General features: G+C 37.3%; 2 non-coding genes across 2 annotated transcripts; both read left to right on the forward strand.

The window, feature by feature from the left end:
• Positions 1-27,279: 27,279 nt before the first annotated feature.
• On the forward strand, positions 27,280-27,385 carry LOC122100222. The gene has a single exon (XR_006146138.1). It is a non-coding gene; the product is annotated as a U6 spliceosomal RNA (small nuclear RNA).
• Positions 27,386-36,419: 9,034 nt separating this feature from the next.
• LOC122100224 lies at positions 36,420-36,523 on the forward strand. Its single transcript, XR_006146140.1, has one exon. It is a non-coding gene; the product is annotated as a U6 spliceosomal RNA (small nuclear RNA).
• The last annotated feature ends 35,566 nt before the right edge of the window (positions 36,524-72,089 follow it).

Genomic DNA, 72,089 nt, shown 5'->3' on the forward strand with positions numbered 1-72,089 from the left:
TCTTCCAAGGCCTGAGTTAGAGCTAGCTGCTCAGCCAGGCTTGTCAGTATCAAAGATGGAGATCTCTGGTGGGGGGAAGGGAGGGGTGGCTTTCCCTCCTCTGCTCTTTGAGAAGCAGTGAGGATGTCACGGTTCTACTCACGCCAGTGTCTTCGTTCCTGGGTCGTCACTGGCCTGCGTTCTACAGGATGAAGATATTTGCTCCTTGTCAGTTCTTGCTGGTGTTGAGTAGAATACGCTTGCCAGCCTTGTCTGGTGCCTTAGTCCCTGAATCTCTATATTGTAGTTATGGCTGCTATGGCCACCGGTGCTCTTCCTGCCACAGCCGCGGCTACCTGCAAGTGCTCAGATCTGTCTCCTTGCCTGGATTTTCCCTCTCTGGCTAAAGAAACTCTCTGTACTGTGATGGGACACTTGGTGCAATTCTCTAGCCTAGGAATGTGCACGAGAAAACTAAAACTGCTTTCTCTGCGAGAGGTTGTTTAGCATGAAGTTTCTTCTCTGCCATCTTCTTCGGAATGCCTTAATAATGTCTTTTATTTTAACATTAAAGTTGTAAGTAACACATTTGAAGTCCTAGTGAAATTTGAAGGTTCAGATTTAAAGTTAAATTTTCAAAATTCCCAAATATTGCATTTTGGCAACCAATATGGAAAACAGTCATGTTTTATCCTCAAGAATGTCATTATTTCATGTGCAAAAAGTTAAATAAATATAATATTAATTCAGTGTAATTCAGTGGAAATAAGAAATCATATACTTACATAATGCATCAATTCCATAGATTATGAGGTCTATTGATCAAAATACTATACTTGTTTTAAGTAGATTACTTAAGACATGAAGCAATTGATAATTTTCTTTAATCGGTGAAGTTGATATAGAAGTTCTGTGTGCTTGATACATGTCAATTTACACATATGCTTGGCTCATCTCAATGTTATTTGAGGATAACTGAGAAAAGAACTAGAAAAAAAATCACTCAAATGTTTAGCTTCATTTTGTGGCTAAATATGTCTTTTTTATATCTATTTTATTTTATTTGAAAAATATGGTAAATTTATTTAAGTTACATCAACAATAATGAGAAATACACAGCCCATAATTCCTTAAAAGACAATTAATAAGAAAAAAAAGAAATGATAAAGAAACAAATAGAATGTCATTTTGCACATGGTCATTGTATATTGTGGTGGTTTGTAATTGTTTATTATGTGACTATCCCATTAATCTGGGCTCCAATCACTAGGGCTACTAGATGAAAATTTCAAAATCTAGAGCAGTTAACACAGCTATGCAGTTATTTGTGGGTTTCACTATAGTAGTAGCTGGGCATAAACTCTAAAATGAAATAATTCTAGTGCTCTACAGGTAAGAATGTGATGAAAAGCATACTTTTATATTCCTAGATGAAATAAGAAGAACACACCTTCAAAGCTTACTATACCATTAGCCCTTTAAATAACAGTGCCATTTTTAAGGCAATATAGATGATTAAAGTCTTTCATCTCCCCCATCCATTAATGCCATTCACAAATCATTGCCAAGGTAAATTTTTAGTTCTTTTTGATATTTAAATGGCTTAGGAGTAACACAAAAAATAATTTTATTGACAAAATTTAATTTAGAATAAGCAAGCAAATGAGATTCAACTCCATAGTATTACCTTTAGGAAAAATGAATTAAGGAATATGGCATGTCCATTGTAATTAATATTAGAAATTAGGGCAAAATTCCAGAAAGAGACTCTGGAAGAAGGAAAAAGAAGTCTTTGATAAGATATATTAAAGATTACCTAGGGAGAAGTAATTTTGCCTACCTTTTGTATTATATGATAACATAACATATTTTTGTAAGCTAATCAGTGAGACTCAAAGAGATTTTTGAATATAATAGGAAAAATGCATAGTCGTGAATGAATGAAATTAGGGAGTAGATGGTTCAGGAGCTAGGTGATTCTGTAAAATATTCTCATTATTTTGAATAATCTGGTGTTTATGTATGTGTGGAATTATGAATGTATTTATGTCTGGGCAGGAAAGTTTGATTATTAGATCATTGCTGGTACACAATGTCTGGAACTTAACCTGAGCCAGAGTGGTAAATACGTGTGTGTGTGTGTGTGTGTGTGTGTATGTGTATGGGTGTGCCTGCAAGTCTGTATTTAGAAGGAAGCATCTTATTTCCCTCAGGGTATACAATTAATTATATTAGGTATACTACATTAATGACAGCAGATAAAAGTAATTAACATTTCATGCCATATGTTTTTGTTCATATGATTGCATGAACAATCTAAAAAGTTATGTTTGGGGATTGAGTTTTGTGGAAGGTCAACTGAAAGCATAAACTTTTGGAATCTTGAGAAGGATATCAATGGCAATCATTCCAGTGTAGATCAAGTTTAGACAACACTTGCAAGGATATATAATCCTATTTGAAAATGCAATATTTATTCATTTTTCCATAGCTACATTATTCTATAAATTTGTAGGAAAACAAGTTCAATTATGGAAACATAATGTAATGTCATTATTTACTGCATACAGTTTAACACTTTAGTTTCATCAAGTAGAAATTCCATTTATTTCTACTGTATAGGAAGGAAAATGTTAAATATTACAATTTGTGCCATAGTTCACATTAGGAAGCTTTCTCTGTATCAATAAGTTTATTTCTTTTGTTTCTGTTTTCCTATTGATAATTCTGTTTTTAAGGACTTTTTCTTCCTCTACATTTGAGGCTTGAATATACCTCATGCTCTCAGTTTTTGGTAACAGTAGTCAGTGTACCATTAGAACCATGCCTCCAGCAAAGAAATTTTTGTAGTTAAATGGAGGTAGAACCTCATGAAATTCCCGACCAGCCTGAGAACCATTATCTCACAAGTGCCATCCTTCTTATTCACTAGAATCATATAGATGAGTCATGGACCCCAAGAGTCAATGACTTTTCATGTCTTATAGATTCCACGTTTGCTAGTAATTGTAATAATAAACTACCACAGATTGGGTAGCATTAACACTGTAGTGGATAGAAGAAAATCTAGAGTTAGAAATTATTTGGATTGGGCATGGAAGTTATGGTTATACTTTAAAAAATAGGAAAAGAGATAAAGGTTTTATTAGAGCTTATAAAACCAGTATGAAGTCTTTACCTTAGACAAGCCAAATTCTTACCCTGGCACACTTAAATTCCTAGTGGTACTGGGGGATTGACCCCAAAACCCTATACTTGTAAAACAGCATCTCTAGTACTGCCATACCTGCATATTGTAATTGGATTGTTTATTTTCAAGTAGTATCACTATGCCCGGGCCTGTTTAGACTGCAGTACTCCTAACACAAACATAATTCATTGCATCCAGCAAATGGTTATAATTTCTGAAACTTCTTTTTTTGTCTGGGCTTGCCTGGAACTGAAATTCTGTAATCTCTGTTTCCCAAGTAGATAAGATTACAGGTTTGAGCCACTTTATACAGTAAAAGTATACAATTTAGGGCTGGGAAGGTGGCTCAGTGGTAGAACCCTTGCCTTGCATGCATGAGGCCCTCGGTTCAATAACTCAGCACCACATAAGCAAAACGAAAAAAGCCAAAAGTGGCACTGTGGCTCAAGTGGTAGAGCACTAGCCTTGAGCTGAAGAGCTGAGGGATAGTGTCCAGGCCCAGTGTTCAGGCCCCACCACCGGACCCACCCCAAAAAAAGAAAAGTATACCATTTTAAAAAACCTTGATATTGCCTATATTTGTGCTGAAGGTATATAGTTAACCTTAATTTTTGTTTAGTACTCTGAATTGAAAACATTTTCTTGGTATGCATGGCTTTGTTTTGGATGGAATCCTATAACAATAAAAAAATCTCCCAAAAGTCTATGTCAAAATTCATGGAAAGGAAGACTTCAGTTGGAAACAAAACACTGATCCTTAAGTTATAAATGCAATATATTTATTGTGTTAGTCAATGCTTTCTTAAATATTAGAAGAGAAGGAAGGTAGAAATGTGAAATATATAAGGTATAATTTGGATAACCTACTGGGCGTCTGTAGAAATTCTGTAGTTTTCACTTTATGTTATCTTCCTTTCTTAAAGCTTGCTTTATTAGAACCCTCTGGGTTGATAATGGTTGGACTGACTGGTAACCTTCTCCAGGAAATTAAGCTTATTTTAGAAGGCTGATGGTGTGGTAAATAATGGAATGATCAGAATGAGCACAGATATTGTCACAGAATGAGCCAACCAGGTTCAACTGCTGAACAGCAAAACAAGCAAAGGTTCAAGTCTGATAATCCACATTGGAAGATATATAGATAAACATACATATACATGTACATGTACATATACATACACACATATATATATATATGCATATACATATACATATACATATACATACATACTTGAAAAAGTAAATATCTGGTAGAATATAGAGAATCTTGGCCTGACAAGTATTAAATTATATCAAACTAGTTGCACGAAAGGTACAGTAAAATATCAATTGTTTAGTATAGATTTTGCATAGATTATGTAAAGGATGAAAATTCTTCTTTCATTTTATACTTTACAAATATCCATAGTTTTACGTTTTTTTACATTGTACTAGGAGCATCTATACAATAGTGAGAATTGGAATTACACGAAATATGCAACATGTTGGTTTAAGGATGTAATCTTAGCTAGTTAAGAAATAGTCAGATAAGTTGATGTTAGGCGAAATGAACCCCAATATAAGAATTCAATTTGTTTTTCTTTCTTGCGATTGTTTCTAACATATTTATAAGATGATTTATTTGTTGCTTTGTATGTCCCTCCCCCATGGTATAAGCCCTGTTTTCACTGTATTTGATGTTGGTATAATTTGTGGAGGGGAAGGGAAAAAAACAAATTGTTTAAATAGGGATACAGGTGGACTCATTGCAACAATGAGATGTACAAGAGGTTATGTCGAAAAACAAGCTTCACAATTATGTCGGGAGGTGGGGGCTGGGAAGAGCGTGAGGATGGGAAGGGCTGGGAAGGGGAAACAAAGGAGGAGGGAACAATGCTTGATAAGAAATGTACTCATTACCTTCCCCATGTAATTGTAACCCCTCTGAATGGTATATTGACAATTTAAAAAATGAGAGAAACGGGAAAAAAAAGAGATTGAGATCCGAAGATCACCGTTCAAAGCCAGCCTGAGTAAGAAAGTTCATTAGATTCTTATCTCCAATTAACGACCACTTCAAATTGTATGTAAAGCACTGGCCTTGACCACAAAACACCAACCAGGCCCTGAGTTTAAGCTCTAGGATCAACAGAAACAAAAACACAAAAAGCAACATGGAATTAGATATTTTATAAGGAAGCACATTTTAATATACTCTACATTGTTAGAAAGACTAGACTTCTGAGTTAGAGTTATAACCTACCATACTAAGTGATATTGTCCATTTATTAAGCAGAAAGGCTTTTTCAGATTTACAAGTTTGAAGGTTTCAGTGTATGTTCATTCAGTTGGTTATGTTGCTTTGGGGGCCTACGACAAGACAATGTCAATGTGGGGGATATGTCAAAGAGAAATGATTTTGACCTATAATGATTAAAAGATAAAAGAAGTAAGAAGATGAGCGTCTATGTTCTCATGGGTTTCACTCTGAAAAACTTAATCTCCAGAAGAACTATTCAGGTATTCTCTTCAGTCTGGGAGGAAATCAAAAGTCATTTTTCTTTTACACATAGCTCTTTCTGGGGCATTCTAAAATCAAATGGCAACATCTTCACCAATGATAATGACTTGTCCAGGAGTGGAAGCAAATAGATATTTCTATAAATTCTAATCAGATCTCAGCAGACTAAATATTTTATGGAATTTCTATTAAAATATTTTCTTGCACACTGACTGGGTCTTCTTTCTACATGATTGTATATCTGTGTGTTTGTGTGTAAATTTGTGTTTGAATAAACTAATATAACAACGTAGAGATAAAAGTATTAGTATGGCCTTTTGTTTTTCTTCTCATATCATGAAAACCTGCCACAATTCCCAAAAAATTCCCATCCAACATTCAAACATTAATGCTGTCCCAAAAGTTCTGGTATATCCACCTCATTTAAAACAGCCATGCTATATGAAAATTTTAAGTCTTCCAATTACATTGTCAAAAAAGAAACAACGTATAATATTTCTTTTAAAAATAGCTAGATTGTAGAACACTTTAGCCAGAAAATTGAAGGAATATATATTATGGGATTTATTTAAATATTTAGTCACTTAAATTGATATTCTATATGCACTACTCAGAGCCCTTTTGAACTACATAATTGCAAAACTCACCTATTACCATCTTCTATGAAGACAGTCCTTGCTGAAAACAATCCAAATGTGGTAAAAAAATTTACACGTATGCCATTGTCAAATGCTGCAGTTCTAAAGCATGGAACTGACAGAACAATTAATGCCTGTGAAAAGCTGGTTCTAAGGAGTATGGAAAGGGAATACATTGCATCATTAGTGGAAAAATCCACAGATGTTTCAGGTTGGGTTTCATTATTGGCATTTGTGAGACATATTTTGGAAAGCACAATGAATGAAAGCATGCCATTTGTAAAACTTTGCTGGGAAAGAAAACTCATTGAAATGTTTGAAATGAGAATACAGACAATAGAGTGGCTAAGATGTGGGATGCAGCTTTAAATACAGACTGAAGCAAGGCAAAGAATGGGAATAAAGTTTTTCCTTATCAAATGTTTTCAGGGTATATTGTGCGATACACTATAATAATGAAATGAACATTTCTTTAAAAAAGAAAGGAAAAATTACTGTCACCTGTTGAATTTCTTTTTTTAAATTTAATTTAATTTAATGTTTTTATTGGGAAAATACCATACAGAGGGTTTACAATTACATGGGCAAGATAATGAGTACATTTCTTATCAAGCACTGTAGACTCCTCCTTTGTTTCCCCTTCCCATCCCTGCCCATCCTCTCCTCACCCTCCCCAACTTATATCTCCCCCCGCACAAAAGTTGCAAAGTTCATTTTCGACATAAAGACTTGCACATCTCATTGTTGCAATGAATGCACCTGTATCCCTATTTAAACGATTTCTTTTTCCCCTTCCCCTCCACAAATTATAGCGACATCAAATACAGTGAAAGCAGGGGTTATACTGTGGGGGAGGGACATACAAAGCAACAAAGAAATACTCATAAATGTGTTAGAAACAATCATATGAAAGAAAAAAAAAACATTTGAATACATATCTTAGGGTTCATTTCCCTAACATCAACTAATCACATTTTTTGCTTGACTCAGACATATACTAGATATTGCAAATAAGGGAAACCATGGGACTTATGTTTCTTTGGACCTGGCTTACTTCACTTAATATAGTTTTTTCCAAGCCTTTCCATTCCCTAACAAATGGGGCAATGTCATTCTTTCTGATAGAGGCATAGAATTCCATTGTGTATATATACCAAATTTTCTTGATCCATTCATCTACTGAGGGGCATCTGGGTTGGTTCCATATCTTCTTATCAAGCATTGTTGCCTCCTCCTGTGTTTCCCATTCCCATCTCTTATCATCTTTCTCCACCCTCCCCCGCCCCCTTCCTTTCTCCCCTCCCTCCGCCAAAATTGTAAAGTTCATTTTTCAACATATAGGTATTCAAATATTTTTGCTTTTATGCAATTGTTTCTAACATATTTATCTTTGTTGCTTTGTATGTCCCTCCCCCACAGTATAACCCCTGCTTTCACTGTATTTGATGTTAATATAATTTGTGGAGGGGAAGGGAAAAACAAATCGTTTAAATAGGGATACAGGTGGATCCATTGCAACAATGAGATGGACCTGTTGAATTTCTTTTTAAAGTGAATCTTAAATGAAAAGAATGAAGAAATTTAGATGTTTAATAAAATATTATCAAGAATTTCTTTATTTTTTTCTTAAAAGTTAAAACAAACTGAAAGACGAATAGTCCATTAAGATTATTATATAGTAAGTTTCCTGTCATTTATTTTCCTTTTGTCCCTCCTTTTTGGAGGTGATATAAATTTTTTTTTTTTTCAGAAAGACAATCTGGTCTTAACCACTACACACAAAATTTATGCTGTCCTAGAATCAGAGAGAAATTTTTAAAATTAAATTAAGATAATAGTAGGCTCATTTTATGCTAACACAAAATATAAACACCAATGACATTTTTCACTGAACAACCACTCATAAATAATCATGAAATAATAAACTAAAAATCCATGTAAATTTTTTTGTCAGTTGTGGGGCTTGAACTGTTGGCCTGGGCACTGTTTCTCAGTTCTTCTGCTCAAGACTACTACTGTATCACTCAGCCACAATGCCAATTCTGGTTTTCAGATGGTTTATGGGAGATAAGTCCCATGGCCTTTTCTGCCCAGGCTGGCTTTGAATCATTAGCCTCAGATCTCAGACTCCTGAGTAGCTAGATCCAAGCCCAGAACCAAGTCCATTTAAAAAAAGCAAGCTTATTGAAATTTCAGGCTTTTTTCCAATAAACAATGTTATTTTCAGCATTAGTTTATAGCTATGAGTTATTTTGAGGTGTAACTTTCATTTTTTTAATATAATCAAATATAATTTTTACTATTTCTCATTTTCTCACAAAATACACTGTAATTGACTTTCCAAAAAGTCAATTATTACATAGTATTTTACACCCTATCATTATTACACTGTATATTACATATAGTGTGAAGTGAAAATAGTTTGGCCCATTTCATATAAATGTGTAGATTTTATTTTATTTAATTTTAGCATTATAAATTCACATCTGTCTTTTAAAACTGAGGAAAGAAGAATTTAGAGTTAAAATCAAATATGAATGTGTAGTGTGTCTCAATTGAACCAAAAATTCTGAGTTCACACAGACAAAATTATTTTCTTTCCACTAAAGACTTTGAAGTAATACCATTGGAAACAGTGAGGCAAGAGGAAGAAGAATTCAAATCATGTCAAACATTGGCTCTGTTATTCTGCTACTCCCTCCATTAAGAAGACCTGCTCATTCTCAGTTGTCACAAAACTTCAAATGTCTTAGAATTCTATTTGGAAAAGATCTGAATCACTGATGCTTTTTGTGCTTTATGTTATATGAAAAAAAATAAAGACACAAAACAATTAAAATAAAATGCACATATGTGTTGAAAAACAACCAACAAAGTAGAACTCCAGCAGCAACAAACCTATGTTGTGCCTCCCTTTTTTGTAAATACTAAAATCTCAAATACATGTTAATTTGAGTAGAGCCATAAATACAACTCTGTCTCAGAAATAAGGTTCTGTTAATTTGTAATTAAATTTATCTAGATGAACCTAATATATCAAATCCCTTGAATGGATCGAATTGTTTAAAACAAATGTAACTATGTGAAGTATGATCTGCACATATTTAGAAGAATAAAATGTAACAATATCAAATCACAAAAATAATGACATACTTAAAAATTCAGAAATTCAATGAATAAGTCCAATAGTATCCATATTGAGAACTAAATACTACTGATTTAAGAACAAAATATCCAAATAATAGAATCTGAGCAGTGTATATGACTGTACATAATTTAAATTACTCCAAATTACATGATTGTAGAAGACTGGATGTGGGTTATGTAAAGGAAAACATCAGCACATTATATAAATGAAATTAAAATTTCATGAAAGGAGAGAAGTAGTTTCTAGAAAATAATATTTGAAAAAATGGTGGTCAAAATCTTTCTAGTACTGACAATATTGCATACCTATTTAGTTAGACACAAAAAAGACCCAAGTTACATGAGCTGATTTGAAACTTTGGCAAAGTAGCAGGATACAACTGAATCATTATTATGGATATTGACTCTGGCATGGAATTCATTTCCTCTTTGATCTGACAAAAGAATATATGAAAGAACATAACTTCTCCAACTAAATATCAAGACCTAACTAAACGTATAACCAGAAAAGTCATCATGCAAGCCATAGTGCAACTGGGGTAAAAGAAAAATCAGTCATACAGATTCTGTATTTATTTTAAATGTTGATTTTTTCATAAATTATTTCCATTAGCTTGCATTTTAAAAACATTGTATTAAATGATGTGTACCTTGGTAAATTTAGATGGCTCCTTAAATTTTGTTCTGAATATAATGTATCACTTTAGTTCCTAACCCATGAAATGATGTTGATTACAAAACAAATGCTAATAACCAATGTTTATAACGCACAAAATCTCATAAGCATGGTACCAGTAAGCATGGGTTAACTTTGTGATATCATGGTCTCATGACTGATGAGGTCTAAATTTAGCCACTGTTAAATATGTTTATATCTATTTATCTATATCTATAGATATATAGATATAGATATGTCTGTCACCATCAGATATTAAACCTGAGTATAAAGCCTAAGGAAAATGATAAGGTAAAAATTTAGCTTTTCTGGATATATACAAAAATGCATTGGTTTAAAGTCAACCTATTTCTCCAAAACATTTTCAGCATTTCCTTACTATATGTTTTATTCTCAAGAAGGGAATGGGGAATGTGAGAAGAGGACTAAAAAAGCATTGTCTTCAAATATACATAATTTGGATTTACCTCTTTATTTTGTTATAGGCATTTTTGATAAAAATCTTGTATAATCGATTTCCTGGTCAGGTATAATATATCCTAATTGCATACACCAAAGTACATTCAGAAAATGGTATATAGAAATTAAGTAAAGAAAATATATTCAATAAGTATCAAAACGTATATGCCTATAGAGATTAAAATGGAAATATTCTAATATAATAATTAATTTGATTGAACAATTAAATATTGACAGTATTTAACTGGAATACTTTAATGCTACTTGGACAAGATTGTCTTTCTAAATTAGCAAAACCAGTTTCTCCTTTTAATTCATCAGGGAAATATTTGAACAAATGAACTTATAACAACTAGAATGAATTTTTGTGTTTTTATTAGCAAATATTAATTTCTCAAAGTATTTTTATTGTATTATACACATATGTCTACATAATATAGCTTGCTAAATTTTATTCTTTTTATTAATTTTATTATCCTGTTTTTATATGTTTTATTATGTCATCATACTAACTTATACAGTATTTGAACATATTTACTCCACACTATTTCTCTTCATGTCCTCACTCATTTTTTCCCAAACTTAAATAGTTCCATCTTTTACACCTGGCTCAGGCATTTTATTTTCTGGGTCTAGAGCCTGCACATGAGAAATCTAGTATTTGTTTTTCCGGGTATGGCTTATTGCTTTTCCGGGTATGGCTTATTGCTTTAATGTGAAGTTTTCCAGTTCCTTCTCTTTTGTTGAATATGGTATGATTTCATTATTATGTGTGGCTAAATAATACATCATTGTGTATATATGTATTTATATATATATATATATTATATATATAACAATTTATTCAGTTGATGATTAAGGAACTTGTAGGTGAATTCTGTAGTTATTTAACTTTTTATGGGGAGAAAGAAGGATGTAAATAATGATGCTTGGAAAGAGAAACATGCTCTTTAGGAGGGCACATTAGTATTTCTTCTCAGCAGCTCTTTCATTAGTATTTCAATAATACATTATATTTAAAATATAAATTACATTTGCAAATGTTTTCTTTTTCAGTATCTATAATATTTTTATTACAGTGTTACATTTAGTATGTCATGTGAGTATGGAAATGATGTGAGCATGACTATGTATGCATGTTTGTATATGTAGCTGACTCTAAGAAAACTGAGTGTATGTAAGATACAGGATTCCAATAATAGTTTCAGACCTATACATTGCTAAATTTATGTACATGTCCTATTCATGGAGTGTGATTTCAAGATCACATCTTGGTAGGTTTCATACCAAGTAGGTAGATGTTTCTAATCCAAAATTATAAGGAATAAAACAACTACTCTGTTTCATAATCATTTAGTCTTAGTACTCAAGACAATGTAATAAGTGTAAAAAATTATTGAAATATGATGTGTCAGTGGTAAGTCTTTAGAAACTCTACATTTTTCCCCAAAATCTTCAGATGTACTCTTTGGATACAAATTACAAATATATTTTGAAACATACAGATACAATGTGAACATATTATATATGTAAATATATGTACATAATGTAAATATATTTTATATTTGGTTATATTTTGAAGGTGAATCATATATATCTATTTATATTTAAATGTAATTCCTGTCGTCATACACACACACACACACACATACACACACACACACACACACACACACACATTGTTTTCTTGTTTTGTTATTTTTTTTGTCAGTTTTGGGCCTTAAACTCTGAGCTTGGGTGCTGTCCCTGTGCTGTTTAGCTCAAGGTGAGGGCTCTACCGCTTGAGACATAGCCCCACTTCTGGTTTTCTGATGGTGTATTGGACATAAGAATCTCATGGACTTTCCAGCCAGGGCTGGCACTGAACCGTGATCCTCAGATCTCAGCCTTCTGCGTTGCTAGGATTACAGGCGTGAGCCACCAGCACCTGGCTATATTTATATCTATGATTTGTCAGTGGAACAAAGGGTTCAGAAACTATTGTTCTTATCACGAAAGGACTTCATATTGGCAGGTATTATTACAAGAAGACATATTATGAATATTCACAGTGGCACAAAAATCCCTTAGGTGCCTAGCAAGACAGCACCTTTTTCAAGACACTGTATGTAGTATGAGAGGTTTGCAAACTAAGCAACTGTAGAAGAAAGTGAACCCTAAGCATAACTGAAAATTGCAGGAACCCAGTCTTCTGTGACAGATTTAGCAAGGCCTCTCTTGGAGATTCTTGTAAGGGACATGATGAACAATTTATAGTTTAGTTTTGATTACAGGATTCTTTTACATCTATCACTCAGATATTAACTTAGATATAACTTAGATATTAACTCAGATATAAATTTAATATAGTTCCTTTTGCTCTAACTTATCTTTTCATGGCTCAGGAAAGTGTTTTTGTTTGTGAAAACTTGGTTGTTCACAACATAGGCATGGGTTTTTAATCCTTTTGAAATTACTTTTTGCAGAGTATTCTCTGAGATGAGCTTCTCTTTATCATATCATAGGAATAAACTTACTCTGATTCAAGCTAACTTGTTCTCTCCCATCTGAACAGACTTCTTTACATGTCAACAAACCCTCATTTACTTGCAAAAGTCTGTCAGTGAGTCAAACCTAGCTCACCCAAGTGAGGTGAATTCCTCTCCCATGTTTCCTTTACATTGAAGAATGGTAAGAACTGTTTAGCATTGCTCATACTTTATAATGTGAAGTGTGACTCCTATTTTTCATAAGGTGAATCAAGCAGAGGAATGGATTAATATGTAAAAAAAAAAGCCTTTGAAATAGTCTTGAACCTTGAAAATTGTCCTGGGTATGAATTTTTGGAGAAATCTCCCTATTCAAAGATGAACGACTCATTTTTTTTATTGGGCTAGTACTGAGGTTTTAACTCCAGGCCTTGAGCTCTATCTGGGCTTTAATTCTCAATGTTTGCACTATACCACCAGAGCCACACCTTCACTTCTTCCTTTTTACTACAAGTGTAGAAAAGAATCTCTTAGGTTTATCTACTTCAAATAGCTTCGAATTGCAGTTGTCAAATCTGAAGCTAACTAGTAGCTAGGTGTAAGTAACTGGTGCTCTTCTAGAACTCACTTCTTAAGAATAATCTCAAAAAAAGAGAAAAAATTGTTCAATTATTTATGTATTGTCTGATAATCCAAATCACTTGCTACTGAAAGATAAAAAGAGAGAAGTTAGAGATAAATATTGAGGAGAGACACAAAAAAAGAAGGAGGTATGGGAGGACATATGCGGGAAGGGAAAGGGAGGAGAAGAAAGGTGGGGTGAGCTGAGTGGAATTGCCTATTCCTCACTAAGGTATTGTTGGACAGTCAGTGCCTTTGCATTTATGTAGCCAAAGCTTTATATTTTTTGTAGTAGTAAGTTGAGATATAAAATACCAATTTCCAAGTAATAACCTATTAGTGTGCTTCCTCCTGCACCCAGGGCACCATAGTTAGGTTACTGTTACAGGGAAGACAAGAGTAATCAGTTTAAATGATTCTAAGAAACAACAATTGACATGCCAGGAATGCTCCCTTGTATGATGAAGTCAAGCATCACTCTTGTTTCCTGCTCCAGTCTTCCTCTCAACAAGAATAGGAGAAACAGAAGAGGAAGGAGATATCTGAGTAATGATCATGTCTCTGTTTACCCTCTTCCCTTGGACTCTCAAACCATAAATCCAAAGGAGACATAACCTGAACTAGTGGGGGAAAAAGGGGGAAAATTCAGTCTAGCTAAACATGAAAATTTTAAAATAATTGGGGCAAGATTTCAAATACTGAAATAAAACTTTTTAAATTATTAATAAAAAGTAACTAAATTTATTAAAAATTTAGAAAACTACAAAGCTTACTATATAATGGAATCTGCATAATTAAACTGAATCCTGCTTCTATCATCTGAAATTAAGACCATTCCTAAAATTCCAATACTAGATAAATTACCCTCGATATTCACTTAAACTCTGTGAATATGATGCAGAAAACATGACTTTAAATTCAGACTGCTGAAATAGTAAGTGATGGAAATTCATGAAGGATAGCATCATGCTGAGAGCATGGAAAAGATTTTCCTTCCATCTTCAGTGTGTAGAGAAGAGAAGAGCTGTATTGGATGGTCCTGAAGGTCCAATTCTGAATTTAGGACAGAAGGTGAATAGTAAAAAATACCTATCTCAGCTACTTAGAGATTAAAAATGTGGAAAAATATACTCATTAATGTAGGTCAAACATAGAAGAGAAAATGTAGCAATACCAAAGCCTAGTGCCAAAGGCAGAGATATTGAACAAAATACCATGAAATTGAAACAAATCTTAAAAGGGAGATCTGGGCTTAAGGGGAGTAGGACAGAAGAATAGAGAGGGAGATGGTGGATTAATACAGTCATAACACTCAAAGTACATATGCCAGAGTATAAATAGGAAACTTGAAAGGATAGGAAGGAAGAAAAATGGATTGCTGGACAATGATCCAGATGTATAGTAGTTTGAAATCTACATACACTCTATTCAAAACTGACGTGATGAAGTGAAACCCCTTTGCACAACTATCTAAAGACTACATTTTTTGAAGTTTAAATAGTAAGAGACCAGATGCACAAACCTTTACAGATAAATAAGAGGACAGCATTGACACATTTTTGAGGATTTTGTTCCTTTCAATATACAAAATTTAATGTGTCAAGTCTGCTGCAAGTGTAAATTTCATTTTGCAAATTCTTTTTGCAAATTGCTGAAAATATACAGAACCATATTCCACTATCAATCACATCAATTCCAATAAAAAATATTATAAACCTTTAGGTTTCTCAGTTGTTTCTAAATATCTTAATGTAATTCATTGGAACTAATTTCATTTTAAATTTAAGTTTAAATTTTAAAATCCTTTTAATGGGACACAGGTATGGCTAGATAAATGATGTTAGCAGAATCAGAATTATTCAGAAGGCTGCAAATGGATGTTTACCTAATTTTCTCTCTTCTGGATCATGGAATACAGATTGCCCTTGTTAGGAAAATGGAGGAGAATGGAAAAGGAATAGGCTGGAGTGGATCATCAACAGGTGAGGACTGTTTATTGAGGAACAGCGAGGGGCAGAACCCTTCCAGTGGGTTTGGAGCTTGGAGCTGGGACAGTATCTGGGTTTTTTAGGAAGTCTGAACAAGGAGGTAGAGGTTAATGAAAAGCCCCTAGGTCAAGGAAGGTGAGGGCCTTTCAGTTGGGCCCCAAATTGGATGTTTACAGCTGGGCTTAGGTGGATTGCCTTGCCTGCACTTCAAAAGAGTTTACACATAACTGGGATTTTGCCTGCAGTCTGTATGGGCCTGGGACAACAGAGTGGGGGTGAACCCTTCATATTCCACCCTTAGATACATAAAATGAGAGGGCCAAGAAGCGAGAGGGAAGTTCTTATAGGATCTTTGGGTACATAAAAATAATTGGGCTGAGACGGAAGTAGCATGGTGTTAAGAGAACAAAGCCGATTCCCATCATTTGGAACCTTGAAGGAGTATAAAGGAGGAGGGGCCTCGTGGTCTTTTCTGGTTACTTCCTGCTGGCATTGGGATGTGGAGAAGTCAATGGGGTTTGGGTTTTCAGTTCCCGGTCTGTGCTGGGTCCAGGGCAGTGTATGTGAGCCCTCTGGTTGCCTGTAGGAATAGGATGGCCTTGGCTTGGTCACAGGTCCTGATTGAGGGCTTTTATCCTGTTAGAGAGAAACTTGTAAATGCTGAGATCAGGCAAAAGGCTGCAAGGTGGCAGGAGTTGTTGATATGAGTGACACAGGAAAACGCAACCTGAGCACAATCCAGAAAATTTCCAATTATGCCATGAGCCCATAACTAGTCAAAAGCTAGGGCTAGATTGCAAAAGTTAAGGGCCTGGTGAGAGACCTTGATCATTTCCTATAAATAGCAGGTAACAAAGGCAAGAATAAAATACCTGTCCAGTTAGAAGTTAGACAGATATCGATATTAGATGGACAAGCTTCTCAACTTATTTCTATTGACCTCCTGGCTCTGGTTAAATTTGAAAGGGCAGGCAAAGTGTGGCTGATGTGACATCATCTTCTCTTAGTCTTTTCCACCTTTTCCTGGGGGGCTAGGTGCTTGTGCATGGCATATGGGCTTTGAACTCAAGGCCTGAGCACTTTCCCTGAGCACTTCTGCTCGAGGCTAGCGCCCTACTTTGAATCACGGGGCCACTTTTAGCATTTGGCTGGTTAATTTTTGAGCCAACTTCCAGCGTGGCTCTTCGGTGGTGGTTAGTTGGGAGATAGAGTCTCAGAGCGATTTTTCTTCCCTGCCTGGCTTTGAACTGCAATCTTTGCCACAAAAACCCTTTATTACATCCAATTAAATCAACAAGGAGATCTATGGGATCAAGAGAGCTTACATGCACCATATCAAGAATTGATCAAAAATACATTCCAGAACTCATGACAAAACTCAATAGATGGGATGAGAGTTTGAGCACAGCTTGGCTGTCTGGAAAACCTGATAACCAAAATTTACAGGAGCACTCCTGGCCTACACATGCTTCAATAGCATAACAACATAGCTGACTTATTCAGGTCTAGCTGGGTAAGGTTGACAGAGAGTGTCCCTCAAGAGTCTTAGTTTTTGTAAATCTGAAGAAGTCTTTTACCAAGAATCAGCTGTGTGTGATGGAGTCAAACAGCAGTCCAGTGTACCATGGTGGAGGTAGGATGGTCCCAGGCAGGATCAGGGCTAGACTACATTCCTCAGATGAATTGTCAAATCTCCTGCTTAGTTGCTTACAAGTTTATACACAGACTGGTTAAAGACACTTAAATTTATATGGACATATAGAATTACATGCTAGTTTTAATGTAAATCACAGCAAACTATTACATAATGACTTACTCAAAAGCTGTCTTTTAAGGCATACTCATATCATCTGCTACATATTCGAACTTTCTGAAGACAGAAACAAATATGTGGAACAAATATTTTAAGACAATTCTTACCTCCTTACTGGTGTTTTTCCTCACAGCTGGCTAGGAGCTGAGCTGGGTCTCGTTCCTTTTACTACTACCTTGATAAAAATGTTCTAACAAATGGTACATTTGATAGGAAATATCAGTACTAAGAAATAGAAGAAGATAACTTTTTACACAGTTTTTATGTACTATGAGATTATATTGAACATGCTCACACACACACACACACACACACACACACACACACACACACACACACACACAATTAAACCAATGTTTTCGTTTAAAAAAAATAAAAATCGGCCATAAGTTTTATGGGATTCCAGAGGCAAAGTGATATTGTTTTGCCCAATATGAAAAAACCACGTGGTCAATGTCAGAAAAGTAGACAATACCAAAAAATGCAGGGCAAATTTTAACAAATAATTTCCACCCTTAAATAAACATTGAAAAAAGCAGAAAATCTTTAAATCAGTTTTGGTGATGAGGCAGATTAGTATATGAATTGAATATATTAACCCTTAAAAGAGTGAAGAGGAGAGAGCAGTAAGGCTGATGGAAGAGTGGGGTTTGTAGAAAAACCCATCATTTGGCCTTTGTCTCTTCCTAGGTGTCAGCTTTCAGGGCTTGTAGACAGAATTGGGGGAGGGGGTGACTGAACAGGTTTGTAAGGAGAATATGTAGAACTTTTAACCTGAAGACATTTAAAGGAATATGTGGCATCATCATGAAGATATTGAAATGTGTGTTTGAGTAATTGAATAGAGAGAGTTATTGGAAGAAGTGAGAGGGTGGGATTTCTCTTCTGAAGTCTCCTTGAGGAGAAACCAAGAATCTAGATTTTGAACTGAGTTGTCTCAGGAAAGAGAAAAGGATTGGATTATTGTTTAAGTCCCCAAAAGTAAAAGGACTGGTTTGTTCTGATTATGGGATTTCAGGGTGGTAAACGGAGAGAGGAGTAAAATAGAGAGGCTGTCCTCAGTGTGTTTGCCAGCTAGCCACTGTCAGTGACAATTAGCAAAAGGTCCAGAGTAGAGGACCCATTTAATTAGGGTCTGTAAGGGAAAAAGGCATATTAGCTATAGAAAAGGGTTGAGAAATGTATACGTATGGAGTAGTTTGTTTACAGTGATATTTAACAGGGCTGTTAGCTTGATTTTTTACCTTTGGAGGCCTAAGCCCACTCCTACCTTGTGTCAGCTACACAGGCAGGCAGACAGGCGGGCACAGGGACAGGGATTAACAGAAGGAGCTTGCTTGAAACAGATAGTTTTAGCCTAGAAAATCTGGACCAACTGCAAATAGCAAGAGTGTAGTTAGAAGAGCAAGGAAGGAGATAAAGATCTTTGTTGCTCGAGGTTATCAAAGAAAAGAGATAGAAAGGGGGGTGTGAGAGAAGTGGGTGAGAGACAGACTGAGCTGCGATAAGATAAGGAGTTACATTTTTAGAGGAGATGATTGTGAGGCTCATGGCAGAGAAGTGCTGGATTAGTAAGGCAGGAGAGCAGGGAGGGGGACCTCTGGAGTAGAGGTCAGAGAAGGACTTGGTGGACAGAACAGAACAAGCAGAGGGCAAGTTTTCTGGAGCAGAGGTAGAGGAGGGCTTATGTTTAGGGTACCTTGGATTCCTCATCATTTCGTTGGAGAATTGTTTAAATCATTAAAATTAAAACCTAAAGTTACAAATTTAGGCCAGTGTTGGCCATGGTAAGAAGACCAGATTTTGGTAGAAAAACAAGTCATTTTTTTAAACAAAATAATTTTTATTGTGAAATTAACGTACAGAGGGGTTAAAACTAAATGAGAAAGGTAATGAGTATATTTCTTAACTAGCATTGTTGCCTCTTCCTTTTGTTCCCCCTACAATCCCTGACCTCCCAAATCCATGTTTCTCCCCCCTCCTCAAAGTTGTAAAGTTCATTTTTTGACATAGCATTTTGTACCTGTCATTGTGCAATGGGTACACATGTATTCTTATTTAAATTTTTTTCCCTTCCCTCCCCAAATTATACCAACATCAAATGCAGTGAAAACAGTGGTTATACCATGGGGGAGGGATATATGAAGCATTTTTTTTTACTGTAAATTAGTCAGCCCAGAGTCTTAAGATTAAACTGCAGGCATGCTAATGAGGTGTCTCTGGGAGACAATTTGGAAAATTTGGTAGGATTTTGGAGCCTGTCCAACTTCTCCAGGCATCCTTGGTGTTTTGAGAAGGCAGATTGACAGAACCCAATAATTAATAGAGTGCATGCCCAAAGGTCCTAATTAATGGTGGTCAGTCAGGGGGTCAGGAAAGTGGAGACTCCTGGAGTTACTGAGATCCCCACAGACAGGAAGGAAGGGAGGGACTCCTGGAGTCCTGGAGTCCTTGTCGGGGCCCCTCTTCCACAGACTAGGCTGGTTACCTTGTCCTGAAGGCTTTCAGGTCGTGGGTGAAGTTGGTCAAGTGGCAAAAAGCCTCCTGCCTAGAGATCAGAGTCCAGTGACAGGGTAATGGAGAGAGAATAGGGGGTTTATGCAAGGGTCAATAATACTGCAAGCCAGAGCAGAATGGCCCTCCCCTGCTTGCACCACTTCCAAAGGCCAAGGCCAAGAGGTCTTTCATGAGGCTGTTTAGCAAAAAGTAAGCTCATAGGGCTGTGAATTCCCAATTCAGAAAGGCCTTGGAAGGAGGAGGAAAATAGCAGAGAATCTCCATTAGAGGTGGCAAAGAGGTGGGTTGCCCCTCTGTAGAGGGCATCCAGTTTATTCCTCGCACTTTTCCATTCCTGGATGTAGGAACCATATGTTAGGAAAATGGAGTAGAATGGAAAAGGAATAGGCCAGACTCGATCATCAACAGGCGAGAAGGGTTCATTGACAGACAGCGAGGGACACAGCCCTTCCTGCAGGATTGAGGTTGTGTGAGGAGCTGGGACAGGATCTGGTTTTTTATAGGAGGTCTGAACAAGAAGGTAGAGTTTAATGAAAAGCTCCTAGGTCAAGGAAGGTGGGGGACTTCCACATGGGCCCTCAATGGGATATTTACAGCTGGGCTTAGGTGGATTGTCCTGCCTGAACTTCAATGGAGTTCACACATACCTGGGATTTTGCCTGGAGTCTGTATGGGCCTGGGACAATAGGATGGGGGTCAATCTTTCAGTCTTAATTGGAAAAAGATAGTCTTCCCAGCTTTTCTGCATATAAATACTCCATCATCATTTTCTTATTAGAGGATTATTCCAGATTAGCTATATGTTGATTTATAATGACTGAGCCTGACATAAAGGTGAGGGAAACTGCCTACACTTCAGTGAGGTTCTGAATTGTGTTTCACAAAGTGTTATGAAAGCTCTCCATGAGAAATCTAGCAGCATTTCTAAAAAGTCCTTGCGTGCTTATACTTTCTGATAATATCTCAATTCAAGTATTTCTCCTCAGAGTTCCATACCTTTCAATAATGCTGTATTAGATCCCTGTTGTATTTTGCAGACAAATCTTGGTGATGAAATTTGTGCTTTTCAAAATTGCTCTCCCAATTCCATCCACAAAATGCAGACAAAAATTATCTGAAAAAATTTGTATCTGTTGATAGCGCATATAATTTTTAAAAGTATTATTTTATTTTGTTAAATTTTTAATTGTGAAAATACCATACAGAGGGGTTACAATTATATGGGCAAGGTACTGAGTATATTTCTTATCAAGTATTGTTGTCTCCTCCTTTGTTTCCCCTTCTCATCCCTATCCATCTCTCCCCCACGCCCTCTCCTACCCCCACCAAATTTGTAAAGTTCATTTTTTATCATAATGACTTGTACATTTCATTACAGCAATGGGTTCACCTCTATCCCTATTTAAACTATTTGTTTTTCCCTTCACCTCCACAAATTATACCAACATCAAATACAGTGAAAAAGGGTTATACCATGGGGAGGGACATACAAAGCAACAAATAAATCATCTTATAAATATGTTAGAAACGATTGCAAGAAAGAAAAACCATTTGAATCTTTATCTTGTGGTTCATTTTGCCTAACATCAACTTATCTGACCGTTTCTGCTTATCTCAAACATATACAAGTTATTGCAAATAAGGGAAACCATGGGACCTATGTTTCTTTGGACCTGGCTTACTTCACTTAATATAATTTTTTCCAAGTTTTTCCATTTCCATGTAGACAGAAGGGAACCCTCCTGAATTGTTGGTGGGAGTGCATATACTTTTATTTTCCATTACAAACATAGAATGTAGTAAAATTTTTCATAGCAATTACACTGCACTAGGTGCTGGGCATATTCTAATGTAAATAATATACTGTGTTTATGCAGAGATTTTGAGCATCCAAAATTTTAATATGCCTGTGGTCCTAATACCAATACCTTATTGATATTGAGTGACAAATACAACTTCTTATAAGTACAGAAGTTTTCCTTGTATCTTTTTAATATATATGTCTTTACTGTGAAGATACTATACAGAGGGGTTACAGTTAAGTAAGTTAATGAGTACATTTCTTATTGAGCACTGTTATCCCCTCCTTTGTTTTTCCCTTATCAACCCTTCCACTCACACCTCCCCACCTCTTCCCTCCACCCCTCCTCTGATAGAGTGTTTTGTACATCTCATTGTTACTCATTGTAACAATGAAGAAATGCTGGCTTCTTTCATGCTGATTCTACTTGTGTAGACACACCTAAAGTCACCCACCAAGCCCAAAAGCACATAAATGAAATGCATATCATCTTTTGTCAGTTGGTATAATTGTGTTCTACACATTTATTGACAGGTTGCAAATTTTTTCAAACTTTAATGCATTAAAATGTTTTCTGCCGTGGAACGGCTCTGTCGGTACGACGGAGGACACCTAATGGAGGTAACTGGAATAGGTGGGGAGATGGCAAACAGACAACTCACACACAAGAGGAGTGAATGCTGAGTGTGATTTATTGCAGAGGACAACAAGCTTTTATAGAAAAACTCTCCATGAGAAAGGGCAAAAAGTTACACAATCTTGCTGCAAGGCTTTGTTCTGGGGTGGTCACCAGCTGGTTGCCTGATCTTGTTTTTTGGATGATGAGCTATGAAGATAGGCACTTGTTTTCAGCTTTACCTCTATTTTTAAGAAATACAATTGGTTTCGATGTTTACCACCTATTAACCATTAACCAGAGCATATGGGCAAGGTGCTGAACAGAAAGGCATGAACTCTAGTACTTCATAGTTACTTTTGCTTAGTTTTGTACTTTATGCATTTCAAATCTTTTCTAAGCAATTGTGCTTCTTTGCCATTCTTTAGAGGGTCCCCAATTTGTGGCCAAAAATCATGATAGTCAGTATATTTAGTTAAATCTGGCCATATATCAAATTCAAGCTCATAGTGTCTTTTCTGTAACCCTTTCACGTAATCGTTTACTCTTCTCCATAGAGGCCTTAACTGTCTCATAAGAGCTTTCTTGTTCCTTCTTTGATAGTAAGCACCAAGGAGGCCTAGATCTAGCAAGTCTTTCAGTAAATAAAAGAGTAATAGGAAGTTCTTTCTCCTAAGTAGTTTTCCCAACGTTTGCCATCCTTATCATACACACCTGTAAAAGGCTATGGATCTGGGGGAAGTCTTTGGGGTCCTCTAGATAATGGAGGATCCCACTATTTTCCTCTGATAAGTCATTGCCACCTTCCATCTACCAACATTTTAGGAATCTTATTTAGCTTTTGATCTATATATCCCTCTACATCTTTTTTATCTACAGGATATCTATATGAGTCTATTGTATATGCTTTAGGATTAAAAGGAAGTCTCCAATAGCCATACACTCTTTCTGCTCTAGCCGTGCCTACAGCTTCTTGTAAATCTCTTACAAACAATTCCTTCTGCTGAACTGACGTCATGAAACCCCCAATACGTTTATATTTACATATGACTTGTCTAATAGCCTCCATAAGAGGGGCTTTTAGGGTAGTACTTAACTCTGGTGAGTTAGTCATGTTCTCAGGACACTCATCAGATGTTGCAGTCATCAACACTTCTAAGAAAGAGCCTTGAATAAGGGAACGTTGAGCATGAGTAAGTAGAACAAGCAGCAGGAACAGTAAAAGATTAGTAGGCACTCCTATACAGTGAAGAAAAGAAAAACAGGAACACATCTTTCCCAGGGGCTTGCCAGCCTTTCCAGGAGGTAGGCCTCTTTGAAGCCCCATTCTCAGATCTGAAAGCAGGTTTCCCATGTTAAGCAGACTCCACCGGAGTACGTGTGGCAGTTTTCTTTCTTATTTTCTTGGCCAATAAATCCGCAAGACCTCAGTCAGCATTTCTCACATAGGACTTTTCAAATGGGTTGGTTAAATATTGACCTGAGCTCCAGTCTTCTGAGGACTCACTCATCTGCTTAGGAATTGATGCTGGCTCTTGGAAAAGAGCTCAAGGAAGGATGCCATTTAAAGCCTTATAACGTTATTCTTTACCAGAGTATTCTCCAGCTACTTTGGTTGTTGAGAATGTCTACAAAAGCAAGCATTCTGTTGGAAACAGGGAGACACCATATGACCATTACTTAATGAGATTTCCGAGTGGCTTGCTATCACTTGTACTGCATTTTGCAAGCTGAATCTGTCAAAACCTATCAGTTTTAAGAGATAAGAGGAGTGGTAAAAGTACTTCTAGAGAAAAATGCATCTTCAACATATTTGGTTCCAAGCATTCCGTCTAAGGCATATTCAACAAGTAGTGAAACTTGTGTTGGCTGTAACTATGTGTCTTTCTCCATGTATACATGTGTGTATGTATGTGTGTATTCATGTGTATAGGAGCATACATGTGTACATATATAAGGGCATATACACATATATATGCAAATATAAAATTATACATACATAATATATGTGCGTATATATCAGCTGTTCAGTGATTTAAGCTATAGTTCCCGCACATTGTCATTCACACAAAGTGTACATGATAAACTGCTCTGAGGATCTTTGCTCTATGATGGTTATCCTTTGTACTCACTTCTGCCACTACTTTGTTTTTCATCCCTGCTACAGGGATGAAAATCTATCCATAGGATAGCTTTATTTTCATTACATGTATTTACTTACTGATAATAAAAGAAACAGGTTATTTATAAAAGAAAGAGATCTTTTAGGTAACAGGATAAAGTATCTTATCCATCCCAATGATTCCTATGAGATAAAATTTGTAATAATAGTAAAAGTGAAAAGGAATTTTTAGATCTGTTGCTTTGCCATTTAGCATTGCAAAGAATAATATCACATGACTGCTATAACTCTTAAAGAATGCCATTGTAACTGATGCTCCCTATCATGTTCTCACAAAACCAGTGGATCCTGAAAGATAATAGTACACCAGCAGAAATGCTAAGTAGCAGACATGGAGCATGAACGAGAAATCAAGTGAAAGAGATAGAGTGAAAGATAGATAGAAATAACATAATACTGAAAGTGCATAACAGATAAATAAGAGCTATATGAGAATATTCATACAGCTATTTTTAGATTCTACATGTACATTTGAAGGTATTTAATGTACAATAACCCACCAACATAAAATATAAAGTGCTTTTGATAAAAAACTAAAAATGACTCAAGAAATTAGAATTGCAAAAACAATTTTCACAGAAACAATCTCTCAGAGATATTTCATGACTTTGAGAATAATAAAGTGGCTGAAGTTAATATAAATTAAGTAGTATGATAATTCACAAAAATATAAAAAGATATTCATATATTTCAATATATAACCCAAAGCTAAAACAAATGTTCTTTAGATGATTTTTTTAAAACACAGTTTCTCAAGAACTGGGAAAGTGGCTCAATGGTATATAGTGCTTGCCTTGCATGCATGAGGCTCTGAGTTTGATTCCTCTGCACCACATAAGCAGAAAAAGATGGAAGTGGTGCTGTGACAAAAGTGGTAACGCTAGCCTTGAGATGAATAGCTGAGGGACAGCACACATGCTCCAGATTTCAAGCCTCATGCCCAACAAAAACAGAAAGAGAGCAAAACACAGTCTCTCATTTTTGTGGCCTCAACTCTGTAATATGTCAGCTTCGCCCTAGGGCTAAGATTTTAGGTGTGGAAATTTATCAACACTCCTGATTCAGATTCTACTTGATAAAATTTTTAATCAATATTTTGTTCTTAAATTTGCTATTTGTAAACTCACATGCACCTATAAAAATGGTTGACCATCCCAGTAACCTTCTCAAAGTACCTCCAAAAGACAACTTACAAAACTGTATTATATTACTACAAGGAAAACAATGCTACAAATAAATAAAACCAACAATTAAATATTCATAATTAATAAAATGAAAAATAAATCAGTTACGTGTTTCCAGTATTTGAAGTATACTACATATTAGATTTTACTATATTCTCATATTCCTGTACATTTAAAACTGGCTAAGATTATGATGTTCAACAAGAGTTTTATAGGCTATGAGTAGTCTTTAAAGTTACCCAGTAAGATTACTATTTATGGCTCATCTCGTCATTTGTATATGGCTTATATCATCACTTGTTCCTCGCTAACATATAAAGTAAGGAAGCTCTAAATTGTAGTTAACAAATTCTTAACTCTTTACTCTGCTTCTTTACACAAAGGCTTTGCAACTTCTCATTAGTAAAGTTTCTATAAACTCTGAAATGTAAATACTTAGTAATATATGTCTGCTACCATAAATCTTAACTACTTCATGGAAAATTTTTATGACCTGCGAAACAGTCCCTATTTTGGCATATTTAAGCAAATTTCTAGAATTAAACACATTTAAAGCATTAAAACTTTAACAAACCTTAACCCTTGCTGCAATGTTCATTATGACAGGTGCCTTGTAGAGAATAATTGAACTCCACCTTCTACACATCTCTGGAACCACAAATATTTGGAATTACTTTGTTTTTGACATATCAATTTTTAGTTTCTTCTTAAATCTGTGCTTATGTAAGAAATACATATTTCATGACCATTCTTTTGTTTTTGTGTTTGTTTTTTTTAATTTAATTTTATTTGTGAACATACTGTACAGAGGAGTTACAGTTACATGGGCAGGATAATGCGTACATTTCTTACCAAGCATTGCAGCATCCTCCTTTGTTTACCCTTCACACCCCTTCCCAGCCTCCCCCCTCCCCCCCTAATCCCAATCCTTCTCCTTCCCCCCACCCCCCCGCACCAACGTTGTAAAGCTCGTTTTGGACATGACAACTTGTACTTCTCATTGTTGCAACAGGTCCACCTGTATCCTTAAACAACTGGTTTTTCCTCATCTCCTCCACAAGTTATACTGACATCAAATATAGTGAAAGCAGGGGTTATACTGTGGGGGAGGGACATACAAAGCAACAAAGAGATAATCTTATAAATGTGTTAGAAACACATGTATGAAAGAAAAAAACATTAAAATACACATCTAAGGGTTCATTTTCCTGACATCACATTATCTGACCTTTTCCGCTTGACTCATACATATACTAGATATTACAAATAAGGGAAACCATGGTACCTACGTTTCTTTGGGCCTGGCTTACTTCACTTAATATAATTTTTTCCAAGTTTTTCCATTTCCTAACAAATGGGGCAATGTCATTCTTTCTGATGGAGGCATAGAATTCCATTGTGTATATATACCACATTTTCTTGATCCTTTTGTATTTACTTTTTGTTGAATTGTCTAGTTTAAGAAAATCAATTACACTTTATATATAAAAAAAATGTTATGTGCTCAATTTGGCAGCACATACCCTAAAACTGGAATGATACAGAGAAGATGAGCATAGCTCCTTCGAAGGATGACACACAAATTCCTGAAGCGTTCAATATTTTTACAAGGACAGATGCTGGAGTGAATGTGGCCAGAAGTAAACACTACTGAATTCTTGGTGAGAGTGTAAACTTGTTCAACCCCTTTGAAAAGCAGAATGGAGGTTCTTCAAAAGATTCCACATAGAGCTACTCTATGACACAGCAATCCTTTTTTTGGGCATTCACCCAAATGATCAGAAACAAGACCATACTAAAACTACAAGCACAACTATGTTTATTGCAGCATTATTTACCATAGGTAAGATATGGAACCAACCCGATGCCCCTCAGTACATGAATGGATCAAGAAAATGTGTGTGTGTGTGTGTGTGTCTGTGTGTGTGTGTGTGTGTGTGTGTAACTGTGACCCCTCTGTACAGTACTTTTACAATTAAAAACCTATAAAAATGTTCTGAGATGGAAGAGTTTATTCCCCCAATTTTATCCATATAATATCGTTAACAAAGCAGATTTTTAAATACTAAGTAGAATGTGATATGTATTACAGAAACCATTACATGTAATGAGCAACCAGAAATAATGTTATCAATTGACTATGCACTGCTTCCAAGGAAGCCAGATGGATAATTTCTCATGCTGTAAATCAAACTGTTGATCTTATGTCTTGATAGTGTAAAAATATCAGGGACAGAATAATGAAGGAATGTTGTAGACTGAGGTGAAATCATATGAAAATATACAAACCTGATAAAACATATAAGTATCTGAGCAGTATATTGTGTTTTAAATCATTTGTGTTACATTGCAAAGATAATGAAGACCTATTAGAATGAATTATCTTTTTGATATCCTATCGTAGGTCCTTCGAAGGATGAACTCTTTCCTCATTCTTGTAGAGGCTTCATCAGATGAGAGGAACTGTATTTTTTGTTTGCTTCCTTCCATTTATTCTTCACTCTGAAATATGAGCTACATGATACTGAAATACACCAAGGAAAATTAAACACACAGGCTTTGGAAAGATCAATCAATGTAAAATAAATAAAATATGTATAACCTTGTAAAAGGTCTAAATAAATTAATTTATATAATCTCAAGTGTAAACAGAAAATGATTTAAGCAATGTCATGTAATTGAAAAATGAAAATTTTTAGGGGATACTTAATTTTTTCCTTTCTACTACATTGAATTAATTATTGATTTTGTATAGAGAGATTAAAGATGAGATTAACAAGAAGCTTGGTTAAAACTGGGCACAAATTCTGAATAGACATGAATTCCAAAATCCATGAAAATCGCCAGTGGGTTTACAAAGTTGTTTTTAATGCTACTTCTATGCTGGCTTAAGCTTTGGGAACAGAAGTCATTAGAGAAATGCAATTCAAAATTAATATGATACTCTTTCATAACTATTACAACTCTTATTAAAAAAAAATCAAAGGAACCAGTTGTGGTGGCAGTCAATTTGGTCTAGAAACCCCTCTAAGGAGAGAGCAAGATGAGGCATTGGCTTAAGTGAGCCGCTCAATATCTGCCATCCAAAAAGGAAAAACAGTGGAGTGAGGCTCAAAGCCATATGCCTTTGGGCTTGGGTCCTTCCCTTGATTATAGCATCTGCAAGTTGGTCTGCCTGAGATTATACCTGAGGTGTGCCCCCAGGGGAGTGTGAACCCACTCTAATGGCTCCCCCCTTTGAATTAAAACTGCAGAAATCAATGTAACACCTCCAAACCACCAAAGGGAAATGGGCTCAAAAATAGAATACCTCTTCAGGAAAACTTCATCCAGGGCTTTTTGGAACTGCAAAAATATTGCCCAATGGCTGTCTGTAATTGTAATAACTTCTTGGGGAGTCCTGCCTTTTAGTAGGACAAATAAGGCACACACTATCTTTAGGGACAGGAACCCATGGAAACAGCCAATTGGTTTCCCCTAAAAGGCTCTGAAATTGGGATAAGGTCAGAGAGGTTGGAATATCCAGCAAAGGCTTAAGGAGACTGGCCTGAGTCAAGGTAAGGTGGAACCAGAGCACCTTAAAAGAAGGTAACTTTTGAATTATATTGAGTGCTATGGTGAAGCCCCCCTTTCTTAATATGATGCGAACCTGGGCCAGAAGGCCCTCCAGGTGTCCTAGGTCTTGGTGCCCCACAATTATATCATCCGGGTAGGCAAACACAAGAGAGGTATCTGAACCCAGCACAGGCCCTAAAAGTGTGGCCAAGTATTGTTGGCAAAAGGCCAGGTTATTTGCCATTCCCTGTGGCAGCACCGTCCATTCAAACCTCCAATCAGGCAGGGAAAAATTAAGAGAAGGGATGGAGAAAGCAAACTTTTTACAGTCATCTGGATGCAGGAGGATAGAAAAAAACAATCTTTAATATCAATCACACCAAGGTATATTCTGAAAGTATAGCAGGAGTCCAGGGCATACCTCTTAGGGATGTTCCTACTAGCTCCATCCTTTCATTTACGTTTCATAGATCTTGGAGCTTACACCTAGCCCCAGAGGCCTTTTGAATAACAAATATGGGTGTGTTCCAAGGACTCATAGAAGGGCATATGTACCCAATGTTTATCTCCACCAGAAGGTGGAGGAATACAAGTTTAGGTTTTATCAATGGCCACCACTCCACCCAGGTAGGGCTTCCTATCTAAATCAAACTTGGATCCACAATTCTTTTTCCAATGGTATCTCTTTCTGCCCCTGGGTCAGGGTGTAGGGGGAGGTTAGGCCCCCTAGGGCCAGTTGGCAGGGGATTTTTGTGAACAGTCCCTCTTAAAGTGCCCCTCCTGCCCACATTTAAAAGAAGTCCCTTTCCCCGATGGTCTTGGGGTTCCTTGGCCCTGGGCTGTCAGTGCTTGAGTAATAGCCACAGTCATTGCAGATGTCTGAACATGTAAAGCTAAAGCTAATGATTGGGACTGGTGCTGTTGCATTCCCACATCCTGTGAGGCCATCACCCGTCTTCTCAGAAAAAACTCTCTCAATCTCATGCAGGCCATGTGGTGGTCTGCATTCATCTCTTCCCAGAGCAGCAGCTTTACAAACTGATCTTGGAGGTTCTCTGCTGGCAGCTTGTGGTTAATACTCTGTTGGACTCCATCTATAAACTCAACTAGAGGCTCACCTCCTGCTATGAGGGACTCAGTGGGCCCATCATCCAGTTTGTACCACGTGGCAAGTCCTGCCTGAATCACCTGGTCATGGTATGAGCCAGGTATTGCGGCATGTTGGACCCTAGTGGAGTACCATTCCCCATCCCTTTTAACATGGCATAAGTAATAGGTATCACAGATTGAGCCTGCCAGTTATTCTCCGCTCGCACTCTGCATTCCTCCTTAAAGAAAGGCAACATTTAATAAACTGAGAACAAGTGAGGAAGGCTTTGGCCACATCCAGACAGTCCTTAGGGACACATGGGTGATAAGCAATGTCCTGTAATAAGGTCTGGGCCCAAGGAGAGTTTGGGCCATCCTCCTCCACTGCCTTGTGGAGCTCTTTAAGATCTTTAGCTTCCCATGGATACCATTCCAAGGGCCAGATTTACCAGATACACTTGGGGAAGCAAATCCTGTGGCCCAGGGTCCGGGGTCCTGGGTGGCCTTCCTTTCCAGGGTAGGCCTCCAATTAGGTAATTTCCCCACCCCTCGGCCCCTCCATGGAAGGTTGGTAGGGGTCCGGGTCTTGCAGGTCCCTCTCACAGGTTGCGTAGGGCGCCGTACCTCTCCCTCAATCGGGGAAATAGGGTGGGGACCTAGGATCCATCCGGGGCACCTGAGTCAGAGGGGGTAACTTTCACCCTCATTTCGATTTCCACTGTTCATGTTTCAGTGCATTCTTGGATGAATTTGACCCATTCCTTTTCCTTCTCTCTTCTCAAGTCCTCCTTTATTCACTCTAGGCCTAATGCTGCCTCCTCCTCCTACTTCTGTGAAATAGCATTACCCATACTAAGGGTTTCACTTACCCTGTGAGACTGCTTAGCCTCCGCTGGTATCTTTTCCTTTCAAGCCCCACGTTGGGCGCCAGATGTTGGGTCTTCGTCCATCCCACAAAAGATGAATGGGGTCCAAGGGAAGGTAAGTGCGGCTGCTCCCCCGTTCCCAGGCCTCCCTTAGCCAGGGAGATAATCAGACACAGCAGGGAGTCAAGTGAAGCAGGAAATTCATTTATTAACGCAGAGCAAGCTCTTTTTTAAAGCAAAAAAGACCAGGTGTGCATGGGAGGGGAGGAAGAAGAACCTTATCATGCACCTAAGCTTCCACGGGATGGTTAGTCACGGAACGTAAAACAAATTGGGCTCTGCCCACACAACTCCCCCTCAGCGCCATCTTTGCTGCCCATGTGCTCCACAATCAAAGACCTCGGAGTCAAATCTGACACACTAAAAACTTCAAAGGATGAAATAAGTGAAACCCTAGGTCTCCTTGTCACAGGCCAAAATTTTCTTAAAAGAGACCCAGAAATACAACAAATTAAACAAAGGTTGGACAAATGGGATTGCATGGAATTGCAGAGCTTCTGCATGGCAAAGGACATAGCTAGCAAGATCACCAGAAAGCCCACTGATTGGGAGAAGATCTTCACTAAACATACAACCGACAAGGGTCTCATATCTACAATATAACTGGAACTCACAAAATTAAATGCCCCAACAACAAATCCTCAAAGAAACAACTGCCCAATAAATAAGTGGGCTATAGACTTACAGAGGAACTTCACTGAAGAAGAAAGAAGTATGGCCAATAGACACATGAAGAAATGCTCAACTTCCCTAACCATAAGAGAAATGACAAACAACATTGTGATACCACCTCACTCCAATTAGAATGGCTATAACGAAGAACTCTAATAACAACAGATGCTAGAGGGGATGTGCACAGAAGGGAACCCTACTGCATTGTTGGTGGGAGTGTAAACATGTTCAGCCACTTTGGATAGTAGTATGGAGGGTCCTCAAAAGACTCCACATAGTGCTCCCCTATGACCCACCAATCCCACTTTTGGGCATTTACCCAAATGATCACAAACAAGAGCACACTAATGGTACCAGCAAAGCTATGTTTATTGCAGCATTGTTTACCATAGCTAAGATTTGGAACCAACCCACATGTCCCACCGTAAATGAATGGGTCAAGAAAATGTGGTATATATACACAATGGAATTCTATGCCTCCATCAGAAAGAATGGCATTGCCCCATTTGTTAAGAAATGGAAAGACTTGGAAAAATTATATTAAGTGAAGTAAGCCGTGACCAAACAAACATAGGTACCATGGTTTCCTTTATTTGCATAAACTAGTATGCCTGACACAAGCAGAAAAGGTCAGATAAGTTGATGGTAGGCGAAATGAACTCCAAGATAAGGATTCAAATGGTTTTTCTTTCTTGCAATTGTTTCTAACATACTTATGAGATGATTTCTTTGTTGCTTTGTATGTCCCTCACCCACGGTATAACCCCTGCTTTCATTGTATTTGAGGTTGATATAATTTGTGGAGGGGTAGGGCAAAAACAAACTGTTTATATAGGGATACAGCTGGACCCATTGCAATAATAAGATGTACAAGATGTTACGTCAAAAAATCAACTTTACAATTTGGCTGGGAGGTGGATTAGGAAGGGGGTGTGATTTGAAGGGATTCAAAGGGGAAACAAAGGAGCAGGCAACAATGTTTGATAAGAAATATACTCATGAATGTTGAATGAAGACTGCGGAAATGAAGCTGGAGGCTATCAATTTTTCGCATAGATAGCAGTTTAGTGTTCCAGTGAATAGTCCTAGCCTAGAGAATCACACCAAGTGTGCGATCACTGTACAGAGAGTTTGGCCAGAGAGGAAAAATCCAGGCAGACCTGAGCACTTGCTTGCAGCTGTGTCAAGGCGTTGGTGGTGGCGGCCATAGCCACCCTACCTAAACACAGAGAATCCGGGACAAAGGAGCCAGACCCAGGGGCTAGTGGATTCTATTCAACACCAGCAAGAACTGGCAAGGAGCAAATATCTTCATCCTGCAGATCACAGACTAAAGATGACCAGGGAACCAACAATCCAGCGTGAGTAGAACCCTGACATCCTCACTCCTTCTCAGGAAGCAGAGGGGGGAAGTCCACCTCTCCCCATCCCCAGCACCAGAGATCTCCATTTTTGATACTGAAAAAGGCCCGGCTGAGGAGCTAGCAACAACTCAGGCCTTGGATGAAAACTGGAGTCATTTAGCAGGTCACAGGAAGCTGACCTGACATTCCAGGCTTAGCTCCACCCAAGGGAAAGTCACCAAGCACAAGCAGAGGACCCATGGCCCCCACAGGTGTGGCTTTCTTCTCGGTAAACAGAGCCAGAGGCTGCCCCTCCCTACAGCAGCCTAGAAAAACAATTGAAATTCAGTATACATAAACCCTGAGAATGGCTCTAGGCTGGGCTTTGTGAGTATATCAGAAGCTATCCCCTCAGGGAAAAGCTACTGTTTGGTGAAAGGCCTCAACTCTACCCAGAACCTAGCCTCATCACACCATCTCCAAACTAGAGGAAACAGCCATCTCCTTCTTTGCCATCTCCTTCTTTTGTGATAATCAAAGCAGATCTCCCTCCCACTGAACTAGCGAGGAGGAGGATCACAAAATCCTGGGTAAAGCAGAGCATTTTTCTGCTCTTTCAAACAAACTGACTTAAGTAACCAATCAAGACAGACCAGACAGTAACCACAAGCAGACCTGAGACTCCACCAAGAGATTGGTTAGGACACAAGGGAGATAAAAGATCTTCCCATGCACGCACCCCCTTTCCCAATCAAAGAACTCTTTTTTATACTTTTTTTTAATTTTTAAAAAATTTTTAAATTATAGTTTAAAAATTGTTTTCTAATAATCTTTTTTGTCCTCGCATAATTTTTATTTTATGTGTGTGTGTGTGTGTGTGTGTGTGTGTTTGTGTGTGTCTGTGTGTGTGTGTCTGTGTGTGTTTTAATCTCTACTGAGTTTTTGGTCCTTTTTTTCTTTTTCTCTTTTTTTTTTTCTTTTTCATTTTTTTCTTCCCTTTCTTCTTTTTGGGTGACTTAATTGCTGTTTTGCTCATCCTCAGATACATACCTGTCATCGATTATTAGACCTTATCTCCCTTGTGTACATATTTAACCCAGAAATTTATTACTCAATTCAAAACCTCTAAGGCTTAAATTCTTTAATAGTAGTATTATCTCCTCCTACCTATATAATTTTAAGAACTTTTATTTTTTAGCTTTTCTTCTCTCAATATCACTTCTTTACCCTTTCATAATTTTTGTGTTTCACTTTTTATATGTAAAGTTTTGTTTTTCCATTTTCTCTTGTTTTTTTAAGTCTCTCCAATAATTCTTCCCAAGCTATTTCCCTCTCTGAAATTAGGACTTGGCCAAATACACTCTCTTTTTACCTACCACATCCCTCTAATCCTACTTTTCCCCACATTTCTCCCTAAACCTAATAACTTCTCGTTTGCCAAATTCTTCTTTTCTGTTCTTAGCCCATTAGTACATAGTTGTTTAATGTTGAATAGATTGTATCTGTTGAAGTATGGAGGTTCCTCAAAAGACTTCACATAGAGCTCCCCTATGACCCAGCAATCCCAATTTTTGGCATTTACCCAAATGGTAACAAACAAGACCATACTAAAGCTACCAACACAACTGTTTATTGCAGCATTCTTTAAGAGAGCTATGATATGGAACCAATCCAGATGCCCCTCTGCAGATGAATGGATCAAGAAAATGTGGTATATATACACAATGGAATTCTATGCCTCCATCAGAAAGGATGACATTGACCCATTTGTTAAGAACTGGAAATACTTGGATAAAAGTATATTAAGTGAAGAAAGCCAGACCCAAAGAAACATAGGTCCCATGGTTTCCCTTATTTACAATAACTAGTGTATGTCTGACACAAGCAGAAAAGGTCAGATAAGTTGATTTTACGTGAAATGAACCCCAATATAAATATTCATATTTTTTTCCTTCTTGCATTTGTTTCAAACATATTCATAAGATGATTGCTTTTTTGTGTTCTATGTCCCTCCCCACGGTATAACCCCGGCTTTCATTGTATTTGATATTGATATAGTTTGTGGATGGGAAGGGCAAAAGCAAACCTTTTAAACAGGGATACAGGTGGACCCATTGTAGCAATGAGATGTACAAGTCGTTATGCTGAAATTCGAACTTTACAACTTCGAGCAGTTCGGGGAGCGGGTGGGGTGTGGTGGAAGATATGAAGGGAAGGGGAAACCAAGGAGGAAGTAATAATGCTTGATAAGATATATACTTGTTACCTTTCCTCTGTAATTGTAACAACTCTGTATGGTATTTTCATGATAAAAAATTTTTAAAAAGGATATAAAATATTTTATTTTAAAACATTATATATTTGTATATGTATATATATATGTATGTATATATGTATATATATGAATATACATATATATATATATGTATATATATTCATTACTTTGCCCATTATCCCCTCTGTACGATATTTTCACAATAAATAAATTATCTGAAAAAAATGGTATCAGTCGATAGTGCATATAATTTTATTTTTCACGACAAACATAGAATGTAGTAAAAATTTCGTAGCAATTACCGTGCACTAGGTTGTGGGCATATTCTATTGGAAATAATATACTGTGTTTACGTAGAGAATTTGAGCATCCAAAATTTTAATATGCTTGTTTTCCTAAAACCAATACCTTGCTGATATTGAGTGACAAATACAACTTCCTATAAGTACAGAAGTTTTCCTTGTATCTTTTCAATTTATATTTTTATTTTAAAGTTCCTGTGCAGATGGGTTACAGTTACATAAGTAAGGTAATGAGTCCATTTCTTATTGAGCATTGTTACCCCCTCCTTTGTCTTTCCCCTACCATTCCGCCCCTTCATACCTCCCCAACATGTCACTCCACGCCCCCCCCCCCCCCGATAGAGTGTCTTGTACATTTCATTGTTACAATGTGGCAACCTGTATCCTTTCCTTGTATTTTAAATGAAGAAATGCTGGCTTGATTTATGCTGATTCTACTGGTGTAGACGCACCTAAAATCACTCGCCAAGTGCAGGAGCACAAAATGAAATGCGTAGCAGAAACATTGGAACATTTCAGAGAAGATTAGCATGGCTCATGCACAAGGATGACAGGCAAATTCCTGAAGCATTCCATACTTTTACAACAGATGCTGGAGGGGATGTGGCCACCAGGGAACCGTACTGCATTCTTGGTGGGAGTATAAAACTTGTTCAACCACTTTGGAAAATAGTATGGAGGTTCCTCAAAAAACTCCACATAGAGCTCCCCTATGACCCAGCAATCCCACTTTGGGACATTTACCCAAATGATCACAAACAAGACCATACTAAAGCTACCAACACAACTGTGGTATATATACACAATGGAATTCTATGCCTCCATCAGAAAGAATAACGTTGCCCCATTTGTTAGTAACTGGAAAGTCTTGGTAAAAATTATATTAAGTGAAGTAAGCCACGTCCAAATTAACATTGGTCCCATGGTTTCCCTAATTTTCAATAACTAATATTTGTCTGGGTTAAGAAGAATAGGTCAAAAGCTATCTGCATATGACCAGATAGGATGATGTTAAGGGACATGAACCCCAAGATAGGGACACAAGTGGTTTTTTTTCTTTCTTGCTATTGTTTCTAACGTACATATAATGTGCAATGTGATTTTTTTGTTTCTTTATATGTTCCTCCCTCCTGCTATAACTCCAGTTTTCACTGTATTTGAAGTTGGTACACCTACATCTTGTATATACACTCCTCTAATTCGTGGAGGCGAGAGAAAAAAAACAAAATGCTTAAATAGGGGTACAGGTTGACACATTGTAACAATGAGATACACAAGACACTATGTTGAAAAATGAACTTTACAATTTAGGTGGGGGAAGAGAGGAGGGTTGTGTACTTGTGGAGGTGGGAGGGAAAGGATGGTAGGGGAAAAATAAAGGAGGAGGTAACAATGTTTTTTAGGAAATGTACTCATTACCTTGCTCACGCAAATGTGACTCCTCTGTACATTATTTAGCTAATAATTAATATTATGAGGCAGACTGAAATGAGACTCCAGAGAAAGAGTCAGAAAGACTGATCAGAGAGACTAAAATTGGTCACACAAAGATTGGAAAATAGAATTCCTTGTACAACATATAAATCATTGAAAGCCTGCACATGTAAGGACAAGAGAGCAAAGTCCAGAAATGCACATTTTCTTAGAGATCAGCTATTGAATTATCAATGGAAATATTTGTATTCTTAAATACTTGACCACATGTGGGAGAAGGCTGAAGAGAAATAAAATGCCATCACTCTGTTAGGACGTCCAATATCACACTAGGAAGTAATCAATCACTGATTTGTAATAAAAAGAGAAAACAATTATTCCAAATGAAGGTTTCATTTCTTTTCCTGTAACAGTTCTTGATTTAGATGCTAGCAATTACCATACAATTGATCCAGTACCACAGCTGAAATGATACTGACCGCAGTATTCCCACATGAAGGAAAAGAGAAAATTAACAGATATCTGAAGAAATGACTTGAGGATGAAATATTCTAATAGTGATATCTGAGGTTTTGACACAGGTGAAGAGGTGGATTTTCTTTTCTAAAAATTCCCCATTTTTAGCCTGGTGCCAGTGGCTCACATCTGTAATCCTAGCTACTCAGGAAGCTGAGATCTGAGGACTGCTATTCAAAGCCAGCCTGGGCAGGAAAGTCTGTGAGACTCTTATGTCCATTTAACCACCAGAAAACCAGAAGTGTCACTGTGGCTCAAGAGGTAGAGCACTCACCTTGAGTTGAAGAGCTCAGGGACTGTGCCCAAGCCCAGACTTCAAACCCATTGACCAACAACCACAAAAAATCTCCCTTTTCTTGGACTGCCTACATCTTTTCCTATCATTCAACAAAGAAGCCATTTTATCACCCACTAAATTTAAGTCCTATCCTAGCTACTGCTAATAGAATGATTTGGTATCGTTTTTTTTTGTTGTTTGTTTCTTTTTTTGTCCATCCTGCGACTTGAACTCTGGGCTTGGGCTCTGTCGTTGTCATCTACAAGACAAGGCGAGTATTCTCCCGCTTGAGCCACAGTGCCACGTCCGGTTTTCTAGCAGTTTATTGGAGATTAGAGGCTCACAGACATTCCTGAAAATGCTGGCTTTGAACAGTGATTCTCAGATCTTAGTCCCCTGAGTAGCTATGATTACTGGCCTGTCACCAGCACCCTGCATGTTTTGGTATCTTATGGCAAATGGTTCATATTTGGGGGAAAAAAAACAACTGTGGTAACATTTTTTCCAGTCCTTAAACTCTGGGCCTGGGCCCTGAACACGGTTATGCTGGTAGCTTTTATGTGAGCTTGTTGGATTACTGCCCATGAGGGGAATTACTGGGTCTTAAAGGAGATCTATGTTTAGTCTTTTCAGGAAACTCAGTACTGCATTCCACAGCATTCTACACCAACAGTGTAATAGAGTTCCCAATTGGCTACATCCATGCCAGCATTTACTATTGATACCTTCTTGATAAAGGCCATTCTAACTGTGATGAGGAATAATCTGTCTTGTTTACTTGTAGATTTGTGGGCACCTTCTAGCTACTATGAATGAATCCATGAAACCTATATTGCTCAGAGTCTGCTTTCCTTTCTCTTTTCTCTTAGTATCATTTTCCCCAACCTTTCATTTTCCTTAAGACTAGTGAAAAGTCATCCTTTCTGATGGATGAATAGAATTCCATTATGTGTGTGTGTGTGTGTGTGTGTGTGTGTGTGTGTGTGTGTGTATGTGTGTAAGATGAATATAGGCCCATGAGTTCATTTCTAAGACTTCTGTTTCATCTGTAATTTAGTAGTTCCATACTAAAGTTGAATTGTTTTCTCTACAGAATTGAAGAATATTGTTAGGATATGAGTATTGCATTTCCAATTTTGGGGGGTCAGTATTGCAGTTTTTGCCATGTTAATTTTTTTCAGGCTTCATGATCATATGTATATTATGTTCAGAAAACACACATTTAGAACAAACAGAAGGAAAAGTGTCTGGCAGTAGTTCCAGAAAATTTACCCTCTTAGGCTGCAGGAAGCCTGTCTCCCCCTAGGCTTTTTTAAACTAGAAATATTCTTTTTTATTTAGTTACAAGAGTTTTCAGATTCAATTCTTTTTAAGAATCCTAACAACTAGGTTATGAATAGCCTTTTATAATTACCAAGGCTATTTTTGTCCTTGGCCTAGGCAAGTTCTACATAAGTCATCCAGCCCCCACCTCATCATTACAGAATGAATGATATTTCCAAATGCCTGAGAAGTTTAGCATGCTTTTATTTTCTTACTTTTTAAAATGGGGCTTGAACCAAGGACCAGGGCATTCTCCCTTTGCTTCTTCACTCAAGACTATAATTCTAACACTGTAGTTACACCTCCACTTATGCTTTCTGGTGGTTAATCAGAAATAAGTTTCCTGAATTTTCCTGCCCCAGCTGGCTTCAAACTATGAGCCTCAGATCTCAGGCTTCTGAGTAGCTAAGATTATAGGCATGAACAACTGATGCTCAGCCTTTGTTTTTTGTTGTTTTTTTTTTTTTTATTGTGATTAAGTGATTACATAATTTCCCAAATTTCACACTATTGTGGGATCGTGATGCTCAGTTAAACTCACAAACACATTCTATCTTTCCAGGAGCAAATTGTCTATCATGGTCTATAACATTTATGATTTCTATGAGCTTTGCGATACAGTTATTTCTTCCACATTGGGTGGTACGTACATTTCTTTTGTTTTGCATAGCATCAGCTGTTCCCTCTTTCTCATTTGTTCCCTCCCTCCCATTGCTGCCATTAAGTTGCTTAGCTCATTTTGGTCAATGTCCTGTGCAGCTAATTGGTCCCGTTGTTGTATGTTTTTCCCTGATTCCCTCTAGTTCTGTGTCGTCTTCCTGGATCCCCTCCAGTGTACACATATGTACCATACATATGATCAGCAGCATGGAGTTATTTAGTTGTGATTCAACCAGATGAGTGGAAGCTCTTTGTTTCTTAAGTCCTGTTAATTTTGTCGTATCACCTAACATTTTGGATTTAACATCCACTTATCAGGGAGACCATGTACCATTTGTCTCTTTGATCTTGGCTTACCTCGCTCAACATGATTTCTTCTAGCTCCATCCATTTCCATGAAAATACCATTATTATTTTGTCCTTTCTAATGTCTGCATAATATGCCATTGTGTATAGATACCACAATTTTTGGATCCATTCATCTGTGGTGGGGCATCTGGGTTGTTTCCATATCCTGACTATTGTGAACAATGCTGCAATAAACATGGAGGTGCATGTGTCCTTGTATACTGGTTCCTGTTGTTCAGGATAGATGCCTAGAAGTGGTATGACTGGGTCCTATAGGAGGTCAATAATTAGCTTTCTGAGGACCCTCCAGACTGCTTTCCAAAGAGGTTGTATAAGTGTACATTCCCACCAGCAGTGTAATAGGGTTCCTCTTTCTCCGTATCTCCTCCAACATTGTCGTTGGCTGACTTGTGGGCCATTCTGACTGGGGTAAGGTAGTATCTCAGGGTTGTCTTTATTTGCATTTCCTTCACAACCAGGGATGGTGAACATTTCCTCATGGGTTTCTTTGTCATTTTTATCTCTTCATCTGAGAAGTCTCTCTTTAGTTCCCTTGCCCATCTAATAATTTGTTTGTTAGTCTTGGGAGAGATCAGTTTCTTGAGTTCCCTGTATATACTGGATATTAACCCCTTGTCTGATATATTGCTGGTAAATATTTTATCCCAATTAGTTGGTTGTCTTTCTAGCACGGTTGTGATAGCTTTAGCTGTTTAGAAGCTTTTTATTTTAAGGTAGTCCCATTTGAAGAGTCTCTCTCCAATTTGCTTTGACCCTGGAACTCTGTGCAGGAAGTTCCTTCCTGTGCCTATAAGTTCAAGTCTCCCTCTCACTCTGTCCTGCAGTAGTTTCACAGATTCAGGTTTGATGGTAAGGTCTTTAATACATTTTGAGTTGATGTTGGTGCATGGTAATAGGCTGGGGCCCAATTTTAGTCTTCTGCATGTGGCCGCCCATTTTTCCCAGCACAAGTAGTTGAAGAGGCTGTGTTTCTTCCATTGTATGTCTTTGGTTCCTTTGTCAAATATCAGCTGACTGTACGCATGTAGATTTATTTCTGGATCTTGTATTCTATTCTACTTGTCTTCAGGTCTGTTTTTGTGCCAGTACCATGCAGTCTTTGTTATTATAGTTCTATAGTAGAGTTTGAAGTTCGTCATGGATATCTCTCCCATGTTGTCTTTATTTCCTAGAACTGTTTTGGCTATTCTAGTTCTTTTGTTATTCCATATGAAATTTTGGACTGTTTTCTGTATTTCAGAGAATACATCTTTGGGATTTCAATAGGAATTGCATTGAATTTGTATATAAATTTTTGCAGTATTGCCATTTTCACTATATTAAGTCTGTCTATCCAAGAGCATAGGAAGTCTTTCCATTTCCTAGTGTCTTCTGTAATTTTTTTCTTTAACTTTTTATACTTTTCATTAAATAGTTCTTTTACATCTTTGGTTAGGTTAATTCCAAAATATTTAATTTTTCGGGAGGTTATGGTGAATGGGGTTGCTTCCTTTATTTCCTTTTCTGCTTGTACATTGTAAGTGGACAGGAAGGCAACTGATTTTTGTGGGTTGATTTTGTCTCCTGCTTCTTTGCTGAAGTGATATATGATTTCTAAGAGTTTGGGGATGGAGTTTTTGGGATATTGAAGGTATAGTATCTTGTCATCTGCAAAAAGGGATAGTTGAACATCTTCTTTCCCTATGCGAATCCCTTTAATGTCTTTTTCTTGTCTTCTTGTCCTGGATAAAGATTCCAGAACTATGTTGAAGAGGAGTGGAGACAGTGGGAATCCTTGACTTTTTCCGGATTTTAAGAGAATTGGTTGTAGCTTTTCCCCATTAAATATAATATTGGCTATTGGTCTGTCATAAATGGATTTTATTGTTTTAAGAAATGTTCCTTCTATTTCTATTTTCTCTGGAACTTTTACCATGAATGAATGTTGAATTTTATCAAAGGCCTTTTCTGCATCTGTGGAGATAATCATGTGATTCTTGACCTTGGCTCTGTTGATGTGTAGGGTACGTGTTTTGATTTTTCCCATGGCATCCTTAATCCTGTTAATATGGGTTTCTTGTCTTCTTTTTTAAATTAAACTTGCCAATGGTCCATCAATTTTATTTATTTTTTTCAAAGAACCAGCTTTTTTGGTTAATTTTGGCTATGATTCTCTGATTCTCTAATTCATTAATCTCTGCTCTTAGTTTGGTTATCTGGCTCCATCTACTAACTTTAGGTTCCATTTTTTCATGTTTTCTAGCTGTTTTAATTGCAACATGAGATTATTTAAGTGGTCTGTCTCTATTTTCTTGATGTGGGCACTGAGGGCAATAAGTTTGCCCCTCAGGACTGCTTTTACTGTGTCCCAAAAGTTTCTTTTAGAGGTGTTTTCATTTTCATTGAGTTGTAGGAATTTTTTAATTTCTTCTTTAATCTCTTCCATTACCCAGGCATTGTTTAGAACTGTATTGTTCAATTTCCATGTTTTTGAGTAATTTTTGCAATATACTTTGTTATTGAGAACTAGCTTGATTCCACTGTGGTTAGATAGGATACAGTGGATTATGTCAATCCCCTTGTATTTGCTTAAATTCCTTGCATGAACTATAATATGGTCTATTTTGGAGAAAGTTCCTTGAGCTGCTGAGAAGAATGTGTACTGTGTTTTTTTAGGGTGAAATACTCAGTAGATGTCAGTTAGTTGCACTTGAAGTATGGCCTCATTTAATTCAGTAGCTTCTTTGCCAATCCTCTCATTGGCAGACCTGTCCTTTGGAGAGAGTGAGGTGTTAATGTGTCCTAGTATTATCGTATTGGGATCTATTTTATACTGTAAGTTTGAGAGTATTTGCCTAACATGTCTGGGTGCACTAATGTAAGTCGATGGTGGTAATATCCACATCTTTGATTGTTCATTGTATTAATATGTAAAGTCTGTCCTTGTCTTTTTGTATTGATTATAATGAAAAGTTTATTTTGTTAGATATCAGGATTGCTACACCTGCTTTCTTCCTGGGGGAATTTGACTGGTAGATCAGTTTCCAACCGTTCACTCTGAATTTGTTTGTACGTTTGGCTGAGAGGTGGGTCTCCTGAAGGTAACAGTTTGTATGTCTGGCTGAGAGGTGTGTCTCCTGAAGGCAACAGATGGATGGATCATGTTTTCTGAGCCAATCTGCAGTTCTTTTTCTTTTGATTGGTGAATTAAGCCCGTTATTATTAAGAGATAGTATAGAGAGATGCATTGTGGTCCCTGTGATTCCCTATTTTCCTAAGGTTTTCTTCTTTCCTTTCCTCCTGTGCTTCCTCAGTTAGACTTCTATTGATGCTTGTCTGGGTCCAGGTCCCTGTTCCTGGTTGCTTTCTTCAGATTGTGTCCCCCCTCTTAGAATTCTTTGTAATGCTGGCTTAATGTTTATGTATTCATTTAGTTTTTCTTTGCTATTAAAATGTTCAGTTCTCCATCGAATGTGAATGCTAGCTTTGCTGGATATATCAGTCTGGGTTGGCAGTTATTGGCTGTCAGGTCTCGTATGTTACTTTCCCAGGCCTTTCTTGCATTCAGTGTTTCTGTGGAGAGATCTGCAGTGATTCTAATTTTTTTCCCATTGTAGTATAGCTCCTTTTTCATTTTTGTTGCATGCAAGATTGTTTCCTTATTATTCAGATCTACCATTTTTACTATAATGTGTCTAGAAGTGTTTCTCCTGGGATCTTGCTTGCTAGGTGTTCTATAGGCTTCTGTTATGTAGGTAAGATGTTCTTTTTTGAGATGGGGAAAACTTTCACTGATTATTTTGTTGAATAGGTGTAACATTCACTTGCTTTGATATTCCTCATCTTTGTCCATTCCAATTATACAAAGGTTAAATTTCTTGACACTATCTGCTTGCTCTTGAATTTCCCTTTGGCATAATTTAAGTGATTTTTCCACATCTGTCATTTTTTGGTCCAGTTGGTGTATCCTGTCTTCTGTATCTGACACTCTACATTCCATTTCGTTCACTCTGTTAACTGTGGCTTCCATTGTGGTTTGCATGGAAGAAATGGACTCATTTATGGATTCTATGTTCGCTCTCAAAGTACTGATCTCACCTTTTAATGAAGTGTATACTGCCTCTATTTTTGCACTTATATCACTTCTTAGTGAGGTGTGTGCTGCCTCTATTTTTGCGTGTACCTCCTGTTTTAGATCCTGCATCTCTTTTGATAGTTCATCCCTGTGATCATTATTTTTCTGGTCTATTTCTCACTTTATTTCCTGAGTCATTGCCTCCAGAATATTTTGGATGTAGCTTTTGTCTTCCATTCCTGCTTTGCTCCCACTGGGGCTCTCCCCTGGGTGGCTGCTGGCTTTTGGGGATAGCTTGTTATCCTGGGTGTTGATAATCCTTGTAATTTTTCTCTGATTTTCGCATGAGGATTCAGGGAGTATTGGAGACTAATCTGAAAATTTGTTTTGGTCAATAGGTGTCTGTCTTTGCTTGGTTGCTGTTTCTCTGCTGGTGGAGAGGATCTGTACCTGATCTCGGTTCTGTTGGGGGCCGGCCTCCAGCTGCTGGTCTGACCCATATAGGGTTCTCAGTTCTCTGTTCTAGATCACTGGCAATTCCTGCCTTTGGAAGAGTTAAGCAGCCCAGATTGCTCCCGTTTGCTCCTACAGGTGCTCTTGGCGAGTTTGGATGTGCTGGATGCACTGTCCCAGATGCTGGAGTTTGTATGGGCTCCTGATATTTTGTTTTGGCGGGTTGTGGGCTTGAACTCTGGGCTTGGGCACTGTCTCTCAGCTCTTCAGCTCAAGGCTGATACCCTACTATTTGAGCCAAAGCACTTCTGGCCCTTTCTGCTTATGTGGTGCTGAAGAATCAGATCCAGGGCCTCATGCACCCAAGACAACTACTATACTGCTGAGCCACCTTACCAGCAGAGCTCCTGACTATTATCAGGTGCTGGTGGCTTGTGTTGTCCAATTTCCAGCCTAGAATATATGGGTCGGGTTCTGGTAGGGTTTAGGCTTCTTCTGTCCTGAACCCCCAGGTCTTTGCTGTCACAGATGTGCTTCCCAGGGGATGCAGTTCCCTGTATTTCTCCCCTGTACTTAGGCATATGCAGCTTCTTACTTCAGTTGGGAGGAGTTGGTTGTGTTGCCCAGGCACCGGATCCCCAGGCCTGGTGCCAGCCCCCGGCCTGGGACATGCCGGTTGGATCTATGCTGCTGTGTATCCTGCCTAGTTTATGCAGCCTGGGATACTCAAATTTCTTCCACTGTTGGGTTTCTTGACCCAGGGGTGCTGTTCCTGGCTTGGGCATTTAAGCTACCTTCCAGGGGTGCTCTTGCTCTAGCCTGGCGAGCTGAGTGTGCTCCATAGTCTGGTGGAGCTCTAGAACATTTCCCAGTTTTAGTGGGTCCTGTGGTCCAGGTGTTGGGATAGGGTGTCTGAGTCAGGGTCTCAGGATTCCCACCAGCTCTGTTCTCTCTTAAGGCATACACTGTCTCCTGTGGGATACTCACCCATGTGCTAATTGTTCTTTCTGTGTGATGTACGTCATTGGTTGCCATTGAAATCAAGAGTTCAGTTGAGGTGGTTGTGGGCTGGGCTGGGCAGTGGTGGCTCTGTGAGTTTCTTTTTTGTCTCTGGCTCGATTGATGCTGTTAGGGTCCAAGCTGCAGGATGGGCCTCTGTCCTAGACCCGAGGGATGGGGGAAGGGCCTCCATGCAGGTTCTGAGTGCTGGGGTTTGTCTCTGTTTGTGTTCTCTGGATCAGCATCAGTTCTTTGCAGGTCTTCTGCCTGGTTTTCTGTAGGCATCCCATGTAGCTCTGGGGCTCCCGCCATGAGGTTGAGTTCCTGGCTCAGAGGTTTCTCTGTTCATTGCGGTCGGCGGGTCTGACACCAGTACCTCAGACCTGCGCAGGTGATCTGCAGGTACTGAGCACTGCGGTTTGTCTCCAATTGCATTCTCTGGATCACCACCATTTCCTTGTAGGATTCTGCTCTGGTGTTCTGTGGCTCTGTGTAGCTCTGGAATTCTTTCAGTGGGGCAGAGTCGCTTTGGCAGGATGGAGCCTCTCTGCTAGGATAGAGAGTGAGGGGTGGGGTTGGAATCTTTGTGCAAGCTCTGGGCTTGGAGGTTTCTCCGTTCGTCGTGATCAGCTGGTCTGACACCGGTACCTCAGGCTGCTTCTGCGCGGGTGATCTGCAGACAACCCCCTATGTCTCGGGGAGTCTGGCAGCCCCTGTCGGGCTGGCTGGCTGTGATTTGGCGCATTGCTGCATGGCCAGTAGAGATTGGGGAAGGGGTCTTCGTGCTTCTCTGTTCTGAAATTCTTTTTCTCTCTTTTTTTTCTGCCTCCTGTTTTTCTCTCGGTGTTCATCTTTTTGTTCTTGTCGGTTTCTTGGGGAGATTAAGCGTTGGAACACGACTCTCTTTTTGGTTGGGGAGAGCTGTGGCATTTCCCTACTGCCCCTTGCCATCTTGCTCACCCATCCAATTTTTATATTTTTAAAAATCTATTTCATTATAAAGATGCTATACAGAGCAGTTACATTTACATGAGTAAGTTACAGTTCTAATTGAACATTGTTACGTACTGCAGTTTTTTTTCTCCCTCTGACTCTTCCCTCCATTTCTCCCACACACATTACATGTAAAGTTAATTTCTGCCATAGTGTCCTGTGAGTATCATTGTTGCAATGGGTCACCTTTTGTACTTCTTTCAGTATTTTGTTATTTCGCTTCCCTTCCCCCAATCAGATAAATGCATATACAGGATGCAGAGTACCAGAATCAAAGACGGGAATTGCCATGGATAAAACCAATAGGAAAAGAAAAATGATATAAAGTAAGAAGAAATAACTATTGGCTACATCAAGCTTGACAACTAAACAAAAGAAGACCTGCTGTTTCTTTGTCTTCATTTCAGTTAGCATCATTTTGTATGGTCACATATACATTCATACCTCCTGAGCTATAATGATCCACTTTCAGGAGTAACAGGCTAATGTTAATAATTTCAAATGAGAGAAATCATAGAGCTCAAGTCGTTTTGCATGTGCTAGGAATTGATACAATGCACAAAAATTACATGCTTTAATAACTACAATGCCAGTTTATCAGTGCAGTATTAGGTGCTCCTTGGCTGGAATCCCTCCTGAGGAAACCTAAGATAGTTGGTGCACCTGTCTTCTGGGCTGGACTGAGGGCCTTGCTGGGCAAACAGTATTTTGATATCCATTCCTGGATTCCACTTACAACTTTTTTTAGTAGACTCCCTACAAATCTCTCTCATCCCAATAACAGCCTTCTGGCTGTCAAGTGAGGTTATCTTTCATATCTCTTAGAGCTCTCCACACCTTTGTCTAGAAGAGCTCTGTTCCAGGGCCCACATTCAGCAGCTTGTTTTGAGAAGAGTAGTAGCTATTTTGCTAGCCAAATATATTCTCTGCCATCTCCTCATCAAATTAGTACTTGGTGTCAGTATGAGTCTGCTCAGAGGGTAGAGCCAGCCTGGGATGGCTTTGAACCATGATCCCCAGAACTAAGTCTCCTGAATAGCTGGGATAACAGGCGTGAGCCACCTGCACCTGGACATGATTTCTTTCTTCCAGGAACATTTCAGGGGGATGGAATAGCACAGTAACCACATACATTTGTTAGCAACTGCCCCAGGGTGAGCCAGATGCTCAGACCAAAACCACTGACCTTGATATTGCCTTTGGTGTCCAACAGGATGTTGTTGGACTTAAGGTCGTCGTGTGTGATTCTGTTTTGGTGTAGGTAGTGAGCAGGACTTAGAATTTGTGTGATGAGCCTCCTGGCTTCATCCTTATAAAGGCGGCACGATATTCAGATCCACCCCAGGAGGTATCCCCTAGTGGCCAGTTCCACGATGAGACATACATACTCTTCCTTCTCCAACACCTGGTACAACCTGATGATGTGTTTGTGCCATACCGTCTTAAAAATGTCCACCTCATTCTTTATCTAATGATGATGACTCTCACTTCCAGGCTATTTTAAATGCCACGTCCTTTTCTGTGACATGGGGATGGGCCACCTTCACTTGTCCATAGGTTACTTTGTCGATGAGCTCATTCACCTGGTATTTTTTGATGATCTCCTCCCTCAAGAAGATTGAGGATGAATCTTTGTGTTCTTCCATTCTTCCACTATGATGGCAGGTAGCAAGTTTACCTAAAATAAACTTAATAAAATAATGGAAAACCAGAAATAGTAAAAAGAAATACCAAAATCCAAACAACAACCAGTCCCCACAACCAAAAATTCACTTAGCCTTGAATCAGTCCAGCGGGCCATCAGGCAAGAGCTCCCAGCTCTGTTAACTGATACAGGTTGGAGCACAGTGGCTTCCTATATATCCTGCATGGCCTCACACAATGGAGCAATCACAACCAGGCATTGTAATCTCATGGAGGAAATGGACCAATGAGAGTCTGGGCCAGTGAAGTCAAAGAAAAAGTGGACCAATCACAGCCTGCCAGCATTGACATTCTAGCTCAGAGGCCTCAATGACTGTTACTAAGGACTCCAGGTGGGCTTGAGGTTGCTCTGGTCATTATCATGGCATTTTTGAAACCACTAGGACAGTGGTCAATATCCTCTGTTTTTCTAGAGGACCACTGCATCTTATAAATTGCTTCTCTACCTAATAGCCTCCATTGTTGATGGTCAACTTATTGTCTGGTTCCAACAATGGCACTGCACAAAGGCCTCCCTCCTTCTCAAGGACAGTTATGTCCTACAACTTCCTCTTGAGAGGACAAGCTGGCTTTGAGCCACAATCCTCACAATTCACCTTCCTGAGTAGGTAGGATTTTAGTTCTGAGCCATTGGTAGGTATTTAGCTCGTCTCTTACATTTGGAGACAGTATATTTGTTAGAACGGTAGATTTCGATATGTCCTTTTAGCACTTTAAATTTCTTGCCCTTGCTGTCTAATAGATAATTTAGTTTATGATGAGAAATTAGTCATAATATCATTGAAGATCACTTGGGTGTGATGAATTGTATCTCTGCATTTTGGGAGGATTTCTGTCTTTGTTTAATTCGAATGTGTCTTAGTGTGGTTTTAGGTAATTATGTTAATTTTTTGACCTGCTAGATCCCTGCATAGAAGGGTTCATGCTTTCAATCAAAACTGGGAAGCTATTGGTTATTACTTCTTCAAATACTATGTATTTCTTTTTTTTCCTCTGTACATTATACATATATACATTATACATACATATTCAAATTGTATATGTGAATATACATATATATATATATATATATATATATACCTACATATTTGTATTATATATGCCTTTATATACATATATTTATTTTCACATAGCTTCCACTTTTGTGGTTGTTTATGGTAGGAAGGTGAGATTGATCCTAGCTACTCCATCAAAGAGTTAGAAGTTTTCCTCTTTATTTCTTGATAAAAATATGCATTTCTTGGCAAAGATATTGAAACACATAAAAAGCACAGCTAGCCCCTCGTCTCCATATCTCTCTAATTTCTTGCCTCTGTCAGGTCTCTGAGCACAGCACCATTACTTATCGGGTTCTTCTAGTGTGTGGGGTGATCTTTTGCAATGTCATGTGCTGCATCAAAGGCCAACAGGTCTGCACCTAGAAGAGGAGCTGCTCCAAAGTCAGCCTGCATGGGTGTACCTGACTGCCTCTGTCTTGGTGTCAGAGCCCCCGCAGATACTGGGGTGACCTTAGCAGATGTGCGTGTGCCAGGATTGCAGATTGGTGACTGCGGAAGGCACAAGAACAGCCTCTTTTTTACCTATCAGAGGTCTACGGTGGAACCTGGGGGTGTTCCTCTGTTGGAAGCTATGCTTGGAGCACGGCTGGGCGCTGCAGAAGCCTCACTTTGGCCTCGCATTTGGGGTACAACAGATGCCAAGGATTTTTCTGGGCTTTTTTTCAGAATATATGGGCAGGTTCAAGAGCAGAAGATGCGTTCAGGGAACCCCTAAACACAGGTTGGGCAATGCAGCTGGGAGGGGCAAGGCAGTCCAGGTTGGCAGGGGTCAGATGATGAGCCTATATTAGTAGTCTGCTGGCTTCCAAATGAAAAGCTAGACTTGCTTGCTACACAGAAATATCCCTCTAATAATGGTTGCACCAGAGAGTCCCATGCTGGTAGGGGGAAACTGCTAAAGACTGCAGTAGATGGACCAGGAGCACTTGGTGTTCTCTGTGGGCAATTCAATACTGGCTCTGGCAGGAGGGATCTGAAGGTTCCTTAACACTGCAGATCCAGGGAAGCCAGAGCCCAAGCAGACACCAGGGTTTGCCAGCTGGGCACTGGGCAGGTTGGTAGGTGAAACCTTGCTGGATGGCTTTGCAGAGTCCTCAACCTGGCCCACCTGCCAGCACAATTTCCTGCCTAGGATCTCCTCAACTGTAGAACTTGGAGGCAGCAGTTCTTCCAAATTGGACATGCAGTGTCCAGCTTTCTAGAGGCTGATGTGGTCAGGGCCAGTCTGGAGGAGTGGCAGGCCTCCTGCTGGGGGAAACAGATGTCCCTTCCAAGGCATCTTGGGAAAGGGATGCCCCTGGAAGTGGACTCATGGAAAGGCTGGTCTGTCCTGCTCAAAGAGAACACCTCCAGTTTGTTTGAATGTTTGATTGGGTTGGGGGGTCTCCCCTTGGCGGCAGTGATATTAGGAGACTGTATTGTTGAGATTATCTCAAAATTAAACCAACTGTTGATCAAGCAAAAGAGTAAGGCTTGCTTAACTGCCCGTGGTTGGTGGAGTTAAGGTCATGGCTGCTTTTGCCTTGAATGTCCTCAAGGATTTGTCACCAGAAGAAAAATGACTGGATGCTGGCATGAAATCCAATGGTTTTAGGAAATTTATCAGAGAGCCCTACTTGGCTTGTATGTCATTCAATAGGGCTAACACTGGGTGCGGAGTTTGAGCTTTAAAGCTAGGCATCACAGCTTGATCTTTTTGGAGGACTATGGACACCTTCTGGATGGAGTTGGACCTTTAAGGGGTCTCAGTACATTTTGAGATTAGGTGTGATCCTCTGAGCTTCATCCTTGGTTTGTGACAGGGCTGAGTTCTCCCTCCCTGCTATCCTGATGTCTTTAGGGTGTGGGCTGGTTTCTGGCAAGTAGAAAAGTTTAATGTGTCTTCTATTCCCTGAGCCTCAATAGGAAGGGCTGTTGTTGGCAAGGAGGATTGTGTAATTGGGAGGTCTTTGTCTTCTTTGAGTAAGGGAACCAGAGCACATCTTGGCTTTCTTTTTGAATGTTTAGTTTCTGTGGAAGACTAAAGACCTAAGAGTTTAAGGCTCCAGAGGCTTTCTAGTTTTCCAAACATATCCAGGTTTTTTTTTTTTCATCATCTTACAAAGACACTTCTAACTTCCTCCCTTAGTCATACTCTACTGAGCCTTTTGGCTATGGCATAAATGAGGAAAGACAGGCAGGGCTGTCCTGTTGCTAAGGAAGGCAGTCAGGGCTGCCTTGTTGCTGAGAAAAAGCAGGCAGGCCTGTCTTGTTACATAGTTTCATTTTATTCCCCAGTGTTGGTAAATAAAGCCTCCAGGTTGGAATTCAGGGGCTACCCATGATCATTGCTCATTCCTTTTCCCTGCTCTTACCATACTGACTTTCCATTTAAATTCATTTTTACTTTTCATTTTTGTCAGAAGTAAACAGGCGATGAAAAATCTATATGTAATACTAGTTTTTATTCTTGAATTACTAAAAGACACGAAGAACATATCAATTCAAGAAGCATAAGATGGCAGATAGGGGCTGGGAAGGTGGCTCACTGGTAGAGTGCTTGCCTTGCATGCATGAGGCCCAGGGATCTATTCCTCAGCACCACATAAGCAAAAAGAAAAAAGCCGGAAGTGGTGCTGTGGCTTAAGTGATAGAGTGCTAGCCTTGAGCTGACGAGCTGAGGGACAGCGGCCAGGCCCAGAGTTCAGGCCCCACGAATGGACCAAAAAAAATAAAAATAAAAAATAAAATAAAATGGCAGATGGCATGAGTTTGATCTCTGTCCCTCTACTGTGACTCTCTTCCTCTACTCTGGGGTGACCACTGCCACTAGTTAGATGTTTATCCTTGCATTCAAACCAAATGTGCACAAAGGAGAGGCTATTAAAAAGGGACTTGTCCACAGCTACCCAAGGTACACAAAACCTATCTTAGTCGGAGGACAAATTTCCAATTCACACTATGGAGATTCAAACTTCTATATTCAGGTTCACAGACCTTAGCCAAGTCTGTGCTGGAACCACATGACTGAAGATGGTAGCTCATTGTTCACTAAAAAAAGAAGTCTGCAATAGCTGTAAATCTCCCCCCTGCCTTTCTCCCTAAGTAACAGTATGATGTATAAGGACTAAGGAGTTACACAGGCCTTTTAGAGGTCACTAGACTTTGGGTTTTAACTTTTGTATTTCCAAGTTTCGCTTCAGATCAAATATTGGGTCTGTAAAGCAGCAGCCCAAGAGGAAGTGATGTTCAGAACTTGTTTAAGTGTCTTAGACTATTTGAATTTGTTTTTACTGAATTATCTTTTTTCCTACAATCCACACCTGTGGCCAAATGGGGGCTTTCTTACAGCTAGCGGACTGAAGGCCCAACACTGCATCTATTTATCCTTTGTTCTGCAGCCTTGTTCTGGTATATAGCTGTTGCAATCTTAGATTTAGAACTCCTGTCTTTCTTCCCCTCTCTTTCTCCTCCCTCTCTGTCCTTCAGTAAACAATTCCAAAATATTTGTTGAAAATAAAGCTTGGAAAATTGTCATAACATTAAACAGTATGTCCACCTTTCAAGCCTGACAATTTTGTTAACACAGGTAGAGAACAAGCAAGATAAAATGTATATGCAATATACAGATGCACACACCCACACCAAGGGAATATTTTTCAATAAACATGTGATTGTATTCAGTGAGTATAATAATATCCTGAACAATTATAATCTTTAACCACAATCTCAATTTGAACTAATAAATGCTAGAACAACTTCTTGTAGCATTTAAATGATTTACTTTTCAAATATTCTCTGAGTTGTTTCCATAGTGCTACTAGCCACTTCCAGGGTAACTATTAGTCAAAAATTCATTTAATCTTTATCGTATTGATATCATACCTATTGATATTATTGGCTGTAAAGTTCTCCAAACTATAAACTTTTAAGCTTCCCAAGCCAAATTTCTTCCTGTGCCTTAACAGATTGTTTCCTCCAGGTTTTATAGACCTTGAATTCTCTGTGGGAAAAGAAGAGATCTATGTATCTAATGTATTTTTAGGTAGTATATATGTAAGTATGTGTGTCAGTTTTCTTAAACAAAACATAAATGAATAGGTCTTCCATTTCGTAGACAGAAATGATTAATGTTACAAAAGAAATACAGGTGAATCAGGCCATCATGGGTACTGAGTATTAACAGATATGGGAATTCCCCAGGCAACAGTGTGGAATGTGGGATGTGTGTGTGACAGTGTGTGCGGGAAAGTCCGTGAGATTATTATCTCCAATAAACCACTAGAAAACCAGAAGTGATGCTGTGGTTCAAGCGATGGAGCACTCACCTTGAGCTGACTAGCTCAGGGACAGCGCCCAGGCCCAGAGTTTAAGCCCCTCAGATAACAATAATAATAATAATAATAACTATTATTATTATAAAGGAAATTAGACAAAGTCCACAACTTAATTGTACAGCAATACAAAATAATGCAAAATACATTAGCAATAAGTACCATAAAAATTAGATCAAATAATTACAAATGTCATATTTATATGTATATAAATTTTTCAGAAGGATTTAAGAGTGGAAACGGTGACATTGATCAATATCAATGGACTCATAAACTGACATATTGAATTAAAAAAATGAAAAGCCTGCTTCAGAAAATAATATATAAATAAATAAAACCAATATTCAATCATTCAGAAAAATTATATATATATACTTATTCAAATGTTTATGTGTTCCCATATATATTATATACGTTTTCTAGTGTCATATTTGACTACATGTGGCTTATATAATTATTTTTAAATATTTTCTTTTGTTGATCAGAAAGCGAATATCTAGCTTTCAAATTATATGGCATTCTTTTTTTATTTTTGATATATTTTCTTTTAGGAGAAAATTTGAACCTATTACAGACCATTTTAACTTTTGGAAAGGCTGTACTCATACTGGATTAGCAGGAAAACTGTGCTCTGTTCATCTGTAATGTCCTACGAGAAAACCATTCTCATGGTCTAAATCAAAAAGTTAGTTGCTACCTACTGAAGACTAGCTTGTTGTCTTTGTTTTTCTAGTTGTGTGTGTGTGTGTGTGTGTGTGTGTGTGTGTGTGTGTGTGTGTATGCATGCATGTGCATATGTAGGCCTATCTTGGGGACATGAACTCAGGACCTGGGTGCTGTCTCTGAGCTTTTTTTTTTCAATATTGTCACTTATGCCACAGATCTACTTCCAGCTTTTCGCTGGTTAATTGGAGATTACAGTTTTGTGGAGTTTCCTGCTGGCTTTACCTCAGATCTCAATCTCTTGAGTAGCTAGTATTACTGGTGTGAGCCACCAGAGCTCAGATAGAAAGCTATTTTTGTCTACGATTAGGGATTATAATTGTCTTCACGCTAGCCTACCCTTCTCCCTAAGGTATCACCAAATCATGATGTGCTCTTTCTTATATCATATTTCCTTTCTTTCCCTGAGTTCTTGCCTTTTCTCCCAGCTTCCATCTAACAATACTGGGCACATATAGAAATCATGTTAGCCAAGTGAACTATCTTCACATTTTATTTCTATTGTTTTCATTTTCCTGGCTAAGTGTGTTGCATTCCTTATAACTAACTCCTCACCATAATCATGTTCTTTGAATTTTTTTCTAGAATAGCATGTATAATAACTTTTGATTCATTTAAGTGTTTTCTGATTTAGAACATGTGGCTACTGACAAATAAGAAGATACAGGAATATATGAGGCCAAAACTAGGAACCAGTACATACCTTTCTTCTCTTCCTCCTCCTCCTCCTCCTCCTCCTCCTCCTCCTCCTCCTCCTCCTCCTCTTCCTCTTCCTTCCTTCCCTTCCTCCTCCTCCTTCTTCTTTTTCTCCTCTTCTTTATTCTCTCCTTTTTCTCCTCCTCCTCTTATTTTAATATGGTTTAAATCATAAGTTTTCTTCAACAAATGCGCTCCCCAAATCCATGACACTTTCTCTAAGTTTCAATAACCTTTGCTTCCCTCTTATTTTTATTTGGATCAATTGTTTGTCTTGAACAAGGGAGTTTCAGAGTGACATGTACAGATATCATTCATCTGGGCTCTGACTTGGTTCAACCTAAACCATGCTACGGGTTTCATCGACTTTGAGATTACAATTTCATGGATGTACATACAAAATCAAAGGTTTTCACCCTGTTCTCTTCAACTTTGAAAAAATGACTCATTGAAGGGAATATTATCCTCCACATTTATTTTACCTTAAAGCAAGTGAATAATAGGAAACATTTTGCTGTGGAAAAGTGAAAAGGAAATCAACAAAGTTGAAATAGTCTATTTATGCTTGAGAACTCTTGCATACTTCACATACATGCTCTTTTTATTATGACTATTTGATATTTTGACTTTCCATTCATTGATTGACTTCATTACTTGATAGGAAATTTACGTAGTCCAAGATGTATCTCAAGGTATTCTGCAGCAGTTATCTGGGAATTTCAGCCATGAAAGACAAGAAGCACATACCTCACAGTAAGCTGGAAATATAATATAGTTCATTCTTTCTTAATATAGTATTTCAGTGTTTATAATATAATATAGTATTTCAGTGTTTATACTGAAAATGAAGAAGTTTAATTGCAACAAACATGTTAAAGGATTGATAGGTATTCTCTGTATACTTTGCATGTATATATATGTGTGTGTGTATATATATATATATATATATATATATATATATATATATATAATTTTAAAGCATGACTCAGTTTCCAAAAACTTCTGGATAAAATTTTAGGTGTAAAAGCACCAGTAGGTGCCTATGCACTTACAGCTCAGAAGGAAACCAAATTAGTGCCAGGGGGACTTTTGTTCTTCTAAATGAAGAGGAGCATTACTGTTGGAAAGATCAATCTGAGACTAACTTTTAAAAGATAAAAAAAAGTAAAGCATTTCAGATTGTATTTCTGTGATATAAAAAGATATTATCTTGAATAAAATGTATCTATTATATGGATTCCTTTTAGAAAAGGGCAGGAAGATCTGCCTGGAAACTACATTATGTTTTTTCTCTCTTCTTAAAATGAGGAAAGAAATGCATGCCACAATTACCTCTTCTACACTTTGTACCATGGTACAGTAACTAGATAGCACATTGATTTTTAGTGCACTTTTCATTTGAAACAACAGCTTCTACTTTAAACTGATTAGTGATTCTTCAAAGATTAGTGAGCAATCAAAACATATAATAATCACATTGCTACAAGTATGGCTATGTATGCAACATAGTCAGAGATCATGGAAGACTGTACTAATGATATAAATCAGGTTAAATGGTCAATTTAAATTTGGAGGTAAGGAACATGCCTTTGAAAAATAACCAGTTTTGCCAGACACCGGTGACTCACACCTGTAATCCTTGTTACTCAGGAGGCTGAGATCTGAGAATAGTAGTTCAAAGGCAGCAGGGGAAGCAAAGTCCCTGAGATACTTATCTCCAAGTAACTAGCAAAAAGTCTGGAAATGTAGTTCAAATGGTAGAGCACTAGCCTTGGGCAAAAGAAGCCCAGTGACTGTGTCCAAGTCTTGAATTAAGCTCCAGGACCAACACACACACACACACACACACACACACACACACACACACACACACACACACACAGAGCGTTCAATCCACATTTTCAGAATTTGTTTGCAAACTTATTTTAGTAAAGTATTTAAGTCTTTCCATTTCCTAACAAATGGGGCAATATCATTCTTTCTGATGGAAGCATAGAATTCCATTGTGTATATATACATTTTCTTGATCCATTCATCTACTGAGGGGCATTTGGGTTGGTGCCATATCTTAGCTATGGTAAATAATGCTGCAATAAACATAGTCATGCTGGTAGCATTAGTGTGGTCTTGTTTGTGAACATTTGTTTAAATGCCCAAAAGTGGGATTGCTGGGTCATTGGTGAGCTGTATGTAGAGTGTTTGGAGGAACCCCCATACTACTTTCCTAAGTGAAGTAAGCCAGGCCCAAAGAAACTTAGGTCCTATGGTTTCCCTCATTTGCAATAACTAGTATATTTCTGAGACAAACACTACCAGATAACTTGATGTTAGGCAAAAAGAACCCCAAGATAAGGACCCAAGTGGTTTTCTTTCTTGCTATTGTTTCGAACATATTTATAAGGTGATTCTTTTTATTTATTTTATTTTATTTGTGAACACACTGTACAGAGGAGTTACAATTACATGGGCAGGATAATGCGTACATTTCTTACCAAGCATTGCATCCTCCTTTGTTTACTCTTCACATCCCTTCCCAACCTCCCCCCTCCCCCGCCCAGTCCCAATCCTTCTAACTCCCCCCCCCCCCGGTCCCCCCCCCCCCCGCGGCACAGACGTTGTAAAGTTCGTTTTGGACATGACAACTTGTACTTCTCATTGTTGCAACAGGTCCACCTGTATCCTTAAACGACTTGTTTTTCCCCATCTCCTCCACCAGTTATACTGACATCAAATATAGTGAAAGCAGGGGTTATACTGTGGGGGAGGGACATACAAAGCAACAAAGAAATAATCTTATAAATGCGTTAGAAACACATGCATGAAGGAAAAAAAACATTAAAATACATATCTAAGGGTTCATTTTCCTAATAACACATTATCTGACCTTTTCCACTTGACTCATACATATACTAGATATTGCAAATAAGTGAAACCATGGGACCTAGGTTTCTTTGGGCCTGGCTTACTTCGCTTAATATAATTTTTTCCAAGTCTTTTCAGTTCCTAACAAATGGGGCAATGTCATTCTTTCTGATGGAGGCATAGAATTCCATTGTGTATATATACCACATTTTCTTGATCCATTCACCTACTGAGGGGCATCTGGGCTGTTTCCATATCTTAGCTATGGTAAATAATGCTGCAATAAACATAGTTGTGCTGGTAGCTTTAGTGTGGTCTTGTTTGTAAACATTTGGGTAAATGCCCAAAAGTGGGATTGCTGGGTCATAGGGGAGTTCTATGTGGAGTCTTTTGAGGAACCTCCATACTGCTTTCCAAAGTGGTTGAACAAGTTTACATTCCCACCAACAATGAAGTAAGGTTCCCTTCTGTCCACATCCCCTCCAGCATCTGTTGTTGTTAGAGTTCTTGATTTTTGCAATTCTAACTGGAGTGAAGTGGTATCTGAATGTTGTTTTGATTTGCATTTCTTTTATGGCTAGGGATGTTGAGCATTTCTTCATGTGTCTATTGGCCATCCTTCTTTCTTCTTCAGAGAAGTTTCTCTTTAAGTATTTTGCCCCGTTGTTTATTTGAGGATTTGTTGTTGGGGGATTTAATTTTTTTCAGTTCCAAGTATATTTTAGATATGAGACCCTTGTCCGTTGTATGGCTAGTAAAGATCTTCTCCCAATCCGTGGGCTTTCTATTGATATTGCTAGCTATGTCCTTTGCCATGCAGAAGCTCTGCAACTTTATGCAATCCCATTTGTCTAACCTTTCTTTGATTTGTTGTGTTTCCGAGTCTCTATTCAGAAAATTTCGGCCTGAGCCAAGGAAACCCAGGGTTTCTCCTATTCCATCCTGTAATGTTTTCAAAGTGTCTGCTTTGACTTCAAGGTCTTTGATCCATTTGGAGTTGATTCTGGTGCAGGGTGATATATAAAGATCTAGCTTTAGTTTTCTACAAGTAGTTAACCAATTTTGCCAGCACCATTTACTGAAGAAGCTGTCTTTCTTCCATTCTATTGTTTTAGCTCCATTATCGAAGATTAGATGGCTATAGGTCTGTAGGTTCATTTCTGGGATTTCAACTCTATTCCATTGGTCCTGAGGTCTGTTCTTATGCCAAAACCAAGCTGTTTTGATTACTATAGCTTTATAGTAGAGGTTGAAATTTGGTATTGATATTCCTCCAGCAGTGTTCTTTCCGTTGAGGAGCGTTTTTGCTATTCGGGGTCTTTTATTGTTCCATATGAATTTTTGGATTGCCTCTTCTATTTCCTTGAAGAATGAGGTTGGAATTTTGATAGGTATCACGTTGAATTTGTAGATAGCCTTGGGAAGTATTGCCATTTTCACGGTGTTAATCTTTCCAATCCAGGAGCATGGGAGGTTTTGCCATTTTTTAAGTTCTGTGTTGATTTCCTTTTTCAAGATTTTAAAGTTTTCATCATAGAGGTCCTTCACTTCTTTAGTTAAGTTAATTCCTAGGTATTTTATTTTTTGTGGGGCTATTACAAATGGAGTTGCTTTCCTAACTTCAGCCACACTTTTCTCATTGTTGGCATACAGAAAAGCCATTGATTTTGGGGGGTTAATTTTATACCCTGCTACTTTGCCAAAGTTTTGAATCAGCTTGAGTAATTTGGGAGTGGAGTCTATGGGATTCTTTAAATACAAGATCATGTCGTCTCCAAAGAGGGAGAGTTTTATTCCTTCTTTCCCTATTTGGATCCCCTTTATGTCTGCATCTTGTCTTGTTGCTGTAGCTAGGCATTCTAATACTATATAGAAGAGAAGTGGAGAGAGTGGACATCCTTGTCTTGTTCCTGAGTTAAGAGGAAATCCCTTTAGTTTTTCATATAAGGTGATTTTTTTATTTCTTTGTATGCTCCTCCCCCAAGGTATAACCCCTGTTTTAACTGTATTTGATGTTGGTATAATTTGGGGAGGGGAAGGGAAAACAAAATAAATTGGGCCTCGAGCATGCAAGGCAAGTGCTCTACCACTGAGCCACCTTCCCAGCCCTATTCTAAACTTCTGTATTCATCTTATTACAGGTAATGTCAAGAAGTTAGAAATTATGCATGTTATGTTTTTTTCTTAATAAACTAATACTGGTACCATACCATCCATTATTCCTTTATTTTTGCTTTCTTTATTTCTTCTGTATATTTGAACGTATACAAATCCATTCCCTTCAATGACCTACAGTAAGCTCTTTCTATATTTTATTTTTACAACATTTTTACTTTATTGTTAGCATTTAAACGTTTTGTGAATTTTTATTTCAATATTTTCCCTATATTTTAAATTAATTTTAGTTGGAGTGTTTTTGAAATACTAGCCTTCACATTACTAGAAACCCAGTTACAGATAAACCTATATATAAAACATGCTCTTAGTGTTGTCTTTATATAGTTAAGATTTTTGTAATGGGTATTTGAGGCTCTAATAAAGACATTAAATGTTGAAATAAACTGGGAAGAATATAAAATGCTATTTAATGAAGTTTCTGCTTGCCTCTATCAGTGACTAATATGTTTTTTCTAAATAAACTCCCACAAGGTATAACCCCTGTTTTCATGGTATTTGATGTTGTTATAATTTGGCGAGAGGAAGGGGAAAAACAAAATGTTTAAATAGGGATACAGGTTGACCCATTGTAACAATGAGACGTAGAAGACACTATGTTGAAAAACGAACTTCACAATTTAGGTTTGGGGTGGGTTGCTGTAGATATGGGGTGGGAGGGAAGGGATGGTAGGGGAAAACAAAGGAGGAGGCAACAATTCTTGATAAGAAATGTACTCATTACCTTGCTCATGTAACTGTAACCCCTCTGTACAGTATTTTCACAATAAAAAAATTAAGAAAAAGCATTGTAAGTTTTACATTCCTTTGCTAAGGCTTTCAAATGAAATACCACACACAAGGTGAACTATAACAGAATTATCTATTTATTCTCACACTTAGAGGCTAGAAGTCAAGCTGGTGCTGGTGTTGGAAGCATCCTCCACTCCATTCCATGGGGGTACTATCTCCTCCCTTGCACTTGTTTTCTTGCTACTGTTCTTCCTTAGGGTTATTTCTCTATTACATTTCCTTGTCAAAAGAGGATCATAGTTCATTTTCACTGTGCTATCCAATAATGGCCTCATTTTAACTTTTTCCTTGGTGCAAAATCTATATTTAAAGTATCATATTCCTGGGTATGAGGGATGAGGGCTGAAAAAGTAAAGTTGGGGGAGGGGCACACTTCAGCCCAGGCACAGATATAGGTTTGTTTGGATGCCATCACTTGCATTCATAAACTTACTCTTACAGTAACTTTCATGGGATCTCACATACTTGAATTTGTATTTATTCCACTGTAATTTAATTGATAGCTATCTGTGTGATGTCACTTCATAAAAATACAGTGATTAGTGTAAAAATGTAGAGGGTAAGAAAGGAAAAAATGTAAGAAAGAGAAAACAAAATTTCCCTGGCTAAGGATACAAATGTTTCACATAATGTATCAATGTCACAACCATTGACTCTTGTCAGTACTTGCAAGTTTTGTTGTTTGTGTGCTGATTGTAAAAGAAATCTTCCACGTTTTGAACTTTTTAAAAATCATTTAGGGCAATTAAACCCACCAAAACCCAGAAACAAGGCCAAAATATGAAGTACTTTATTTGCATATCAAGATTTCCAATTACGTGCCTAGTAATATGCAAATAAGCCTTACTTCCTCTTGAATAAGAATTTGATGGTTGCAATCCATCTCCCCAAATTATTTGCCTAATGATTTTTTGAATTTTTGAGAACTACTGTGAGATCCCAAATGCTCATATGAAACTATACTGGAATCAAGAAATATTTGCTCATTGTCATCCAACAACCTTACTTTGCTATATTTATGCATGCACATGCATGAACATATAGGCACATGTGTGAATGATCATTCTCATAATACCTAGATAGTACATAAACATGTTATCACAAAATCTAGATAATTCAAAGTACAATTCATTTAGAAATAATGGTTAGTATGCTGACAAATTATGTGATTATGACTTGAATTATTGTACCTTGTACTCAAATACTATAAGAAGAAAAGATAATGTGTCTGATAGATATTTCCTATTCAATTGTTCTTTAGTAGAACATAAAATTTATTTGCAAACTATTAGAAATTTGTTACTTTTATCCTTCTAGGCACTGGTGGCTCACATCTATAATCATAGATACTCAAGAGATTGAGAGCTCACAAAGAAGTTCTAAGCCAGCCCAGGCAGACAAATCAAAGTGACTCTTGTTTCCAAGTAATAAACAAAATTCAGGAGTGGAGTCCTGACTTAACTGGTGTAGCATAAGTTGTGAGTGGTAAAATACAAGTGAGACTGGAATCCTGAGTTCAAGTCCAGTAATAATTTTTATGACTATCATACCTAACAACCATTATTTACATAAATGTATAGACTAGTTTATTAATTTTTATGTCCAAGATCAGGACTGTCATTGGCTGGAGCTTTAATAATTGAGCCACCTCTCTAAAGCCTAGTGTATTAATTTTGGTAAACATTTTAAAAGATGTTTTGTTGTCTGTGCATTGATTGGAAAAGAAATTTTCTGTGTTTTCAACCTTTTAAAATCTTTCAGGGCAATTAAACCCACCAAACCCCAGAAATCTCACCAAAACATGGAGTGCTTTATTTGCATATCCAAATTTCCAATCATGTACCTAGTAATATGCAAATAAGCCTTACTTCCTCTTGAATAAGAATTTGATGGCTGCAATCCTTCACCCCAAATTATGAACCTTATGATTTTTGTATTTTTGAATAAGATTTTTTTATTCTCATGTGTCAATACTCTAATGTTTTGCACTAATTTCCTATTGGACAATTTCATTTATGAAGTGTGTGGCTAAGGATTACTGTTTTATCCTAACTTGACATAATGTGGCAAAATTATAATGACATACAAAACACACATACTGAAAAGCTCATTAGGGCTGGATAATTATAGCTACTTAAGGGCTGAGGTCTGCAGGGTGGTGATTTAAATGCAACTAAACAGATATCCTCCAAAAAGCGACAAAATATCATCTAATATAATCTACTACATGCTGAATATATTTGTCCATGTGAACACAAATGTTATCCTTTTTACTCTTTTAATAAGTAATAGTATTCCCATTAAAAAATAATGCTTGCCAAAGAGAATTAAGTTCCCCATTAAATCAGTGTATAAATAAATGACAGACCAGAAAGTCATCAGATTTGAGACCCATTGTTGGCATTTCAAAGCACAAAACTATTCAGTGGACTTTATGGTTCCATTAATGTAGTTGGATACTGAGTTTGAAATATTTCGATGGATGCTCTTTTCCTCCCATTAATAATCAAAATGGCTGTACAGCACTTTCAATTAGTAACCAGAGGATTTCACTCCGTGCTGTGAGGTCCATTCATTGCTTAGTCACTTTTGTAATTTAAAAATATTTTAACTGTGTAGTCATATTATTGGAATATATGTAATTGACCTGTAATGAATAAATATATATCTCTATAAATAACAATGTTGATTTTGTATTTTTTAAAGCTTGAGTGAATGCATTTCAAAAATGTATGGATGACAATGAAATGGCTCAATTGTAGATGGAGATTTGAAAGTCTTATAATAATAAAATACTCAGATAAATGTGACATTGAGAGAAATATTGTGGATTCCAGAACAACAGCACATAAGTTACAGCAGAGATGTGTCTTGGGAAACCATAGCAGATTCATATACAGTGAATTTATTGACTGCAAAAACAAACAAAAAGGGATAATGGCATAAAAAGTACTTTTTATATGTTATACAGTTGACTAATTCTGTTGGATTCAATGAATATTTCTAGGAGACTAATTAGTTGTTTTGCTTTGTTGTGGTGTCTGCCAGTATTGAGACTTGAATTCAGGAACTCATGTTGTATATTGTCACTCATGCAGGTGCTCTACCTCGAGTTACAAACTTTCAGCTCTTTGGTAAGAATATTTCTTGGATTTTTCTACTCAGACTGGCTTCAAACCAAGATCCTAAAATCTGAGCCTCCTCAGTATCCAGGCTTAGAGGCAGCATGAGCCCTTGACACCTGGCTTTGGAATTTAAAAAATTAAAATAGAAATAAGGTTTTGCATTCATTGTTTGCACTCATTGGATTCATAGTGACAATATCCTACTTGAATTCAGTTCAACCAGTATGTAATACATATTAACCTGAAAAATGTGAGTAATTCAAAGCCAGGAAAAAATTATTTAAGGACATAAAACTTTTGCTAATTTCATACTGTAAAGAGACAGAAATACTGCAAGCACTATGATTTAATAAGCTATGCTATACACTGGGATTGCTAACTGATGAATCATGTGAGGATCACAAACCAACTGGTAGGTGTAGATAGACTTCCTGGATAGAATTCATTTTCCAGAAATGAGAGACCAGATTATTGTTTAAACAAGACAGAGAAATTTTACTTTTATGAAATTATATTGAATTTTTTCTGGCATTTTGTACAAATTATTAACTTATAGTTGAGGAATTTAGTACTGGAACATTATAAGAAATGTCCATTAGAAGATTCTATTAGAGAAATGCTATTGTGAGTCTGTGGGCATCAGCTTATAGTCACTTTTGTTTCAGAAGATCTATTAAATTAAATTTTGAATGATTTAACTAAAGGCAATCAATACTTTATATAGCTCAACTGGAACACAAATGCTCACTTAAGCTGAATTTTTGGATGACCTGTATACTCCTTGCTAGAATAAACAATTGTTACTGGGTTAGTGAAGAGAAACACTATATATTTCTGGCAAACTAATAAAGATAAGGCATTTTTTTATTGTATGTAAGTAGTTGTACAAAAGCAGTTCAACTCAACATGTCAGTCTATGAGTATAATACATCTTGATTAATGTCACTCCTTCCATCATTCCCACTCCCATCTCTCCCAAATCTACCCACTCCTCAGATTATATGATTTCGTTTTCATATATGTGCATTGAATATAATGACTATATCCATTCACCCTTCCTCTTTCCACTTATCTGCCACTGCCTTTGACTAATTCCTCCAGACACCCTACAAAACTGGTTTCTAGGCTTTCTAAAGGTTTTCATTTTGTGAAACTGTTTGCTAGTCTTCCAAGCAGTTACATCACTACAATCCTCCCCAAGGATTCTTTGCTTTAGACAATTTGTTTGGGTTTATGTTACATGACTCCTACATGTTTTTGAATATGTTTATAAGTTAATTTATAAACACATGAGAAAAAGCATTCGCTCCTTGGCTGTCTGAGCTGGTTTTACTTTGCTTAACATGATGTTTTTCAGATTCAATCATTTCTTTCCAGTAGATGACAAAATTCCATTGAAACAATGCACCACAGTTTTTTGCTTCCACTCATCCATTTAAAGACATTTGTGCTATTTGCATAACTTGGCTATAGTGAATAATGAGCAATGAATATGGTTGTATGTAGCCTGGCTGTGTACTGGCTTGTAATATTCTGGGTAGATGACCAAGAGTAGTATAGCTGGATTGTAGGGGGAGCCCATGTTTGTTTCTTTTTCTTTTTTTTTTTGAAGAATCTCCAAAAGTGCTTTCCAAAGTGGTTTTGCTAATTTACATTCTTCTCAACAGTGTATTAGTCTTCAAGCTCTCACATGGCCTTTCAATCAAAGCCACCAAAGCCACACTTCCTCTTCCATCTTAGTTAATTATAACTAAGAGACCCATGCATATTTTCCTGACTTTGAACCTATTTCCTCAGATCTCAGCCTTCTGAATAGCTATAATTATAGGAATCAACCCCAGCACCTGACTAATATCCATTTATTTTCACCATAGTACTCAATATTTATTAAATACACATACATTATATGACTGTAGAAAAATCTATTTTCAAAATAACAGCAGTATCTACAGTGTAATTTAAAATTTTATAAACCAAATGCTAACCATATGTTCTATAAACAATAAACAGTTACAAAGTGAAGAAATATTACTTTAAACAATTTACTTAATTCTTTCATTTTTACAAGAAAATACACTATATCTTCTTAAGTTGTTCGTTAACATAATACATCATTGCAAATGTTTATTCAGAAATGACTTATCCTAGTCAACATTATTGATACTGCTTAAATTAATTGGACATGCTTTCCTGTATGATGAGATTGCATGTTTTAAATATATTAGATGTCAAACAAAAGACAAACTGAAGATTGGAAAAATTTAAGTAACCATAATAAATTTTGTGAATATTATTGGGAAACCAGAATGTGCCTTACATACTAGTTTTCAGCTCTTATTTTGGAAGAAGAAATCCTGTAGCTGAGTGACCCTATGTTAAATGGAATCTGTTTGTCAGTGGAGAACCAAAGCTTCTGGTTGAAATATATGAAGGAGACAATAATCAAAGGAAAAATTAAAAGAGAACTTTTTAGAATATGAGGATGTAAGTAAAGTCGATACTTTAAATAAACACATCCTCTAATATTTTGAAATGTTATTTATTTTGACATCTTTTACTAGCATAGATGAATAGTTAAATGTAATATAATTGTCAGGATTCTGCAGGTGAGTGTGGATATTGTGGTTTGAACAAATTAATAAAAGTTATCATCTATTCTCTTCATTTTAAACATTAACACTGTAGATATTCCACCATCTAAAATAGAATATGCTCAAAGTACATCTAAACTAAGTTTGCTTGTCAAATTAGTATCTAAGAGAAATCTAACAGCAATCTCATTAAGGAGGTCATTTAGGACATGATTAAGAAATGTGTTAAGAATGGAGCTGGAATGTAGTTCAGTGGCAAAGTGTTTGCCTAGCAAGGGCAATGTCCTGGGTTCAATCCCCAGTACCAAAAAAGAAAAAGCCAAAAAATACATAGCTAGCCAGGTGCTGGTGGCTCATTCCTGTAATCCTAACTCTTCAGGAGGCTGAGATATGAGAATTCAATTCAAAGCCAGACCACACAAGAAAAGTCCAGGAGACTCATAATTCCAATTAACCACCAGAATCAGAGCTGTGGCTCAAAGTCATAGAGATGTAGCCTTGAGCAAAATTGATCAGGGACGGTGCCCAGTCCTGAGTTCAAGTCCCACAACCAAAAGAAAAAAAGTTTGGAGAATATTCTTCATAAAGCAACTCACTCAAAGTGTAGCTCTACACATTGCATGTTTACTTGTACATCACATACATTGATCTGAATTAACTTCAGAAACAAAGATTGAGAATTTGATTAAAGTATAAAGATTATTGGTATTCAAACCTGCTCTTTGCAGTTTGACCATTGACAGCTGGTTCCCTTGGCTTTGCTTCTAATTTAAGCTATTCAGGAGTCTGAAATCCATACAATCATAGTTCAAACCAGTCTTGAGAGGAAAGTCCATGATACTCTGTCACCAAAAGAACCAACAAAAATGCCAGGCTGGCGTGTGATTTAAGTGGTAAGGTACAATGTACAAATAAGCCAAGACATTAAGAAGCATTGAGCTCAAACATCAATATAAATAACACTCCCCCCACATGTAATACTAATAGTAATAATTAATATATGACACTGACATGCTGTAGTACAGGGTCCTTACACTTATATCCAGTGTCCCTGCTGATTAACAATCTCCAGTACAGTCTTATCCCAAGCACCTCAACATAGATAAATAAACAAAAAATAAATAAACAAAACTCCAGTACTTAATATAAATCTAACAGGTTGATTTTCTAAGAGATTATATATTCCAGAAGCAATATATCCACAGCAAAATAGTACATTGTAACACTCAGGCAAAAATTATGGGAAAACAATGCAACAAGAGCCGAATGAATTATGAGGATAAGCTATAAAACACAAACAATTGAATGTGCACATAAACAACAGAGAGGGTGATTAAAGGTGAGAATCACAGGGAAAACATCTGAAAAGTTTTCAAATTTGGTCAGAGACGTTAAGTCTCACCTGGAAAAACTAACTACAAATACCATAAAATAAAATATATTAAAGCTATAGTTTGTTTTTCATAATCTAATCACTAATTTGCAAAGACAAATAGGGCATCCTAAAATGGTCAGTTTGAGGTGCACATTTATTTCAAAGGATAAAGACCATAACATCTCAAAGCACTTTTTAGACAGGTTGAAAACAGAGGAAAGACAATGGCTACAATTCTAACCTTCTATTACCATCCTTAAAACTAAAATACATATACATATCAGGAAAAACATAGAGAAACCATCAGTAGCCAAATGTTAGTAAAAGTAGTTAAGGAGACAGGAGCAAAGTTGTCCAAGCAGAAAAGAGAGAAGGGAAGAAAAAACACATAAGAAATTAAATTTAAAGGAAAATTAATTGTAAAAATTAATGATCACAATGTGTATGGAAACTTAAAATATATTTAAAGTTTTAAGACATCGACACAAGTTCCAAAACTCGAGACAATAAAATAGAACTATTAAATGAAGCAAGTATGCTTCTAAATAAATTGCTAAAATTTATACATGTTGCTAATTGACACTATTTATTGTGACTTGGCAAGTGTCTTCCTGAAAAAAAATGCTAGAAGAAAAAACATAATTTTAATGTAATGTTACATTTAGCTATTCAGAAATTATATAGGGATTTTTAATTATGGTCTCAAATCAATGGGAAATATCATATATCAGAATGGATAGATATTCTAAGATAATGTGTCCATACATCTATGTGAATGTGTTTTTATTGTATAGTTCTGCGTTTTTTCAGCAAAGACAAATGTCTTTAATCATAAACACATTTTATTAGTGCTGTCTAGTAGAATGCATGAAAATTTAATTTGAAATGATTTATGTTTCTCAAGCAGCCTTCACAATGGCTTGTCCCTCTTTAGTCACAGCAGGGTATACTTATGAACCTGTATATTTTATAGTCAGAGAGCTTTACATGAATTGTTAAAAGGCCAATAGTCTGGTAAAGTCTATGTATCTAATTGAACACTCTCTGCACTATTTTAGCATATTTATTTCTGCTTTATTTTAGAGTTCTCTAAGATTCCAATTTTTATAAACCAAGAATTGAGTTATTTTTTCTTACAATTATAACTAAAGAATCAAAGCCTTTGTCAATAGACTTATTTCCAATGTGAAAAATGAATCATAATAATTAATTCGCTTTGAAGCATATAGATTGTGTAACTTAAGCTACACACCTTAGAATCCATACCACATTTCTTCCATAGTTATTTGCATTTAACAATGAGATGACTCTGTTTTCAATATGGAGACAATTGTATTCTCTGAACAATCATTGTACAACTTGACCCTATTGTACAACTGTGCATCTTAAAATGAAACATTTCTAAAACCTAAAACATTTCTTATTTACTTTGCGTTTTGAAACTTTTATAGATATTCATATTTTAAACATATTTATGTAATTTTTTTGTGTGTGGATGAGTGACACATTTGATAGTAGAATGGTTAATACAAGACAACCAAGGAATAACATAATTAGTTGAGATATGCAGTTGTTAAATCTATGTCTCCTAGGCTGCTACAGAAACGTGATCCAGTTTCCATAATGACTTATGACATGAGTGAGTGAGTGATCTGTCAGATGAACAAATACAGGTTCAAAACAAATACAGGTTCCTAAACCTAAACTTAGTTTGAATATAGAACGTGATTATTTCAACTGCACCATGGAGTGCATAAGATTTAGCACAAACATAAGTGAGATTCTGAGAAAAGAAATATGAAGGAAAAAAAAGGAGGAGGCTGCAATGCTTGATAAGAAATGTACTCATTATCTTGCCCATGTAATTGTAACCCCTCTGTACAGTTTATTCACAAAAAATTAAAATTAAAAATTAAAAAAAAAGAAATGCAATCTTACTAAACTGGCATTAAATGTTTTGAAAGAGCTACATTCTACCTTCAATTTTATAAGGTTTCAAAATTTAAGAAATTAATTACTAAATTAATTACTTAATCAGGTAATTAGTTAGTTAACTAATTGTTTTTTCATGCCAGTAGTAGAGATTCTTGAAGTCAGGGCCTCACCATCTCCTTTGGCATTTTCAATCTATTTGACACTTTACCACTTGAGCCACAGCTCTACTACCATAACTTGGGATTTTGTTGTGGATAAGGGTGAATGGTCCAGGGTTAAATTTCCTGCACAGTGTAAGATGTTTCTGTACATAGGATCTCTCGCTGGTTCCAGAAAGGCTCTCAAACCTACTTATCCTCTCTGTTAGAAACAGAGAATAAAACAGAAATATACAAACTGGGCACTTGCGGCTTATGCTTGTAATCCTAGCTACTCTGGACGCTGAGATATAAGCATCGTGGTTGGAAGCCTTCCAGTGCAGAAAAGTCCATGTCCATGAGACTCATCCCTTATCTCCCTTTAAACACCAAAACCCAGAAGTGGCACTGTAGTCAATGTAGTAGAGGGCTAGCCTGGAGTGAAAGAGGTCAGAGATAGTAGCGTAGGCCCTGAGATAAAACCCTATGACTGACAGGAAAAGGGTAAATTATAATAGAAAAAAATAGAGCGAGAATTATATACATGCAAACAGAGAAATGGAGAGAGAGAGGAAAACAGCAAGAATGCATGACAATAGCCATTGATTATTAAATACACATAGAAAAATATATATTTACTCATATCTATAAATAACATTTCAGTACCTAATTTTAGATTTTATTCTCTGATCTAGGAAAATGGCTGACTCATAAGTCTCAGTCCTAATAATAAATAGTGGCAAAAATGACTTAATTAATTCTGTGAAGACAAATTAAACTTCATTTGTAAGCAAATGTCATGAATCCAGAAATGCATACTACTTCTATCCAACTCACTGCTAAATGTTGCCAAGGAAAACAGGTTTACTCAATTTAGCACACTATAGATGTGGTGGTCATGAGTGGTTACTAATCACCAATCCTAGTTTTATTCTTCCATTCTAACAAAATGCTTCAATCAACAAAACCACTTGAATATGGCACATAAAACACATGTTCTGAATTGATCTAGGGCACACAAAATTCACTCTAAATAATAGACAAAAAATAGAAACGACTCTAGAGAAAAAGACTTCATAAATGAATATCTATGAAATCAGTAAAACATATAGTATATGAGAAATAAATTATGATATGGAATAAATGTGGTGTTTAAATTTTGAGGTACAGTGAGGATGAAGTTCAGTAGGAGATGCCATATTCAAGGCAGTTCCCAATGAGTAAGTGAGATCTGAGCAAGGAATTGGAGAATCAAAATTGGTAGCTTGCCTGGGAGTTGATGATAAGTGGTAGAAGTCTACCCTACCAATGACAAGGCCTTGCATGCAAGCTACTACCAAATTGATAGCTAGGATAAGAATATTCTAAAAAGAGCCGGGCGCCGGTGGCTCACGCCTGTAATCCTAGCTACTCAGGAGGCTGAGATCTGAGAATCGCGGTACAAAGCCAGCCCGGGAAGGAAAGACCGTGAGACTCCTATCTCCAATAATCCACCAGAAAACTGGAAGTGGCGCTGTAGCTCAAGTGGTAGAGCGCTGGCCTTGAGTTGAAGAGCTGAGGGACAGCGCCCAGGCCCAGAGTTCA

Source organism: Dipodomys spectabilis, unplaced genomic scaffold (genome assembly GCF_019054845.1).
Source record: "Dipodomys spectabilis isolate Male_0828 unplaced genomic scaffold, ASM1905484v1 ptg000570l, whole genome shotgun sequence".
Lineage (NCBI taxonomy): Eukaryota > Metazoa > Chordata > Mammalia > Rodentia > Heteromyidae > Dipodomys > Dipodomys spectabilis.